The 72,089-nt window shown below is 31.0% G+C and overlaps 1 protein-coding gene across 2 annotated transcripts; it reads right to left on the bottom strand.

The window, feature by feature from the left end:
- Positions 1–9,770: 9,770 nt before the first annotated feature.
- Positions 9,771–57,404, bottom strand: LOC111041015 (insulin-like peptide receptor). 2 transcript variants are annotated; one of them, XM_022325157.1, is made up of 6 exons: positions 56,848–57,404; positions 18,307–19,695; positions 13,685–13,976; positions 11,037–13,589; positions 10,467–10,964; positions 9,771–10,382 (listed from the first exon to the last, which is right to left on the bottom strand). In XM_022325157.1, the coding sequence occupies exons 2-6, from the start codon at positions 18,740–18,742 to the stop codon at positions 10,184–10,186; spliced, it is 3,978 nt and encodes a 1,325-aa protein (XP_022180849.1). In that variant the 5' UTR covers positions 18,743–19,695; positions 56,848–57,404; the 3' UTR covers positions 9,771–10,183. The 2 variants fall into 2 exon arrangements, with proteins under 2 accessions (XP_022180849.1, XP_022180848.1); XM_022325156.1 differs by lacking the exon at positions 56,848–57,404 and adding an exon at positions 42,071–42,685.
- Positions 57,405–72,089: the final 14,685 nt, after the last annotated feature.

Genomic DNA, 72,089 nt, shown 5'->3' on the forward strand with positions numbered 1-72,089 from the left:
AAATTAGCATCTTCATGATTAATGCCATTTGTGGACTAACTGGAAAAAATAAGAAGAATGAGCTTCTTAGCTTTTCTTCAAAATTGCTCCACTGCTATCAATTATACATTAATATGTAACTATAATAAATGTAATAAGTACTAATAAAGTAATAACTAATAAATTATTGTTTATAAATTATCAGCTGTCCTAGCGGGATTACATTACACACTATACTTTACGTATACATTACCATATCAAATAATACATCTGGATAAAAAAAAAAATTTCCGATTTATTTAGATAAAATAGGTAAAATAGTATTGTATTATAAATATATTATCTCTTTAAATTAAAACGGTGATACAGTGATCAGTAAAAATGTAACTCCAATTTATTGGTCGAAATTTTAATTTCTAAGATTTTAAGATTTTAAAATCTAACTAAAATATTAGGTAGGTACTTTAATATGCAATGTGCATTATTAATTTTCAAATAATATTTATTACCTAATTGTTTAAAGGAAAAAAATATTATAACAATAATTAAAAATTTTTGGCAACAAGTGATTCAATTCTGCTAAGTTTTTAAGTTAAAGAACATCTTATCGAGCACATGGAAAAGGATCATTTTATTAGAGGTGTCCTCTAGGAATACAATAATTGAGAAGTGGCCTTATTTTTGATATCTTTTTACTGTAAATATGGTAAAGGACTTCTAAATAGGGCAAAGAACATGTTTGTTCAGCACAACCATAACAAAAAAAATCAACTAGATGCAAATTAAAATCTCCAATTTTATGTTGCATATTTTTTACATATTTTGGTATTTTTGCTTCTTGAGACATATACTTTTAGGTGTATTTTTGTTTTCTGAGGCTTATTATTTTTTGTTTTCACTTTTTTTAGTCAAGTTAACCATCAAATTTTAAAATCAATTTTTATTTATATTTATTTTTTTTTATTATTATTAATTATGAAGTGTTCCTGATAAGGTCACCTAACTTATTCATAACATATTTTACATTTTTTTAACAGTTTAACAGTTGATAGTAGTGCATAATTATTCACAAATTCTTTACAACATTAGAAGAAATTACACTGATACATATAGTATATACATATAAATGATACAATAGAATAAAATACTATTCTAGTATAAATTAATGGTATACAATTTTTTGTTTTATTAAATTTGTTACTGTAGCCATGCGAGTAGGCTATTTTATATTGGTTTTTTTTATATTTTTTCTAAATTATTATGACATGAACTTTCTTAGGGTGTTAAAATACTGGTTTTTTTTGTTGTTTAATACCGTATTAAACCGTATAGGCTGCCTGAAGTTAGTGAAGTCTTAGCGATGGACGATAGTTATACTATTTAATTTATTAATTTTTATAGTTATAGTTTTGCATGTTTGTGTTTCTTTGTGTTAAATACAAGTAGATTAAGCTTAAGTGAGGATGTACCTAGGTTATTTTAGGTTACGTACTACCATCATAAAAAAAAAGCGCGTCGTTATATGTAATACCTACCATTTTTTACATACCTAACATTGCGAGCAGGCAGTGTAGCTACTGCATATTGTTATTATATTATTTTTTTATAGTTAATATCTAAGGTGGTGTGGAAATATACATCCACTTTCACTGTATAATAAATAATAAGTAATACCACATTGCGTGTTTAAAGATCTGTGCAGTATAAGTATATCTATACCTATAATACGGTTATATATTTAGGTTAAGTTTTAATTTGCGTATCTTTTGTCGACGGTAAACAAATAATTAACCTTTGTCGCATAACCAAGGTACCTACTTAATACGTGTTCTATTTCTTTCCGTTATTTATTTAATTACCAACACGTTAATGTTTAAACAAATTCACTAAAATAAAATAAAATAACGATTAAACCAATCATAGACAGTCTTCGAAATAAAATTGGATCTCAAAATATTTTTGATGTTTCATTGTCGTAAACCAATAACAATCATGAATTCCAAAATTAATTTTAATTCAAAAATAACCTTTCTATTTAACAGAATTAAGTTTTCATAATTCGGTGATTTAAGGAATTATTATATCTACATGAAATAATTTAATATCAATTAATATGTCTGCCGCATGACTTAATACATTATTTTGATATACACAGGACTTAATAATTATTCACAATTACAACAATAATATTATATTGATAATTCAAAATTTAAAAAATGACAGTCAACTAGGCGGTAGCAAAGTTAGAACTGAGCAGTGAAGTAGGCGCACGGGATATAAAGTTTAGTGATCATCAAAAGGGACTTAACAAGTCAGTATTCAATTACACGCCACCTCCTCCTCCTCCTCCGAAAATGTACTGATTTATTTTAGGGGAAAGGCGAATATTCAAGTCTCCGCAAGCTCAAAACGACGAATGACAGAATAAATAAAATTAATTTTAAAAACCACTTAACAGTTAACATTATGTCGTTATATTAATATGTAATAGAAAGTGTTTTTTTAATTAATTTTGTGAATAATTAAACTGTATTTAAATTCTCATCAAACGATTATTTTGTCGTTAACAATACGCGTTAAGTATAATTTGAGTTAAAGATGTACAGTGTCGAGGCGAGAGTCTCGATCGGAGAGACGTTGAAAAAAAATATATCCAGCATAATGACAATATTATTGATACTTAGACAATATAATCACACCAGAAATAAACATACAGTAAATTAAAAACCATCTAGTTTATGACTTCGCTATCGATAACTGAGTTAATGACAATATTTATTAGATATACAATGTATTTATATTATTTATATGTATAATTTATTATTAATTATTAATTAATTATTATTTATTACTAAAAAATTCAATGAAACGAAAATATGAACGGAGAAACATGTTTCATGGCGAAAACCTCTATCCTTTTTCCAATAACTACCGCTTAACACCGTACCTGAAAGAATGAAGCAATTTGACATCGTCTCCTATTTATTTTTTTACTGTACTTAGATATTTACTGAATTAACCTACTATAACGAGCACTGCCAGCAAGCTGCCCACAATAAAATAGTCTATTCTAATAAAAAAAATATTTTGAAAATTATATATATTATACCTATACAAAGTGATTCACAGAACATACTCACCGCCATTTTTCTTTTAATTATAAAATTATTTTGATTCTGATTTTTGGAGTTATTTTTTTTTTTTTTTTTTTTTAATTGATCCTGAGCCCGGCAACTGTGGCCATTAGCTATTAGTAGGTACTGTAGGTTTTTGTATTGATGGTTTGTAGGTTTTTGGAACGGTAGGGGGAACACGTGTGTGTTTGTTTTGGCAGAATTTCGAATGGGGCACCCGTAGGTTTCTGCCATGCCCCGGGGATGGGGGATGGCAGCACTTGCTCTCCGGTCACCGCGACTTGTCCGGAGAAAAATGCCGCCCGGTGGCCGAGGATCGAACCGCGACCGGCTGCGTCGCAGCGGAAGAGTCAGACCACTCGGTCACCTCGTCCCCCAATTTTGGAGTTATTAAATATGCTAGAAGACCAACTTTTCAAATTCTTAAATTTTGTTGTACTACTTGAGGAATTTCATTTTATGGTGATTTAAACGTCTTTGTTGCAAATTAGAACCATTTTTTTTTTCTATGAAAGTGGACAATATTTTTGTAAATTTTGATGTATCTAGTTCAAAAATCGAAAAAGTATACTCTAGTAGACTTTATAGTTTCTCAGTTATTAAAATGTTTATAATAAGAATAATAGTGATAAAAAAAGGTTTTAAAAAAAATAAAAAAATAAATACATAAATACATTGTGCATAATATTGGATCTAGTACTTGTTAAACTCAAACCATTTTTACAAACTACTAATGTTAATAGATTAATATTAATCTACAACTTTCAAATTATTATATACATATAAATATATTAGCATTATGGCCAAAAGTAAAAAAACTCGATAATTTTACTAGTTTTAATATTCTGATACTCCGGAATTTCCTGAAAGTTATCTGCTAAATAATTTAAAGTAGAGACAACATTATTGAAGAAAAAAAGGGAGTGAACACTCCTTGATGATTCAATTTTATGGGAAAAAAAATATTATTTAAATGTAATAAAACCAAATGAATATTTTAAGTGAATAGACGTTGTCTCGTTACCTCCTATGCTTCGCCACTGAAGATGTATAAAGTACTCGTATAGTCATAATTTATAAAAGATAAACAGTTTTCTCAATAAACATTTTTCCTCTGCAAAATTATCACATATACGATATACCGCTGAAAAAATATTCATAGTATAAACTTATTTTGTACAACTTTCAACGTGAATCGAAATAGAAACTCATAAAAGTATAATGACATACCTATATAATAATACATTATTTATTGTTATTACTTATTGCATTTTCAAATCGGTATTTCGTCAAATGCATTCATCATTTTTATTTTCCCATTAGAATACAAAACAAATAAGTTTCGATTCAAAAATTAAAAGTCAAAACTGCTTGCTTGGCGATCTTTTCAAAAATATATTCTCAAATACTTTGGTACATTATATTGTGATTTAGATTCTCTAGGAGAATATGAAGATATATTAGAGAATATAAGCACTAAGAAGGTGGGATATAGATACAAGTAAAACATCCTCTACCTTACAATCTACAGACACTATTTCAATGTTATCCTCTTCGAATTGATGGTTTATTAATTAATTAACAAAAGTGTTACGATAGCGGCCTGATGGACTTGCTTCATTTTCAGGACAACTAAATTTAATTGACCCTGTGCTTTAAATTTTAATTGGTATCTCTCACTCATCTATATCCAATCACTACAAACAGCCAAACGGGCATTTAAAATACTAGGTCTATTATTCCTACAGTAAACCTACCTTTTAAGTAAAAACTCAAAAGTTCAGTAGGGCAGTTGTAGGTACCAATAGTACGAGTACTTATATGCCACCCTGGCGTCCACTGAGCTCAAAAAATTGTACAAGCTATACACCTGTCTTTTTGAACTATGTACCATTTGTATTACTTTTTGGAAATAATATCATACACTTGTACAATACTTTTCATCCTAAAATATTCTAACTTTAACTCTAGGGAATCCCTAGTAAGGATTACCTACATTATATGATACTAGCTGATCCCGTTCACTCCGTTGCTCGTTAAAAATTAAAACTCTGTACCTGTGAAACTCGCTTGTCATAATGCGAGCAGCATATTATCAGTTGGACAATCACGGACGCCGCTAGGTGCATACTCTATAATATGTTTTATTTTTATTTATATTTTGATTGTGCACACGTGCCTTGGTAGGCAATTTACATAAATTTGATTTGATGCATGCTTAGCATGCATCCGAACTGCCCGATAACCAATGGCAACTGAAAAACAAAAAACCTATTAATTTCTGCTAAAAAATTAAGAATAGGTTTTCGAATTTCACTTCTCGTAACAATTAATATCTACACGCCGATCCAACACATAATTTAACGGACAAAAAGGTCAAGTTACAGGTAGCTAGAAACCCGCGGAAATCCGTATATATATATTTATAGTTGCGTTTTGTTGTACCCCGTTTTATGTCATGTTCCACGGGAACAAGTTAAAACACATCCTATGTCCGTCTCCTGGTTCTAAGCTACATCTCCACCGATTTTCAGCTATATCGGTTCAGCCGTTCTTGAGTTATAAATAGTGTAACTTACACAACTTTCTCTTATATTATATATAGATTTTACATTCTGAGAGGAGCGATGAATGTATTGATTTTACGGAGATGTTTGTTTTTTTGTGAGTGTAAAGTTTTATAGTTGAAAAAATGCTTCGATCTTAAACTTTAAGCGTAGTCTCTGGTAGAAAATGTTATCTATAATTGTAACTATGGAGAGATTAAAATAAAAAATTCCCAATATTTTTAATAGTAATTGGGAAAAACAAAAACGAAGGAAAACTAAAATTGAAACAATTATAAAACGAATATTCGTAAATTGGTACTTGAAATTTTCACCAAATATTTAAATAAGCTTGGTATAATTTATAATTATACAATTTTTGACTGTTTTTGAGGTGTATATATATATATATATATATATATAATAAATATAAAGAATAATTTCACAAATATCTTTTATAGCCGCCTGAAGTTTAAATTTGGATGATATTGGATATTCAAAAGTAAAATAACAATTTTTCATCAAACAATCTTAGTTTTTTAAGTTGCTACTCAAAAAGTATTTATTTCATTATTCGAGAAAATTTTAACATTTTACTGTCATGCATTTAGTAAATAATCATAGGCCAAGATATTATATAAAAAAATGAACTCACATCAGTAATGTAGTGAAAAAGCCTAACTGTAACGCCGCGTGATCGTACTTTTCATGTTTCAGTTTTTAAATAATTCTTCAAAAACACGATATCTTGAAACATTTTTTGTAGTCACAAATGTGTACAGTTTTTAGTTTTAATACCCAAAGATTGAAATTTTGAAAAAAAGTTTTATCTTTTAGTTGTATTCATACCGCTTAGCTAGGTGCGGTAAAAGTCATAATAATAAATAACAACAAATATTATGATGTATTTTAATGATTATAATTAATAATATGTATAATAAAAGCCACGCTGTCTGCAAAAATAAATTCAACTTACAGTATTGCTAATGATTAATAAAATATCATAAAATACATATACAGTAGGTACCTATTATGGGCTGACAGACCGTCTTCGGTCAGAATCTTTTTTCGTACCTTTGCAAAGATTTATCAACAATTGAAATTTAACACATTCGTTGCAATGTTTTACTCCTACCGTGCCTACAGAGGCGCAAATTCGCGGTCACCTTATGGTTAATTTATTTTTTTTCAATTTAACAGTCGTGTGGTCAGTGTACCACAGACACCTAAATATATTACAGTAATAATTTTTCTGATGGGCGTGCTTAAGGTACCTGCGATCAGCCCAAGTATTTCTTATTTTTCACAAATCGTGATGAAGAGACTGCGAAACTCGTAAGGGGACTAAGTGAATGTGACAGTTGACCTAGCCCTAGACCAGTGCTTCCCAACCTTTTTACCACCACGGACCGCTTCGACAATATTCTATAGGTCACGGACCACCTCAATTGTACGAAAACTAGGAAGATCTTGTTTTTTTTGCTCATTAACAAGTATAATACGGTTCCTCAATAAGTTGAGATGTTTTTCGCTATTTAAAAAAAAAAAAATTTGTAATAGAAATCGAAGAAAAATTCTATGGGGTACTGCGGACCACCTATGACTGGCCCACGAACCACCGGTTGGGAAACACTGCCCTACACCCTAGGGTCTAGTTCTGGCGCTCTACTATACGTCTCATCGCGGCGATAACGATAACCACGGTAGAGGGTAGACGATCATGACCACGCCATCTGTTCGTTAATAGAGTGTGGTAGGAGTCTTAGTACAACTGTAGCCCGCCACGGGACGTGCCATACGCACTACCGGCTTGATCAGTACAATATTTTCCTATCGACCAAGTCTCTCATTTATTTTCGCAAAAGGTATATAGTATATTATTATTATAGTCATATATTTTTTTAACATCCTAAATGTTCGTACGATGTGCATCTATGAAATATAAATATCATGTCATTACGATTCATCACAGAATTGCTTTCAACGGAACAATATTTGGCGAATCGATTTTTCAACGATAAATCGGCAACGTGTAAACAACAGACGTAAAGTTCTTCCAATATTTCTTGGTTAGAAAATTTTACAGGATAAACTGGATTCTTTTAATGTAACATATTTTGCTTAGTGTTTATGAAACGGAGTCAACACATGCCGGTACGATGCCTTCTTAACACGTTCAATACCACGACGGTCGACACGTAGTCGACAAAAAATGCATTGCCCCGGACGCCGTTGTCGACAAATTAGTTACCTATTGACTTAAATGTCTCATAACTTTTGCTGGAGTTGTTTGATTGTATTGAATTTTTCTTCTGGCCATTTGTGATTACATTACTAATTGAATGGTGTATTTGGTTTTACATTTGGTCTAAAAATACATCTGTTATTTCAACTTTTCCCGGAATGTAGAGACGGAGTTCCTTTTACCTGTATAATACTAACAACTAACATAATATATTGCATATCGTCGTCTAATAAAGTAATAAATATTATTTGACATCTTTAATAGATGTTAATATTATTTATAAAATTCAATTTTTCCCGGGATGTAGAAACGGAGTGGCTTTTATTACTATTGTCTATTACTTATTAGTATAATTCTAATATACGTATATATAATGCATATTATCGGTTAATTAATATTATTAGATGTTATTAGTTAAATATATTATTTATAAATTATAAGAAAATATTTGTATAGGTTCTACATCTGAAATTATATTAGATATACACGTACCTATGTGTACACCATGTTGTTTCGCCGGTGGCCGATGTCGACAGAGCATAAATTCGTTGCGGCGACGCGGTATCGGAACCACAAATAGGCATCGGCATTGACCGTGTTAAGGGGATTTCACACTACCTTTTTTTTAAGAAAAATACACCTATACGCATTCCAACGTAGATCGTACTGACTTGATTTTAACAGCGATAGTAATTTCGAAAAAGAAATTTAATTTTGCTGTTGAGTCAACTTTGGACCTTACAATATGTCATTGGGAAATAAATAGTTTTAAAATGTTTTTATATAACTATCTCAACTTGTGGAGTACGTTGGAATGTGTATAAGAGGTCCATTTGCTCCGAATTCCAATGAATGGTAGTGTAGAATCCGTAAAAAAAATATTTTTATTTGCAATGGTATTGAACATTTTTTTTTTTTTTGATAATTCAATATTTACACCTTGTTGACCATGTACATTATTAAAAGACTAGACAAAAAAATAATATTTCAGTATTCCTCGAGGTAGACAGTAGTCCATAGACATGAAACCAGATATAAATCAACTTTATAACTATTGTAAAAAAACCATTCTCAAGGTCATGTATTTTATTAGTTATGAATTAATGTAAATAAAAAGTACAACATTGAAATATTTTTGAAATATTTATATCACAATATAAATTCATATTAAAAAAAAATATTTTTTCTTTCAATTTAAAATTGTTTACATTACACATACTTTATTTATACATTACCATATCAAATAATACATTTGGATTAAAAAAAAAAGATTTTTTTTCAGATTTATCTAGATAAAATTGTTTAGTATAATAATATATTCATCATCTCTTTAAATTAAAACATTATATAAACAGTGGTCAGTAAAAATGTAACTCAAATTTATTTGTCGAAATGTTATCTTATTAAATATTAGGCGCAGAATGCAATGTGCATTAATTTTTGCACAATTTGAATTATCTAATTTAATTGTTTGAATGAAAAAAAATATTATAACAATAAGTAAACATTTTTGGCAACAAGAGATCCAATTCTACTAAATTTTTAAGTTTAAAGAACATCTTAGGGAACATATCGAAAAGGATAATTTTACTAGAGGACATATATCAAACTGTTATAAAAATGTACCCACAATACAAATTTAAAAAATGTAACAATATTACTATTACACAATTAATATAACTGAATTTTTCTAAAAATTGAAGGACAATATTAGTCTTATATTTGCATTTTCTTTAATTGAGACTTTTATGTTTAAAAAATATTTTCAAAAAATATATGCTCATGTAAAATTCAAATACTTTTTTGGAATATTAGTTGACCTATATTGAGAAAAAAAATATTTTAACCGGCAATCAGATAGTTCCAAAAAAGTATTTATATGGCAATATATATTTTATTTTTATTAATTTTGTAATGACATGTAAAAATCTATTATAAAATAAAATAATAATAAAATGAAAAAACAGACGGTGGAGAGACAATATTTCCACGCGCTGACTAGAAACTAGAACAATATGTTTATACATGTAAGGTGGTACGAAAAAAAAATTATATAATTTTAATTCTTAATAAAATTAGAACATCAAAATATTAAATTATACATAAAAAAAAGTTAACAACGAAATATTAATAGTCTACAAAAACGGTTACCCAGATGACAAGTTTGAACCGCTTATACAATATTTATAAAGAAAACAAAAAATAAAAAAACACTTATTTTTTTAAATAGACTTTACTGGTAACGTTGATTTTCACTTAAATATTTTTGACCCTAAAAATTACATTGGAGATAAATGTCCATTACTCATTTTGTTTTTGTCTACATGGAACGCACTATATACAGCAACAGTGTCACCGCCTTCGAAACTAATGCTTTCGTTATCGATATCTTCTTCGTACGTAGTACATGGAGACATCAATGATTGATCGGCAGGTGACTCATTGTGTAAACCATTAGTGTGATAAAACGAAACTGATCTATAAACAGGAAGGAAAAGTATTGTAGCAAGTTATAAAATGTATAACTATTGTTGATTAGTAAATAATTATTAATAAATTAACCTGAAATCATCATCCAGATAAACATCAAGTGTTTCGACTATCTTTAGGAACCTTGGTCGTTGGGAAGCAGTCCAATTCCAACACAGTCTAACTATACCAGCTAACACATCGGGACAGATGATCGGCAAGTTTAGTAAGTTGCCGTCAAGCACATGTGCCATGACCTCATTGTTGCTCTTTTCTGGGTAGGGTTGTGCACCCAGCGTCATCATTTCCCAAATCACGACCCCGTAACTCCAGACATCTGACTGGCTGGTAAATATACCTTCACTAAGGCTCTCAGGAGCCATCCATCGTATTGGCATTTCACCCTTATTTCCTTTGCGATAATAATCACCATTATATATTTGTCGACTCATACCAAAATCGCCAATTTTCACTGTCATATCATTAGCCACCATACAATTTCGGGCTGCTAAATCACGATGAATAAATTTATTATATTCTAGGAACGCCATACCATCAGCTATTTGTGCAGCCATACGAATGATGGTGTATCTAAAATATAAACAAATATTCATAAAAAAAAGTGTTAATGTCTAGAAAAAAAAATTATCATTCAAGTCATACCTATTGGGTGGAGGTGGATCATCTGAATTCTTGCACTTCACCAATACACTTTTCAAATCACCACGACCCATGAGTTCCATTACGAGTAGTGGTGGGTGGGTCTTCGTCACTACACCAAGCAATTTCACTATATGGTACGCTTCACTGAACTTCTTCATTATGGCTGCTTCATTCAAAAATTCTGCATGATACCTCAAAAAATTTGTCTTGCTTACAGATTTTACAGCACATGGTATAGATTGAGGCATCAGCAGGCCTTCATGAACTGTGCCAAATGTCCCTCTACCAAGTATTTTTAGTATAACCACGTCCTCTCGGGGTAACTCCCATTCGTCTTCAAGATATATACCAACATAGCCAGGATTGTTGGCTAGATTAAACATGGCATTACGTTCTAAAATTTTACGACTAAAGTGTGTACGAATAATAACACCTGTTAATCCAATTAATATACAACCACAAATAAAAATTATGAGAATAAGGTGCCAACTATTAAATGCATCTGGATAGGGAAGATTAAACTCTTTGACAGTAGTGTATGGCCCAGGTCCGTACAATGAAACAGCTTGGATTCTGTATTGATAAACACCAGGTTGTATGTTCTTGAAGACATATGATCGGCCAGCATTTTCGTATTCCTTCATAGTAACACACACAGAAACAAAATTAGGCGCTTCCAAACGCTTATAGTGCAGCTGGAAACTATGTATTATGCTATTGATAAGCTTTGGTGACTCCCAAAATATATTAACTGTGTGATTATTCACAACTTCATGTCGTACAGTTTTGCTATCAATAATGTCTGCTTGCTTATTTTCCATAGTCCGGAAGGATATTAATGTCTCTTGACTACAAGAATTGATACTGCTTAGGTTTAATTCTTGTTGGACAACCTCTCTACAAACTAATATGGACAGTAAGTATTGACTGTAATGCCTAAGGTTACTAAGATTAAATGATGTAACATTTTCATTTAACTGAATCTGGAAATAAGATGAGCTACCATCTCTATGAGTAACATTGTTCAACATATTACTGACTGACCACATTTCTGTACAGTTTTCATTTATAAAAGTATTTACAATACTTGGAAAAACAGAATCATCGTTATTTTGGATTGCCAAACATTTTGAATTAATAAAGATGTTGATAATGTTACTGCTGCACGATTCAAACGTGTACCTGTGATTGTTCAATGAAATTAAATCCACATCTATGCCATGTTCAAAAGTGTTGCATACATTATTAACAATATTCTTTTGTGGTTCACACTGTTTTTCACATGTATCATCAGATGATGGTTTAATAATTGATGGGGAAGATTTGTGTGTAATGCCATTCCCATTAAACGTTTTGTTTCTACAGTAACTACGTTCATCCAACATGGCTTGGTCATCGGTTAAATGAATTCCCTTGATAATGTATTTGACTAATTTTCCATGAGGATGTGAAGGAGGTTTCCATGTCAGTTCCACTTCCGAACTTGACACTGGTTGAGCATTAAAATATTGTGGAGAGGACGGCTTTGATGGAAGAGTCTTATTACGAAATATACTACTCATACTTGTCTTGGAAGAAATAGTGTAAGTCTTTACATAATAAATGTACTCTGTGTTTGGTTCTAAATTTGTAATGACATGGAAGATTTCAGTTTCATTTAAAGCTTTTTTTGAACTTATATCATCAATTTTCCAACTAGAATCTTCGCAATCGGTTGATTCGATGGTTTCATTCCATTTAGATGCTTCGATAAAATACACAAGAAACCTTTCCAAATTATCTGCTTCCACAGGTTTGTGCATTTGTAAAACAATAGACTGTGGATCAATTTTAACGGTTTCTACTTGTAAATTATAAACGGTGCATGCAAACTGATCACCGTTAGATATAACTGACACTTCTATATCTGAGAATGCAGGTAGTGTAGACAAGTTTCCAAATTTATATATTTCTGACATACATAACTTAGGATTGTAGTGAAAAGACACTGTACCATTCAATATCTTAACGGGGCGGGTCTCGTTTTCACTGGTAGTCCAAAGTTTTTGTAAATTTTTATTGCCACGTATCACCAAAGCCATTTTATTAACAGTATTTTCACCCCGTATTTCGTACAGGCTCCGCAAGAAGTTCAAAGAGCTCAGCGAATACGACCGTATGATTTTTAACTGATCCAAAATAACTTCTACTTTTCCGATGTATTCTTCTAATCGACGTTCTACGTCCTCGCTGGTCCCATATTTGACTTCGATCTCCAGAGATTTGATCGTTGTACAATTGGTGTGCAAACGGTATTCGTAATTCTTTCTCAACATGTCGTCACTGATCTTAAAACTGTTACAGTTCCGCTGACAGTGTCCGAGTCTCGTTTTCGTACACAGCGTACAGTTTCTTTTGTCCGCGGTCACCTGGAACCCGTACGGACACTCGTCGCGACAAACGCGTTCGAACGGGATGTAGTGGGTGTTCAGATCGTCAGGTGTCGATTCCTCTCTGGTCACCGGCAAACTGTGGCACTCGTCTGCGGTTAAGCACGACCTGATGTGACCGTACCTATAACAGAAAAACAAACTCGATCAGTACCTATATTCAAGCGGTTATGCGAAAAATAAAAACCGATTTTCCTGACATCATATTATTATACTTACAGGCCGTATGGACATTCCCGGATGCACTCGCCTTTGTGCATGTACGCAGTGCACGCAAAACAATGCTTGGCAGAGTGCGGTTCGTCACAACCACCAGCGCAGAGTGGATGACATCCGTTCAACTTGCCGTACTGACACCGACCGACTTCGTGGGACCAGCACAAGTCTTCCGGGCAGCCAAGATTAGAGCATCCGTTGCACTTCGCTGGTTCGTCGTTACTGATCACGTTAATGTCGTTGCTCACTCCGTTGGCGATTTGTCCCCAATCGATTGTCGTCGCGTGACACAATTCTATACAAAAAATTAACAAGAGATATTATTTAAAAAACACAAATTCGATTTCGACCTTTATACATTCAGTGGTATATTGGGTGGGTTGGGGGGAATAGGTGATACGGCGTGTACTCATTCTTTAATTTTTTTTTTTTTTATTGTATACTTACTCTCTAAACGTACAATGATGCGCTCAGCTATACAGTATTACCGTATAGGTTAGTTCCTATTAGAATTTTCAGAGAAGAAAAAAAAAATTCTGTAATAAATTGTTTGTAATTTTCAATCCTCAGATGGCATTTACAGAAGATGTCAGGTGGTTTTCAAACAATATTTTAAGGACTATTTATTTACCACATTATACCGTCTATGATTACATTTATGCATGGCTGAGTACCGTAGGGTAAGTGGGTATACCTACTTTACTTTATGTGTGTATTAATAAATTATATGTCATTTTTTTGAATTGATGTTTCCAAAAATAGAAAGTGTCATCAATCTGTGGTTCCTACAATTTCTTATTTTTTATTGGGATTTTTCAGTTTTCTCAAATTTTTTTGACTTAAATGTAAGGTTTTTTAACATTGATATTTGTTACCTACCTGTATGAAAAAAAGCGCATACCCTTGAATATTATATAATGTAATATACTGCCTATAATAATATCAATTAATATGCAATATTATAGCCGAAAATTTGTATTAGTTTTATTGGTAGACATAAATCAATTATGTATTAGTCCAGATAGAGGCACATAGAGGAATTACTGAAAAGTAGGTATTTACATGTTACTGGTATAATGTTTAAAAGCTGGATAATATTAAATTGTTGACTTTCGTCATCATAAGTATGTGATTTTAAAAACAGACTAACGTAGAACAATACGTCAAATGTTATGGTTTATGACGAAATACATTTATCCGTATAAATTAAAATAACTTATCATACATTATTATATTTTATTGATCGATTATTATTTGACTGACACTAAAAAGTAAATATTTGATACTAATATAAAAATTACATTACTCAGTAACATTAATATTACATTTGACATTTAGTATTATAAGAATGGAACTTTTTATGTCGTCTCAAATTACATACATACCCCCAAAATTTTGCATTTACATATTTGCTTATTTACGCAACCTTTGCAAAAACAATTTTTTTTTTTAACTATTGACTTATTCTGCCGAATTTGATTGACAGTCCACTAAAAGCCTCACAAAGCCACCTAGGTAGAAAATTTAATTCTTCGGTTAAGTTAATAAAAGGTGTTGCAAGACGAGCTGTTGCATTATAAATGTAATGTCGATCGCGTATTTCGTGGTCCCCTTGTCACGAAATAATTAACGACAGCTGATACGGAAACACGGACTGAATCATTAAAACTATATTGCAGGACGAAACTAGATAATCGAGTTATTTCCTAGCAATACTCGTCGTTGTTCGTGTGCCCGGCAAAAGTAAACCTCTCCTCTATAACGATTGGATACTATTATATACGCTACCTATACACAGATTACAGGACACCACGCACGCGCGGATATAGGCCCGATAGTCGCACAATCGTTGTAGTAATAATTACAACATTATTAATGTATTGTCGAAAATAAAATAATAATATGTTAGCGATAAATGATAATTCCATAATAGAAGCGGTGACAAACTGACAACGTCCAGCGACCCGGACGGCAGATTACATCGTGCGTATACCGTTAATACTAACATTACACACAAAAATGTACCATCACAAAAATATAAAATGGTATACACGAGAAGTATAATATCAATTACATACAAATATATATTCGTTAATGTTTTTAGTTTTGTGCGATGATTGACACTCAGTATACCATAATATCTGTTTTTCAAACAGCCCTGATCTCCCCCCCCCCTTTAAAAAAATAAAATAAAGGTTGGGCGTGACTTTGTGGATCCGTTAAAATGTTTAAACAAACAAACTAATGGCCAATTATAAGTATTATAATATATAATTGTTGAGCATTTTCAATTATATAGAAGTGCCTGTTATATGTAGGTACGCATTAAAATATCAAAATAAAAAATAAATGTTTAGGTATAAATTTGGCGGTTGGTTGATCAAAACATGCTCGTTAGGTAATCTAAGCCACTACCACACGTCCTGTTTGTGTATTTTGATAAAAATAAATAAATATATACAGTCAATTGTGAGCAAGTGAATTTGGAATTTCAATAATAATATACCATTCAACCCGTAAGATACAAAAACGTATATTCATATACATTGTACTGTACTAATATTATACCTATCAAATATAAAACTCCAAAAAAATCAATACTATATTTACCATTGTTATTATAAAAACAATAAAAGTATATAATTTATTCAAATAGAATAAATAAATATACAAAATGCTTCAATAATAACATGGTTTGCGAGTTTCGTACAAAATAAGTTAAAACGAAATATTCTAACTCGGGTATACTATTATTTGTCTACCAGGTTACTTTTGGCAGAGGGGTAATAATACGACTACTCAATGCTTCAAACTCTCAAATTGTATTTCAAAGTTTGCATAGGCTTAATATTACAATATTTAACCCTCTCAGTAACTGGTGCGATAATGCAGAACGATCATTTTCAAAGCTAAAAATAATTAAAAATGTTTGTGGAAGTACCTAAACATGATCAAAGACCGTCTCCGAGGCTTATATAGTTATATAAGTTATAGTTTTAATATCTATAAAAATAGAAGTTCGTTAAAAATCGGATAAATTAAATGATAAGATTGCAGAATTAAAATGATTAAATCATTAAAAAAATATATGTACCTAATTTATTTAAAATGTTTTATTATTATTATTGTAATAATGACTATTAATATCAAATTATTTGTGTTCTGCTTTTTTACAAATATGTAAATGACCATGATACGATTTTATACTTAAGTTTCATACCAATGCCCAATAAGTTGATCTTACATTTAAATTAAATGTTTATTTTTTTGCTTAAAATAGTGAATCTTTTGTTTTTTTGTTAAATTTTTAGTGACCAATACGGCAATACAATCTTAGTTACGCCTTACGCCGTTGACTTTATAAGACGATTTATTGCTTCATTAACATAAGAATAAATGTCATTTTAAAATGTGCAGATGTTTTATATTAATGATTAACACGCGGAAGCCATAATTTATGTTATTTTATTTTCGAAGTTCACAAAGTTAATTTTCAAAACTAATTTGCTTTTGAATATATTATTTCCAACTTTTTAATAAACAATATATCGTTTTTAATTCTGTCAATGGCACACCTGCGTCCTGCAAGTGTAAGTCATTGTTTCACCAACAAATATAAAAATATAAAAATCGAGTTTCATCATTATTACCTATAAATCACCGATCAATGAGAATTCGTTATGAAATAGGATTAGTGTTGGGGGACTATCCAGTTAAAAGCACCGGTATTCAGTCACGAGGGTTCTCGGTTTAACCCCAATTCGAAGTGGATATGAAGGGGAATCAGCCACGACAAACAACCTACTTTAGTGCTGCTCCAGTGCCATTAAATTATGGCAGGCGCCTAATGGGGAGATAAGTGATAAGGAAAGTTCTGCAGAAGGCATCCTCTACGGATATTAGAAAAGAGACTTTATGTTCACTATAGTCAGTTATGTCACTAAATCAGTAACCACTAGGTATTATAAATGGTGGTCGAATGACGAAGGATTCTCCATAAATTATTTATTATTATTATTATTATTATTATTATTATTCTTTATAAATTATTGTGATTAGATTTTGAATACAGAAGCCCATATACGGGTCTTATTTCCCATGTTCAAAGCATAGCTACCGTATATATCGTACATTATTATGGTGGAAGCCTCGACGGTATTGAAATCCATAGAATCGGTATTGGTATAGAACATACTACATAGTATACCTGAGTTTCAGTAACCTACATAACAGAAAAATATACTGGAATACTGAAAAACCTTGAAAAAGGTACCGCGGTATAAGAACCACAATATCAAAAAAATCGTATTTAGTACATGGCATTACTTCGATATTGCCCGGTACCTACGTCAGAAATTCCGTAGGTCCTGTGGTTACCGTTCGAGCGATATCTGAGCAATAAACGGTAGGCATACCGAAACGGTATAAACCGTTCTGTCAATCCTATAGTATGTAGTGTGGTCTGGCGACTACAGGTGTCGTCGAGAGGAATAGGATGAGGTGTATCTGATTTAATTTCGCAACGCTGATGTATGATGTAGTATAATATTATGTGGGTACCTACACAATCGTGGAGTTTATTATGATTTATATATATATATTAAAAAATGTACACGACCACTCACTGGGATTTTTCGAAATGATCACGGAACCCCGTGTGATGTTAGTCAAGCTGTACAGTCCGATCTCCCTAAGGTCGACGTTGTCGTGGATCATGAGTGCCAGTCCCGGGAATTGCGGGCTGGGCGAGCCGCGGATCAGCATCAGATTCGGGAACAGCTTTCCCAGGTTGTACAGGCCGGCCACGCGGTACACGACCAGGTACTGAGTGATCTCGCGCAACAGGGGGAAGCTGATGTCGAAGTCGGACGGTTTGGTGGCGTCGAGCAGCACGATCTGCACGTAACCATTGACGATGGTGCAGTTGTGCAACGTGGAAAAGCGTTCGCCGCTGTTGCGCACGTCGATGTTGCCGCAAATCTTCTCCTCGACGGCCGCGGTCGCGACGGACAGCGACCACAGCCAGACGAACGCGGTCCACCACCCGTTCATGGACGGCATTTTTTGAGCAAAGGTCGTTTGTACTTCATCTGTCCGTCGAGAGTAGTGTAATATAATATAATAAAGAGCGTTGAGCTGCACCGCGGCGGCGGTTTGAGACACTTTCAAACCCTTAATTTCCGGTCAGGCACTCGAGAACGACAATCAAAAGAATATTACAAAATATTATGCCTACCTAAGTATGTACAGTATTACCCACGGGTAGGAATAATATTATTGTTGTCATATGAGTACCTCCTGCCGGCCGTGTTTCAACGAAAACCGACTGATTCAACCGGACGTGTGTACACAAATTATTAGCACAGTGTTATTACTTTCTGTCGAACTGCCGCGCGGCTGAATCACGCGTCACATGGCACACACGCAGCGGCTGCGTCGCCGATCATCGCGAACCGAGGAGAACGCGTGGCGCTGCACTCCTCCGACGACACTCGACTGAGGCGATTGTTACTGCTGTGGCGGCGGTGCCGGCAGTGGCGATGACGACGTTTGTTGTGACGACAGCGGCGGCGGCGGTGGCGGCGGCGGCGGCCGTTCTGACTGCGACGACGTAGGCGGCGGCGTACATCTTGTTGCGCGACGCGTCACGGGGGAATCGTAGCGCCCGCACGCGATTCTCCAGCGCCGGTGGGCGGCGCACCCGAAAAATCAAACGCCGAAACGATCGGCGACGGGGTGGAGTGGGCTAGTCGGGTTACGGTACGTGTGGAGGAGAGCGGGTCGCCAGGAACCGTGTGTTTCGAAAAACAAAAACGAAATGAAATGCCTTTCAGCGGCAGCTCTCGCGACAATAATATTCAAAATATTATATTATATTGTACGTCGGCGTCCGAAATGCTCCTGCTCCTGGGCACCGCGATCACTCGAACCGAATTGATCGTCGTGCAGCGTCGTCGTCTGACGATGACGGTGGCGAAGGTTGCGCAGGTGTTGACGGTGGCATTTCCCTCGTCCTGCGGATAATAAATAGATAAATTACATTATAGTTGATTATCGTACTTTATTGGGTCATCGTCGTCATTATTATTATTATTATCATTATCATTATCATTATGAAAAACGTAGAAGTTTTTATGTCGTTACCCGGATATCAGAGGCAAAATATGCATTCGGTATAATAATAATACACTGCAAGGTTGATGATCCGAGGTATTATTAGTTAACTTAATAACACTGCTTAACGGTGATGTACGTGAAACAGAAACGGACACGTGTGCGAGGATTCGAGGGGTGCGTGAATGCGCGCGCGCTGGGGGTAGGGTTATTACGTATTGATGCTGGAGGGGTTGATTTCCTGCAGATCCCCGAGAACACCACTCGAAAATTCATCGAGCTATCATCGCTCGTGCGGTGTCAGTATAATGACAAATGACAATGCGGCTTTATAATTTTAGTGAACTCAAAACTACATAATTTATTAATTTAGGTATCAAAACCGTATTGTTTTCGATTTTATGCGTCATTTCCATTTCAGTTGCGATACAATTATATACAGCTTAAGCTAATCGTTACTATCGCCCAACCCCCAAGTTGTATTCAAATATTGCCATTTTGAATTAAAACAACCTCCATTAAAAAATCCTGGCTACGCGCCTGCCCATATTCGTCATAATAGATAAGCTATCGATAAATACGGCATAATACAAAAAAAAACTATTTCACCAAACTTGTTAATCGTAGGAGGGGCTAAAAGCCACTGAAAAATATCAAACAGAATACTGCAGAGCCCTCATAATTGTAAAAAGTAACCTATTATTAGGCGTTTGCTAGTGCTAGCCCACATAATATTTTATACCAGCAGTTCATAGTGTCCATACATCAATTACCAAAACCATTCTGTTTCGAAATATAAAATTAAAAAAAGGGGAAAAATAGATAACCGCTCTGCTGAGCAGTATGAGTGTCGTGTTTAAGTTAGGTTAGTCACTGTAATGTAAATGTTAATTTTGAATTCAGTGATAAATCATTGAGTGCAAAGGACGATTCTAAGCAGAGACCTATACCACCAATAAGGATGTTTCATCATAAAATGTTTTTTTGATATTGATATTAAATTTATTTATTTTGCTATTATAATAACAAATATATTTTTATAGAAAATATTATTTTAAAAATGTCATTCTTTGTACAAAATATTAAAATATAATAATAAACTATTCACATTAAAAGTTTCAAGTAGATACAAGGAACCCCTACCAATAAATAATATTTTTATAATTCAACAAAATAACAAAAATTGTTATTCTTCCAATAAGGATAATTTCTTCCAATTCGAACTTCAAATGTCTATAGTAAAAAATTGATTTGTTAGAAAAGATTTTTGTTTTTAAAATAAACTACTGATGAGTTATGAGGAACATTGTATTTCATTTTCAAACTTAAGCTTTATAAAAACTGAATATAATTTGCAAATTATCGTAATTTTGAAAACGTTTGAACTTCAAAAGCTAATAAAAAAAAATCATGCTTTTGTATCTTTAATAGCGTAAATTACCAAGATCTTTGATCAAGCGAAAAATGTTAATCAACATTTATGAAAAAAGTCATAGCACGCTACACGATATTTTTCTTCTATACAAGGAAAATAATATATAAATCATAAATATGTTTTTGTTAATAAGTAACCATGACAACTAAAACCTTATGAAAACCGGCCAGAAACAAAAAACATCCCCCAAATCATATTTACTTTAACATTTGGTGTAAAATGAAAACGTCGAGGAAGTACGGTTATTCGTTTTTGAGTTTCAAAGAAATAAAAAAATCGATTTTGTCAAAAACTGTGTTTGAGCAAAATTCCCCGTTTTTTCCTAATTATTAATTTAAGTGTACTGCCGTACTGGGAATTTTTTTAATTTTGACCCTCCAAAAACCAATTATGTTAATTTCCCTACCAGTAACGATATTCAAGCTGAAAGACTAAACATTTTGACAGCTCCAAAAGAATCTGACAGACACACACAAAAAACCACACACATCATAATAAAATCAATATACACTTATCGCTCCCCTCAGAATCTAAATAATTGCTTATTTTATCAGTAACCCCGGGAAAATGTAATAATATGGTTTAAATGTTACGGTTAATTTCAAATAATTCGAATAAGATTATGTAAAAACAAATACTAAAGAAAAGAAATCGCCTGTATGTTCGGACGTCGTAGTATGTATTATTTTATATTATAGTTACAACGGAAACAATTGACGACGTATACGACATCACGTACAACACACATACACACACACACACACACACACACACACACACACACACACACACACACACACAAAGTATAACACCGTTTTGGTGGCCTCTGGGACGTCACAGATTTACATAATTTTCCAATAAAAATGATTAGAAACGATCGAAAACTTATGGGATATACTATCATACAATATTCATACACTACATTAATTCGTATAATATGTGAGCAAGACAGTATAAATACGTCTGAAACAACGGAATTGTATTTTTTTGAAACGCCACGACAGTGGCGATAACGACGACGCGACGTCTGACAAAAACATCTCGGGAAAACAATATAATAATATATCACAAACTGCGCAATTATTAATCGATTGACACCGCGTGTTTGTTCGCAGTACTCGTAAAATGCAATCCACACAAAATATGCGTTATTATGCAGTTCGTAAACGTAAGTAGGCACTGCTGAAACGAAATTCCACGGAAGGGGGTAACAGGAAAATAGCACAAGCAGTAAATAATAATAATATGATATCAACATAAGCAATAAATTGCATGTACGTTGCATAAGCAGCTGTTATCCGGTCAACTATCGGTTCCTCCTCGGTGTCGTGTAATTGTGCATTTACGATCATTTATTGTCCAAGTCAATTTTTGCGATTTTGAAAAACACCTATATACCGTGCACTTGGGTACCTACTATGATGTGAACGTTTGTAAATTCCATTGTGATTATGTTTCGTTTGTGCGTAAATTCCACCGGTACGACTTAACTTTGTTATGCCTGTGAAAAACTTGTGAATTCCATTGGCACTAAACTTTTGTCCTCTATAATAAACGTAAACTCCACTGATAATATTATTTTTAAATCTAAGTTAAAACCTAAACTTAATCACAATAACGCGCATTTCCTTTCCCAATTTAAGGCTAAAATTATTTACAAAACGCAATCAATGTTGTATGCTTTTATGGCTTTTATGGCTTAAATGTTTGATGTTTTTCATTATTATCTTAATATTATCGAGTAATGGGTAATTGTATATCATGGTTTATGATAGTAGGTAATACATATTTTGTAAAATCGACATTCTGTTTCTGTTCTGGTAAAGCGTACTACTAAATTTACCAACTATGAATCATATTTGGCATATTTAGTTTTAACTAAGTAATTTTTTATCGTACATTATATTAAATAAAATATATTTTTTTAGTGCATTATATCGTGCATACAAAATAGGGTTTTGATTTTTTATTATATCGGTATAATTTACATTAATTTAGTACTGGTGAAATTTACATACATTTTTCGGGTCAAAAAAAGTTCCGGTGGAATCTACACGTAATAAATCCTACCCTAAATAATCAACTACCTGTAAAATGGAAGAATTTTAGCATGCATCCCCGTTCCCTATGCGTACATATTTTTCCAAAAATGTCGTTGTATTTGAATCTAATAAAAACTGCAAGGAGCGTCCCTCAAATATGTCGGTTCACTACCCACTATAATATATTATAATATGCTCCTTCTAAACACTTAAGAATTTATAGAAAATCACTAGGTAGAGTAAAAAAATAAGAAAAAACGATAGACGATCGATTTAAAAATTAATGTACAGTTGAATGGACCCACTGCGTCGACTAAATTTTACTATTTATAAGTTATAACTGTATGGTGGTAGTTTAACTACCTAATAATACAAAGTTTATAATAGTGTAATACAATTATAGCACAATATAGATTATATATTTTGAAGCAGCCAACAGGTAAAGACAGACGTGTGTACAATGTTTTGACAATGTCATTGCCGCGCGCCACCTAACGCAAAAAACACTGCAAAACGCTGATCCATTCACAAACACAATCGGCCATGACAGTTGTAGTTGTGCTGTATTGCTGTACTGTATGTGTGGTTGTGGTATACACGCACACCGCAGCCGCTATATCAGCATAATAATATACTATTAATTCACAATAATCATGGGAACATTGAAATGCCCGCTAAGATTTTAAAAACGCCGTCACAACAACACGATTTGACAACAATAATATAATATCGTAACATCCGGTTTCGTCTGCAACGCGGATAAATGATACTATAATAATATACCGTGTCATGTGTATACAGTGATTAAACATATATTTTCTTGCAAACATATTAAAAAACCCAAATATTATTATAATATAATATACGGGGTGATCCGTTTAACATAAGACGCACTCATTCATGTCAGAAAACACTAACGTTTTTTAGATTATGATTTCAAGCCGCGACTAAACAACATTATTAAGGAAAAAAATTATATCATTTTACTGTTTATTTTAGTTTATTTTTTTTAAGTTCTCTACTATTTTAAACGATAACACACATTTTCAATTTCATATTCTTGAGCAGAATATATTATTCAAAGTACTTCGATCAATAATATCAAATTTTAGACAGCAAGACAAAAAGTTTATTGTCATTTAAATATAATAAGTTTAGATGAACAAAGTATAGTGAACCAACATTTTCTGGGGCACATAATTCCACTCAGCTCATCTTAACTTAAAATAGGTATATACTTATTTATCATAGACTATTCGTCTATAATTCGATTTATATACATCTAAGTACTTCAAAAAAGATTTTGTTTTGGAATAAGGAATTAAAAATACATGCTCATTGAAAAAATAGATAAAAATGATAACGATAAAATAAATATATATTGTAGGGGAACGTTGTTTTTCGACGACTTAAAATTATGTAAAAAATAGTTTTATAAAACGTTAATAGTTTTTGAAATATTAAGTGTATAAAAGGATCACCCAGTATAACTACGTAAATAAACCAGCTATGTTTATATTTATGCTTTCGCGATGTCGAGTGTAGTGTCTACATTTCCACTCTTGCAGTCGAGTGAAGTGTCCACATTTCCATTCAAAGAATCGACGGATTCCAAGGGTTTCCAAATTCGTGAATTTATAAAGACAAATATAAAAGCCCATATTTATTTTTAAAAAAATACATGCCCTAAGAGTTAGTCATTACTTGTCTGACACAATATTATTAAAGTCATCGACGAAAAATCAAAAAACATAATATGGTTTATTATTATTTATTGTCTAGAATACTTGTTGTCTTTGAACTGAAATCTCCATAGTGTGCCTTAGAATTAATTTGATAAAACATATAATTTTAACTTTTCTAATGTAATATTAAATAGAAATATTACATAATGCATTACACATTCTTTGGCCTAAACTGAAAAACATAATAATTTCATACTAAAAACTACTCAGTTGTTCAAACTTTCTTTCCAAAAGGGTGGATAAATTTACAAATTGTTGAATAATGAATATATTTTATAAATCAGAATAAAGCCATAAAGTTATTTTGTTACCTAAACAGAATTATTTGTGCGTAGTAGGTACGTACTATAGTTGCAGAGAAAAATATGTTTTCCAAGAAATCAATGAGAAATACGATGAAGCCAAATATATGGAGAAAGAATCCACGATATAAATTATTTTTCCGTTTTTTTACTTATTAATAAAATAAAATTACAAAATTCGATTCGAGAATAAATTGAGTTGAACAATTATAAAATGCAAATACTGTTACGGTCGTTATTGACTGAACAGATTTTCCGAGAACTAATTCACCGACATACAAAACCGTTTTTAAATAATAGGTACAATAGGTTGGCTGTATATATTGAAATTTAAAAAAAAAACCAAGCATCCAAAAGTTATGTTTTCGCACAGTGATGGAAATTATATGCGGTTTTATAGAACCATTACAAAAACTTAAAAAACAACGTAATCTCATCAGAACTTGATATTCAGATTTTTAAAAGTAATTAACAGTTAAAAAATCAAATAATTAGTAGTTTTTTTAAATACTGTTGTTCGCATTAATAAAAACCCCGTGCTGTAAATACCAACAGACAATGATTATAACGTCGTTATTAATGATCATTTTTATAATCACCAGTCATACTAGTCATACGACGTGGGTAACTTAATTCCAACCACCGCAACAAGCGGCCATTTTCACTAAAGTTTTTGACAGTGTGTACAATATAATTTGCAAGTGTAAATGAGTATTTTTTTTTCTTACTGTAACAAGATAACATAATATCAAATACAAAATACAAAATAGTTCATAATCTATAGTTACAATAATATCTACCTCCTGTAAGTTAATGCTTGTGGTGGAAGTTGAGAGTTACATTAATATGTGAAAAACAAAATTAGTATTTTTGGGATAATTATCATTAAGAATTACTAAGTAACAAATTAAATGCATAGAATATAATACTAAGACCAATTAATTTATTATAGTTACATGACAATAGATAGAAATTGAACAAATAAAACATTTCGTTAACAGCCAATAATTAATAGTAAAAATAATCAATCGATCGATGTAAATAACCAATTTACAACTATTTTTTTGATGTAGGTAATTTTAAGATTTCCAGTACCTCTTTGAATATAAATATTTTTTTTTGTATTGAATAAGAAAAACGTCATAAGGTTGAGTTGCTCCATTTGAGTCCCTTTACATAATAATTAATGATAATAATTTGCGTTTTTAACGTTTTATGGGAATTGTTTCGGGTTGACCACGAACAACAGCAATAACAATAATGACAATAATTCGACATGTAACGACGACATTAGGTACACTTCTTCGAATCAAATATTATTTCTTTCTGTCACACCAAAAACCCAAGTCGCGGACATTCAACTGTGCCACGGGAAAACCAACTTCACCACAAACCGCAGCGCCACCGCAAAGCAATTTCCAGCGATTTCCACTAACGCGAAATTTTCCCATGGTCGTTTCGCAAACGCACGTTAAAGAAAAATGCGTAGTACACGTAAATAAATACAAACTCTTTAAACTATACCTTCGGACTTCGGAGGGACGTCAATAATCCCGAAGGCTTAGTGAGTCTATATAGACCTACACACGAGTAATTCTGCAAAGCAGATTACAGTCTGTCGAATGTAAATCTCTTAAGGAAAATTCAAAAGATTAAAATAGAAGCCCGTTCAACCGTTCGACAAAAACACCCCCGCCCCGTAAGTATCCGGAAAATCAAGGAAAAATTAATTCCATACCAGTACAACTATAATATATTACCACTCGATGTACAGAGTATATACGGTACACACGCACACATGCCGCCAAAAGAAATCGGAAATATATACCTATATCAAGAATTATACATAATATTATGATAGGCTCGTGAACTTTGTTCCGGCGTTATATAGGTAATAACTAATACAACATTATGTCTCATGATATATTTACCAGTCAAATGGTCGATTTTTAGGTATAATATATCTATACTATTTATATATATATGCGATAAAAAAATTACATATTTTATTATTTTGCTTTCCAAACATGAAGCCTTTATCAACAATCACGAGGCCTCGGGCTGCAAAGGTCCCGCCCACATGCCTCTTTTAACCGGCATTGAATCTCGCATTTCAATAAAATATATAATATAATGACGGCTAACGGGTTTACTAGCTGTGCACCGAATAAAAAATGAAGTAAAATATTTAAACTTTTAATCCAAAAAAAGTTCGAAAAACCATCGGATTATGTAAATTTTAATAAATTTTAATCTCGTGTGGTACGAAGAAATGGCAACAAACACGCGTTATGCTTTGCATCAACGACGTGTGAACCGAATTATAAAAGCAAGTCCTACACTAGCCCGTATATCTAACTTGTTCATATCAACCAAAAACTACGTGATTTTTATAAATTAACAAATATCAAAAATTATAGCGTCATTGTTCACACTGTTTATATGTACCTGTCTAGTGTCTATATATTATACAGAAAATGGTTACATTTTACATTGACATCTTGGCATAGAGATGAAACCCAAATCATAAATTGAATTTATAAAACAAATATAAACTATAAATACCACAAATCTCGAACTTGAGCATTTCATATAATATTAGTATGATAAAGTACATTTAAATTGTATCATCTGATGCAAAATACCCCCCAAGCGATAAGCAATAAATAATGAGCAATTAATTAAAAGTTCCCATCTGCTAAGAATGTATAAAAACTTCAATTTGTTTTCCTTTTAAAATAAGCACCTATTAAAAATGTATAACAATGAAATAATAAACGGTACTGTTGGTGTGACGAATAATAATCGAAATGTATTTTTTTTTTTTTTTTTAATAACATCGATAAAGGTTCTTTAATAAAAAAAAACGTAATTTTTGATTGAACTCTGTTTATACTTAATAAATATTTGATTTAAATTAAACAAAAGGAGAATTACAAAATGGACTATATTTTTAAAATTCAACAATTCAATGAAGCAGCAAAAATTAAATAAACCGATTTCTTATTTTATTTTTAGCTAAGCGTATGCAGCCAACAACCAACTTTGATGAAAAATGATAAAAGTGTATTTTTTTTTCCTAACACCATTATTTAACCAACTAAAAATTAAAACAAAAATTCATTGATACTTTCGAAACAGTAACAATTTTACAACCTTATTTTAGAACTCAAAATCAAAACCAATACGACTTTTTAAATTAGAATTTGAAGCTTATAATTTATTCCGTAGGAATAATTGGATCAAACAAATGGTCATACAATTAACTCATACAGAACAAAAACGGAACAACAATATCAAGTATAGGAACAAAGTTGGTTTATTATAGTCAAAACGACAGTAGTGCAGGTGACACTGTTATCGGTAAGTCGAGTTAGTTGATACAACACTGCAGTACCTTCACGTCATGGTTAACGTTACTTGGTACGATAATAACGATATCGGATAGTACAAAAGTTGCAATTATACCCGTACACATAATTAATAATCTCAACAGTGTAATATTACTGAATAGTATTGTAAAAATTAAATTTAAAAATAATATCTAGAAAGTTTATTTCTGTTTCGTCATAATCGTTAACAAACGTTTATCCTACAGTGGCGACGACTCTAACACTGAGACGAAACACACATGCTCCATAAACATACAATAACCGCCTCTACCCACCCCCACCAAACACCTGGAACATATTATTGGAAATTCGTCCGCACATCATAAATATAGCGACCTACGCGTCTGGCCCCCTCGGAAATAGAATATAGAATTGATTATAAACCCCATGTTTAAACTTTCAGAGCTTATCCGATTCGTGGAGCACTGATGCGGCACGTACGTTACATTTACATCATTATACTCGCCACACCGCGATACACCGGTATATTTCAATAATAAAATACTCACATTTCACATCAATTATCATAATAAAATAAGTTCAAGATTTTCTAAATAGTATAATTATTCACCATACATGCAAAAACGGATATCGTTTCATTCACCGTTTATGAATGTGGAATAATGAACATATTGTACACTTCCTTATACTAGCGTATGTACCTCTAAAAGTAACCTCTGTAGAACATCATAAATTATGTTTGCACACACGTGTTCCATAACCCTACAGTCCCAAAAACCCTACAGTACCACAACCTAAAGCTAATGGTCTCAGTTGCCGAAGCTTAAAAAAAAAATTATGTTTAAATTTCGTGCTTTTGTAAAAAAATAATAAATAATAAATAATAAATAATAAATGAAACAATAGGCTGATTCCCACACAACGCCATAATATGTTGTTTCATTAGCTTACATTTGGTTACGCTGACTCTTACTTAAGCTCCACCCTGTATTTTATATAGAGCAAATATTTTTTTTCATAGTTGATAGCACAAAGACTTGAACAAACAAAACTTGTTTACTCTATTTTAAATGTAATACGTGACGTCTTTATAGTATATACTCTGTTGCAGTATATAACTGAAAGTGAGTCAACATTCAAATTACAGATAACACAATTCATTACTAAAATTTGTATTATTATTATTATTATTATTATATATATCATAGTAATATGATCATAATATTATTATTGTATTATACACTGAGCCGTTTCGTAATTTTAAATTCCGAGTGGAGCGATGAATGTTTTATTGTACCTATTTAAAATATAAAACAGGGTTGAGCCAAAAGGTAACATAATATAGTGCATTACAACAGTGCATAACAATGCAACTAAAGCTTAGAATTTAGATAGCAACACGAAAACTAGCAGTATATCGTGTCAACAAATAGTAAATCCGTTAAAAATAGAAAAAGAGGGGTCAATATAGTCATCCTTGTTGGGAAGACCCATACATCTAACAAACCGGTAAGTAGTTAGTGAGGTGATTTGTGCAGCAAGAGGGAACAACAAAAGCAGCTAGATTATAGGCAAACGATGAGCGGGAAGTCTGAAAATAACACGCTCAAGAGACAAGAAGAGAGAAAGGGAGTCAATCTGCCACTAAGGAGTTTTCGAAAATGAATAGATCACTAAGGAAACGACGATTGGGCGGAGTAAGGTGATTGAGTGCCAGAAGGACTGGAGAATTAGTAATGGTGAAGGTTATAGGTATAATTGAAACCCTCGAAAGCAAAAACTTAAACTGGATGAGTTCTATTATTGTTGTTAGTCGACCGTGTGATGTACACGGATTCTAGACAACCCACCCGTATTCCATAATTGGCCTAATGCAAGCAATAAGTCAACAGATTTTAATGACACAGCAACCTTAAGTTCAACAGCAACCCTTTTTAGAAAGCCTAGCAAAATGTTGATCGCTTAACAGAAAATAGTGCTGATGTAGGTATTAGAAAGATAAGGGACAAAAACAAATCTAAAATCACGGACACCGTCGACGGAAGAACCATGCCATTTATGGAGTAGGGATAACTAATAGACGTTGGCCTCTTGAAAATACCATGGACTTACACTATGGAATATTGAAACTCTAACAAGATATTTGACATTTGGTTTAGATCAGGGTGGTCCAACACGCGGCCCCCCAAACCTTTTTTTTAGCCCTCCTTAGAAGACATATTTTATTTAATAATGTTTATGTTACAAGTGTGATGAATTAAAAATAAAAACTAAGGCGGTGGGAAATGGCGCGACGGCACTTCTGATCCATACGCATTTTATAATGTGATAACTTGTGTATTATATTATATTGTATTATTATAATATGTTTGTTATAAAATATAATACGAATAAATTGTTTTCTTTTGATGGCCCCCCTAGTGTTTATGAATGTGTAGTAAATTAGCACGCCTAACACAAAAGGTTGGACCACCTTGCAGGTAAAGATAACAATATAGTCGAGATCTCTTTGAAGGTGGTAGCAATCCTCAGTACATCTGATCTCATAAAATACAGCTTGATATTGTCAGCAAAGCCGAAAGATTTTACAACGACCTAAAATGGCTTAATGACATAACTATTAATAAATAGAAAAAAAAGAAACGGTTGCGTGGTTGGTTATTATAAGTGTCTAATAATAATAATTACCAGGAACAGAAAACATAACTAATCTTCAACTTTGAGGCTAGTTTCCAGTAACAAATAGGAGCTAGTAGGAACTTTGGGAAATATTTTCCAAAATAATTGGGAAAAACAAAAATGGCAATATTTACTCAAGGTCAGTTTTAGAAAAAATATATTTTGTTTTTTGTTGTAACTCAAAAATGAATAACCACGGAGACAAGATTAACTGGCTTAATATTATACTAGAATTGTCAATTTTCTAGACATAATATAGTTTTCAAAGTATTATGTGCTATTTACAGACGGAATTTTCTATTATATTTAGTTGTTTAAATTAATTAATAGCTTGAATACATTGTTATTGTATACGTTTTTCTCATAGAAATTATTGAAAATAAATGGTCACAATTTTTTTCATAAGCATTTGAAATTTAAATGTTGACAAAATAGGATACTAAGCGTATTTCTGACATAAAATAACGATAAAAAAACTGTAAATACTTAAAACATTTCATTATAACTAAGGTTATTCTTTTTATACATCATACGAATTTATAATTTTTAAAACTACAGACTTATATTTTAGGCATTAATTTAGTTTTTTTTATAAATGTATAAAAACATTTTCATACTTGGTCAAAAAGCTTAAAAGTTTAATACGACGTTTCTCACAAGTAGTTCTTATACCTATAGCAATTGTATTACAAATATTTAAAGCTCAAATTTTCACAAAATTCCTAAAAATCTCGAAAATTTTAAAATTATTTTCTAGGTATAGTTATAATAATACATTGAAATTTTAATTTTTATGGCTGACTAAAATAGAAAATGTAATACAAGGTTCCTCGTAAGTCGTTTTGGGTCTTACAAAAAACTTAATCAAAGCTATTTAAAAATATCAAAGGTATTATATAATATAATATTATGCATCAACTTTTTTCATAGGAATTTGGATATTCAGAATTAAAAATTTGACGTAATAAAAAATAATTTTTAAATCGAGGTAGGCTTAAAAACTAAAATTAGCAATTGAATTTTTTGAATAATCATTAGTGTGAAAAACATAAAGCATGAATACATTCCTAAGAATAATTTTATAATGATCACAATATTCTTCTCTTGAATACTGAAACTCAATTTTCATAAATTGCAGTACCTACTCCTTAATATTATAATGATGCACTACCAATACACCATTACACCTACATAATGTACAAGTTTACAACTACACACAACAATTCAAATACGTTTTTGTGTTATAATTATGAATTCATAGTTATAATTTTGGTATCTGTTTACCCATTACTCTCTAGTCTACGCCAAAAATTATAATAAAATAATTAATATTCATTAAATATTAATATGTACGTCGTCAATCAACAAACTTTGATAGGTACCTCTATACAACCTACGATAATAATATTACTATCCAACATGCATTACGGTCACGTTTAAGTACCCACATTGGCTCACGCAATTATTTACTTTCTCAGTTTATTCAAGTTGATTTACAAATTCAAAATATTGAGCTTACGATTATTTTTAATCAAATTACATGTGTTTTCATTCAATTCGTCCTAAAAAATTTAATCGATTTAAGTGAAAGGGACGAAAGTCGAGTACAAAGCGACGCCACAATGTCAAATTACGGAGGGCGGCTCAGTATAGTATAATTCAACATTATGTCATACCTCTCGAATTATTTATATACAGCGGGAAACTTTGAGCCCCTATAAAACACTTGAATTAGGGTAACAACCCAACGCTGCTTCAGCAATTCTGTATAGCCTCTCCTTATTTAGGTATCATTAAATTATTTGCTCACGTTATATTATAGACTATTTTAAGTTTATTTTAGTGAATAATTATGTACATTGTATAATATAAGACAGATAAATTGATATGGATGGTGCTGGTGCATTAACCTATCAATACACGTACCTATAGGTTTAATTCAAATGACTTTAAAACTCCTATTACCAACTTTGGTAGGTATTAGTTCTTTTTTTTAAATTTTAATTTATAATACTAAAACCAAAACTAAAATAAAAACCTTTTGATGTATAATGCCCACAGTGCCGGATCTAAACCTCGAGGGGCGAGAGTGCAGCTACTATTATTGGAGACCCTTTATAAAAAAACTACTTTTTATAAATACCTTTAAATATCATGTATTATTTATATATTTTTCGATGCTTGTTAAAAGTGAAGATTTAAAAAAGAAAATATTTCAACTAGGTATATCGTGGCTCGTGTACTCTATTAAAACAAGTCACAAGCAGGGACAAAACTGAGTCTATGCCAGTCTAGAATAAGGGGAGAGTGTAATATCTTAAAACTATTTTTTTCTCTCCCATTATACACAATACTATGTTAATAATTTATTTTCTCACAAAGTTAAAAATCAACACCCTGAGGCCATTGAACCAATCTCAGCCTTGAGGTCCTGGTGCATTGTACCCACTGTAACTCCACTAAATATGATACTGAATACCTATATTTGTATTTTAAATCACTACTACCAGAAATACTAGCATTTGTAATCATGTATATGCTACTGCTATAAACAAATAATGATTTCTACCACATAATATGTATTTGTACGCCCCTAACTACTATACTATTTGTCGAAGACCTGTATGTATATAGTTATACAATAATCATTAAAACTACTATGTGTACCGATAGCTGAAAAAACGATTTTAATTTATATAATGAATAAACATGACTGACTATATTAATATTTTATGTGAAATCGTCTAGAAAGATAAAAAAAAATTAGATTCATACTTTGACAACAAAAACTTATTATTATCTCGAACGCATTGTAGTCATTCAATACAGAACGAATAAAAAAAATGTATATTATTGTAATGAAAACTAACTTTAACGAAAAAATGTAATTAGTATAGGGACCAACAATAAATGATTGCCTGAACATAATATACAATTATAACTTTGCTGTTATATCATAAATTCCTTTGACAAAACAAAGTTCTTGGGTATCTTTGATGCGGTATTATTTTTTATAAGACAACAATATTTTACTTGTTACCATGATTGTGACAGATTTTTAATTTTTTTGTTTTATTATAATTTATATTTTGTATTACAATATTGTTTCGACAGTTCAGAGATTAAATTTAAATGTACAAAGTTACAAGTGATAACATTAATTTGGAAAATATAAATGACATACAAAATAAAAATACATGTATCAATAATTAAATTGCATAGCCTGAAAGAATGGACAGACAGGAATATAATATATTTGAAGGTACCTACTACCTATATAGCCCATTTGTCTCCCATTTTTACCCGAGGGCTCTCGTTTTACAAAAAGGTAAATTTTGAAATGGCTCCCATTGTACAAATATTATGTACATCAATTCCCAAACGGCTTCCGTTTTTTACATCAAAATTTCCTTCCCACTTCATACATATATAACTACATGAAGACCTAACCTAACCTTGTCGAATATACTGGAACCGTTTGGGAGTTTATGAATTCATGAAACCCTTTTCGCCGTTTGGGAACCAACAAACAATGGATGCGGGCTGCCTAGGTTACACCGATATTTTTGTAGGGTGAAGAATATATTTTAAATATTGAAGGGGATGTTGAAAGATATAATAGGGTCAATAGAGGCAAGCGTTGTTGCAATTAATTGGAGCAATTAAACTTTGAAGATGAGATGGAAGATGCAACGTTATGATATTTATCATTATTATTACCTCCTACAAATAGAAACACACTATTTAGAATTATATTATAGCTCAACAAATTGCAGTCGATGTTTCAAATTTATAATTTAAAAATTTAATATTTTTAGTTGAATAATTCACTTTTTAAGTTTATGTATATTATTATTTAACAATAATATATTCATGTCACATACTCACATACAATATAATATGTAACTCTGATTGTTTTTAAAGTATAAGATAATTCTACCCTCCATAATATTACGTAATATGCATAATATAATATTATTCATATTATACAAAAATGAAAAAATGTCTATAATGGTACAATAAGTAATAACTATTATTTTCAACATACACACATTACGTAAAATTAGTGAATGGAACCAACCATAACAACAGGTGAGATGCAGGTGTTTAAATTTAATTTGAAGCAAAGACACCAATTACAACAATGAGTAGAGTTGTGTATGGTTGTTCACAATATTATTGCGGTGAAATAACGAGCACAGTGCTGAAAAGAGAAAACATCGAATTATGAAAAATGATCATAGCTAGACAATTCCTAACGAACATTAGCAGTGATATTATACTACTCTGGGCATTGTTAAAAAAATATATTACTATATTTAATATAGGCATTGGCATTGGCATTTTTGTATACAAAAAAATAAAATGCGACAATTTGGATCAATGCCAACGAATGCAAATATCAAACATTATTAAAATTGGTACTAAAATAAAAATTAATATTTTGGACTCGCAGTTGTTACAAAGTTACATAACACAACATAATATTATGCGAATGTGTGTGTGCACACGCTAATAGTTAAATGAGTTTATCGTGTACTTGGGAAATCACCAAATTAAAATCTATAAACAACGTAATCAGCTCGTAGAAATGTAATATTATTATGTGAATAAAAAGTAATTAATACACGTGCTTGCCATCGAGATAATGTTTTAGGCTCGTTATCAGTGCGTATTAGTGCAAATTCCTACATTTTTATATTTTCTACGTGCGTCTTAATAATCGAAAATATGCTATGTAAGTTAAGTATACGTTTCGGTTCTACAAATCTTGTTCAGCTATTTTCAGTTGATATACGATGGAAAATAGTTATGCTAGCCTACGTTTTCTCTTAAAACGTACATTATTGTGATAAATAAAAACAACATAAAATCTACTATTCTCAGAATAATGTTAACTTCCAATAATTTACTGCACAGTCAAACAATGGCCGATGCAATATAAGCATTAATACTATTTTAATTAAATTAGGTACACTAATACTAATAATTTTCTAGTAACAATTTGGAACATATTATATTCATACAAAAATTAAAAACAACTAACAATTGAAAACTCGTTAAGTCGTTAAGAAGGAACGTCACGCTGGCATTTTTCTGCAGCGTCAAAAACATACGTAAAATCCACCAGGGATGTTATTTTAAAACCAAAAGTACAGTTGAAACTTTTAATACTCTTTATACTTTAAAAACAATTATTTCGGTTTTCAGGTAAGTCACATTAAATTATGTCTTTACCGTATATCTAATTAATTGTTGTTTGCACTCAACTCCATCTTCAAATACTCCATAGAGGAAGACTTATGACAAAAAAAACCTTAACATCTTTTAGCTTCGTTAGACCGACACGTTAATGGTGCGTGCAAGAGACTAGTCGCCATGATTCTTCTTGCCGAGAACGTCAAAAACGAATAACCCGAAAATGTCATGTTCTAGCAGCAAAAAAGCTGTGTTCACAAAACATTTTCGATTCCTGGTTTTTTATTTGCTCCTAGGTCACAATATTCAGTTCAAGGACATAAATTCACACACCACAATTTATAAACCTGGACTTAGAAGAATTGCATAATGTCTAGGTAAGATTTTTAAGCACTAATAACCGTTCCTGATATTATATTATTATTAATTATTCATCAATACATCATAATATTTAATTATTTTTTATAGATATTAAATACTAGTTTATTAATCACTCATACATTATTGATCCATTTACACAACATATTATAAAATAATGCCCCTCTTCAAAATATAAAAGAAACTATTTAATTAATCATAACATTAGTTAATAATTGTATAGACTAAAACATTAAATATTCGCAGCATTCAACGAGTATCGAAATAATCCAATGAGCATAATATAATATTTCATAAAATAAAATCCTCTACAAAATAAACCAGATCCTGTTTGGACCAACATTTTTACATTGTTTAGAATGTACATACCATACGTGGTTAAAAATACCGTTGAAAATACTTACTCGACATGTTTTTTTCACAGCGGGTTATGGGACATATTTGGTATGTAAAGCAATTGTAATCTGCTACTTTTAAATTATTATTGATTAAAGATTTTAAAATAAAAACAATATTTGAAAACCTAAATTGCATTTTTTTTTGGTTTCTGGTTAAAAAAGCCACACAATTAAAATGTACGAAAGATAAAGATAATGTTTGTTTTGGTGGATTTGATGGCATCACGTGGAATATCTATAGTTCAAACAGAAATATATACACATAACAAACTATATGACAGCTATAGTAGGTAAACAAAACCTTCCAATTGCCCACTAATCCCACGTATCGTAATGAAAAATATAAATTAACTGAACAAATGAATTTAGTCAATTGATTTTTTACTTAAAACAACGGTGTACCCCGATGGAGGAGGAAATCCTTCCATACCTCCTCCCCTGTAATTTAAGTATTTAATATGACATTTCTAGTACAAATAGTACAAATAGTACAATATCAGTTATTTAAAACGATAAAAATGTTTTATCATTTCAGAAGGCGGTGAGAAACGGTTCCCTACAACTTTGAGTGCCACGTTAAAATATCTATTTCGAGAACAACGATTCGTTTTCCAGACCACTGCAATTTAGTGAACGATTATGATGCTGTACTGCTACGTATACAATTTTATACAAGTTGGATCTTATAATCTACAGTACTTAGTACTAACTATTTAAACTTACATCTATTCTATTATTCTATAAGTTGGGTCCCACTAAAAAATCAATTTTGCCATTGATCTGGAAGAAGGTGTATTCATAACAGCTAATATTATGTATGTTATAGTGTATTATATTTTTGTTAATTATTAATTTTATATAAATGTCAAGGGCCTATCCCGTTTACTATTATAAATAAATAAATAAATAAATAAATAACAGATTATGGTCCTTGGAATATTTTGGATTAGCGAGGAGAAGCGATGGTGTATGAAACAAACGTTAATAATTTCCCATTAAAATATAATATTATGATCTACTGTTTAAATGTTTTTTTTTCATTATCATTATTATTATTATTAGCTACTATCACGATAATTGATTATATTATAATTATTAAATTATTATTTTTTTTTTATAATCGTAGCTACTAGAAGAAACTAAGATAGCTCAAAATATATTATAATATAACATAACAATATTATAATTTGGTAATAGAGATAATTCTGGAAATAATAATTTATAAAATATGGTAATATTAAACAAAAATAAGCAATGGAAAGATAATAAATTTAGTGATAAATTGTAAAATGTTAAAAATATTAGTGTATCTATTAATAATTATTGATTAGATTGGATAAATATAATCAACAGAAATTGTTGAAGGTAGATATGATTAAAAAAAATTTGACCAAAACTATAAGCCCTAGGAACTTTATTAGAATAGTTTTTTAATAATTTTCCACATCACATCACTACATCAATCTCGTCCAATTTAGGTATTTCGAAATGATAAATTAACCAAGCTACTGGTAGAATAAGGTGCTAAGAGCTTTTCGATATACTGATATATTGTAGCTAGTAAATTAAAAATGTAATTTATTTTTCCACATTGGAATGAATGTAATTGTGTGTTGTTAACTTTAATAGTTTACTACTACGGTTTACTATTAGAGTGAATTAACACGTTTATAACACTTTGAGGCGAGAACACTATCTGTATTTGTACATTACGATATTTTAATTCTTAATCTATCAATGCAGGTATATAAAATGTTGTAATTTAAAAAATACTTATAACCTGTAGCATTGATGCAATAATGTAAAACACGGGGTAAAAACTAAAAACTATAGAACTATAAACACAGTATTGTAATGTGGGGTTAAGCGGTTTACGGAATAAGAGTACAATTTATTGTTAAAGTATTATAAATAAGATCATTAGTAACTATTAAACGATTCTATAATAACTGAAAATAAAAAAAATCCCGACTAAAAAATAATTTCTAAAAATCTTTGTTAAAAGTCGATGGATCATTATCAAAAATCACGAAATATATTATCACGTAAAATTCAAAATTTTAGTTATTGATCTCTGATAGGAAATTATTTCCATTAAACGAGAGAGACGAAAGAAGTCTTTTACACACAAAAATTTACCTGTATTTTATATTGATTTATACTAGTGTTAACATACATTCATAGTGAACGTTTTAAACAATTTAAAAAACGTAAAAAACAATACAAGTAACAACACTTCAGTAAGTACTAAATATCAATTAAACGCACAAGTATATATTATGGTGCAATTAAATAAACAATTTAATTGAGTATTGACACATGATTAATAAAACTAATCCTGCACTAGGTTCAATTGTTTTAAAATATTTATTTTAAGTAAGAACACATGTAATGGTATTGTTGATTACGTTTAGAAAATGCTAATGGATACGCGAACCCACGCTTCATTTATGTTCGGGTTATCGCATGATAACTGATAAGCTATATTGAGAATATTGACATACGTTTTAAATTCAACAGGTGCACTTTTTAATTCGTTATCGACATTCAAAACAAATCTAGGTGTTATCTTGTTCGATAATTTTTAAAGGAAAACAATTTCCTTTGTATGTTATTATACCATATCGCTCTATATTTTTAAAACAAAAAATAAATATCGCCCAAGCTCAAGTATTTACTGACATATTTTTAATACTCGATGATAACATAACATTGTTGAGCTCAACAAAACACATCCATCATATTATTATAATATTGGTAAACAAAGCGATACTTTTGTGGTTTAAAAGTATTTAGTAGTCAATGTACTCAATCGTCAATATAATTTATATACCAACCTATTACCTAATTAAGGAAAATAATAAGAACTCGTTAAAAAAATACATACCAAATAGACTATTAGTTCAAAGTAATGATTTCGGAATTTTAAAATAAAAAGTTATTGATGCGGCGAAGATAGTTATAGGTACCTACTGCAGATAAAAAAAATGTTTTTATTGGTATGGTATTAAACTTTAAGAGATTAATCCATTTACGGTAAGACAATCACCCTGTATACTTCCTAATCAGTGAAAGTTTCTAAATCTTAAACAAACTTCACGTGTATATAAGCGTGTTTGTTGTATAATAGAATTGTAGAACACAAGGTACCTGCAATATTAACCTGCAATATACATACTATATTAAAGAAGAACATAATATTATATCCAAGTTCAAAATTACAAAATATATTGCTCTATACATAAAGGTATAGTAGACGAAATTCGTAAAATATTTACTACAGTAAATGTAATAACTGATAACTTATTAGTAATGAGTGTAATATATCATACTTACCCGACTATTAACTGATAAACCAAACTTTATGTCGGATTATTTAAATGTTTAATTCAACTGAAACCGAGGCTAAAACTAAATCCTGATTAATTAAAAACTATCACTTATTGTAAATTTAAAAAAATGTGGTAGCCCACAGGAAAGGAATATTTTTGTTTGAACTTATAAAAACGTGTGCTTAATTGAATTTCGTAATTATTAGTAATTAGTGTTTTAACGGTTCTCTCGATAACTACTACAGATGCATACCTACAACGAATTAATGTAAAACAGGGTTTTCTGAATTAATTATCATAATAGGTGGCTGGGTGGGAAAACAAAATAAATTATCCCCTTTGGGATTAGAAAATAAAACATAAAACACCCTGATAAAAAATACAAGTAAAACCCAAAGGAGATTGAAGCTTTTAAAACCATTTAAATTGCGATCGATTTCTCCGGGAGATCCAACAACAAAATGCGAAGGAAAACAATCGCCACTGCGACTGACTACATGCGTACACACGTCATAGAACTTCCGAAAACGTAGTCGATCGATACTTACGCTTGTGTGTTTTACCACACGTGGTGTACAATAATGTTAGAAGGTGGAATAAAACATACAACAATAATTGAACACTGTCCGTGTTTCGAAAGCTCCGAAAATAAAATACAGGAAAAAATCAACCAAATAATAGCGTCTAACCCTCTAACAGTCTAACTATTGTAGATTATATTGATATTATTATAATTTAATATCGTACTACTATAATATGAATTTATTTATTTAAAATAATTACCGACGTGAGCCCAATGTTCATATATTGTACATTATATTATTTTAACCAGCAATGTGGTTTGACAAACTATAGCTACAACTTTCCGTCCTAGCCGCATCGGTAACCCTCAAAACGTGACACAAACGCGCATTTTTGAAAACTATCTTTGTATTGAATAAATTGTATGCGGTAAACGATGTCCGATATAGGACATAGCGTTACTACAACACCACTCGACCAACCACTGGCTGAATACGAAGTTGATTCGAATACAAATCGTTACAATGGCATTTTAATTGCGGTAGGTATAAGTCGGATATATTATATATTTCAGAAGGCCTCTTCGACGCACAGACTAATCAGTTCTGTTTTAACAAGTCACTCTTCTTTATAAAAATATTTATCCGTACCCCTCGAATTTGGAAAAAAAGAAGGTGGATTCAAAAGTGTAAAAAAAAATGTGCATACTTGAATAATATTTAAATATATACACTTTTTTTTTACACTTTTGAATCCCCCTTCTTTTTCAATTTAAGACTGAATTCTGCATATTTAATGCAAATATAGTAAAAAATAATAGCAATAAAAACAACAACAACAAAAATGGTAACATAAAAGCGACGCGAGCGTATTCGGGAAGGGTTACTCACCGATTCAATTATGTTATGTATATAGGCGTGCCCCGAGCGACAAGCCACGGCGGGTTTTTCCTTTGAAGATAAGTGGTCGGAAAATGTGTTATTACGTCACAATACAGTTAAAATAAGGTATGTCAATTGCAAACCGACGAAACGGAAATCGCCGTTGACGCCGACGAGGAAAACGCGAAACGAGGTACGAACAGTGCAAAACACGAACGCGGTTTGGAGCAAACCACACTACAGTCGAATTTGAACGGACGACAGTGAAATAACTCTTTACTCTACGGGCGAACAAACACTATTCTGCGGGAACACTGCACGTGCACTGACGAGTGGCGAGTGGCGAGCGACGGCGCAACGAAGGAACAACTACGACGCGATAAGGAAAACACACAAACACACACACACACACACACACACGCAACAATAATAAAAATATTATAATTATAATAATAGGTACTAACAGTAATTATAAAAATAATAACATGGTATAATAATATTATTTATAATTATTATTATAATAGTCGAGCACACTCGGAACACCACCTGTTTCCCGGACACGACAGCGGCGACCGACCGGCCGATAACAATGAATAGTACTGTACTACTGACGGTGCGACGGACGCAACGCACACACGGAATAATATTCTTAACAATAATAATAATAATAGTCGACGCGCAACAACAACCGCAATGACGGCGACTACGACGACGACGCTCGCCGACGGAGTCCTAACGCGCGCCGATAATCGAAACGGAATGGCCACGCGGCGGCGACGACGGCCGTGACGGCGGCGGCGGCGCTCCGGTGGCCGTGGTAACGACGAAAAGCGACGGCGTGATGGTCGCTTTTGGCTGACGTTGTCTGGGGCCGCACGAAAAATAATTATAATAATAATATAAACGAAACGGACGCGTACACTGCAGGCAGGTATTGTGTGTCGTGTGTGCACTGTGCGCCGAAAAAACGCGATTGATATGCCATATAAATAATATACATTATTATTTCGTAGGCACAAGCACACGCACCAGTGTGGTTTCCCACTTGTTGTTTCTTGTTGTTGTTGTTGTTGTTGTTATTATTATTTTTTTTTTTATTAACGGTCTTACTATTTTTCGTTGTTATTACTATTATTATTATTATGACTGACCCGATCGAGACACGGTGGTAATAATTCGCGTGTTTTTCTATTTCGAATCGCATTCCTGCGCGCGAACTACGAGATACCCCGACCTCCCCGAGTTGAGCAAGAACTAACGGAAAAAAACATGCCGCCACTGCTCTAAAGTGCAAACAGTGCAAACCTAAATAATATTATATCGTATTACCGGCAGCTGTGACGTTCGGTGCAGGGATCTCTGGCCAGCAATGAACAATGTATCGAGTGTATATAATTAGAAAATCTTAGTCTTAGACCACTTGTTCACAGTTTGTCATCGTTACTTGATATATGTTGTGTACTTATTTACTTTACATGTATTTTAAATCTTAACTTACTTGAAAGATTTGAAAAAATGCCATCAGATATGTGTATAAATTAAATTAAATAAATAATGTTATGTATTATATGGTGTTATTGTAAGGAAAGCACTTTGAAAATGTACCAATACTGAAGATAAACACACTAAATAAAAATAAATGTACCTACGATTCATATTATGAGTTATATACGCAGTCACCGCTAAAATTCTCCGTAACTATACAATTTATTATAATAATATATCCTTTGAAAATATATTTTGTTAAAAATAACCTTCGTAAAACAAAGTGAATAAATAACCGTCCTTCGGCGAGCGCGTCCAAGGGCGGACAAGACGCACCCCCCTCCTCGCACAGGGCAGACAACTCCTTCCACTAGCTTTTGGGTATCGTGTTTAAACACAATCCGTGAAACAGTTGTCTTATTATTCTGTACTGAACCACGCTGTAGACATTTATTAAATCATGTAGAGCATTAGTTTGAAGAGAACACATTAATAGTTTAAACTAACAAAGTATGATTTATTATTTCCTAACGGATAATTTAGTCATATTTCATGGCTACACCGTGCAATACACTAGTTTGTAATATTATTGAACATTGAATAATCGACGTATATGGTACACGATACATTTGATACAATTTATATCGAGAATATTTAAAAATGATTGTCGTCTGGACGAATATAGTAGACACCTACTGTGCTCCGCCGTTATAACTTCGAGCAATGCCACTCGATTCGCATTTGTAGCACCGGAGACCGGAGTCTCCGCCAACATTCCTGATACACACAGCACCAGCTAGTGCACACCACCACGCGTCTGTTGAACATACTTTTTTTTTCTGCAATGCAAAACGTTCAGTGCGACCAGCAGGTTTCGATAACGTTAATGATCAGCTGTTTATGTTACAGACCACGGACTCTCTTCGCCCAGAAAATTTATTCGGAAATATACGGTTATGTTTCGAATAATTAAAACGTCTAGAAATTTATTAACGGCCGTCGTGTTTGAACGTGTATGTAGACGGTATTATGTTATAGGCGCATAGTTTGATATTTTTTACACTATGATTCGTCCGTTCTCCCTTGTAAATAGGATTGCAAAAACCTGCTTCTATAGTACACGCACGCGCACATGACTCTCAGAGTGACTTGGAATCGAGAAAAAAATCAAAATACACACATAAACACTACCTACTGAGAATTAATATTTATAAAGGATTATTGAGGAGTGGAGTGTGTACTGCTGTAATGTTAATAGTTTAATTTTAATATACTACTTCAAAATCTATTGGAATAAATTAGCAGTACAATATTACATTTAAAGGTATAATGAATATTTATTAAAAAAATGAGAATTTAATGTATTTTATATTTATATATTATTATTATTACCCGTTCAACTCATTATATTTTTAATCAAAAACACAAGTACAACAACTCCAGGGTTTAGTTCTTAATTAAATATTCAACCTTTAAGCAATATTAACAGAAGATTTTCCTGAATTTAAAGTTGAGTCAATCCTGCCAAGTTATGCACAGTGTACATCTATATATTATATGTATATAAGTAAATATATTAAAATATATATTTAAGTTATAATTATACAACGTTATTTTCAACAAACAAGTTAAATACCTAAGTTATTTCAGTTATTTGTAAATATGAAGCGATATTAAATTGTTCACATTTGTAAGGTATTACGCCTTTGGTTTTCTCAGTCTACACAAATAACATTATAATCAACAGTCAAAAACACCACTGAGAGTTTGCTCTAAACCTGCAGAGTTAATATAAAATGGAGAATTCGAAATGTTTAAGATTTAAATCAAATTCCTTTCATTTGTCAGTCACTCTATCTATTGATTTTGCTTACACCGTGAACTTACAAGTTACAGCTTTTTAACGTCGACGAAAACATCACACTTCAGTTAAATTAATTTAAAGGATAACTTACATAAATAGGTATACTAAAGTACTAAAGTCAACAAATAGTTTCTAACTCAATCCATATTCTACAAGTAGCAAATTATAGACACACAAACCCATTTAAGTACTTAGTAAAATAAATATATTATTAAGGATCCGATTAAAACACACTGCAATACATTAAATTTATGTTTTTTAACAAACATTACAATTTTCACAATAAAACATAAGTTCTTTATATGTTATACATTTCAATATTTGTTTATTAAAGTTAGACATTATAAACACAAAATATAAGACATACATGAATACTTCATAACACATGAGCCATGACACATTGGCGGAACCGAGGACAAGATCTCCAGATATTTATTCTCTCAAACATATAATAAAAACTATCAGTGGCACCGAAATTCCAAATTTTACCTAAGGCATTAGACACTTCCACATAAAATGTTGACACACATAATACAAATTATATTTATGACATTTGATTCGCCCGTGATAATTGTCGTAGGTAAATATGTACACTTATATAATATGTACTTTTCGTGCCATTGAAAACTATATCGTCTATATCAAACATCAATTACACTTTACATATTATTTTATTATATTTATTCAATTACACGTAAAATAATTATCAAGCATCAACAATATGTATGTTAACTTTCATTCATTACAATGTAATAAAATATTATAGTTCCTTAATTAACAGTTAAATGAAAAAAACAGAAATTATTTCATTCACGGAAATTCTTGAAATAATTATATTATTCAGTTGAATCACTTATCGCATAATTTTCATTACATTCATTTCTAAGATATATTTATATAAAAGTTATTATATTCTCAATTACACTAAATTAATTTCAATATTTATCACGTAGTATAAAATATTAAAATATACATTATTAATTATGTAACTCATAAAGCATTCAAACTGCAATTTTATTATTTAACTGTTTAATTCGGAAGACATTGAATAAAACTTTAAAACTGATAGGTTAAATAAAAATGGTAATCAGAAAAAAAATCCCCAGTAAAAAAGTCCCGGGAGAAAAAGTTTAGCGAACAATTTACCAAAATATTTTTTCTTCTACAGTTCTACAGTTGTACTTTGTAGTTTAGTGTGTAATGTATAAAATGCTTGTGTGTATTATATATATACCATAATATCTATCATAATTGGTATCTTTTGATCCTATACTTCGTAAACTAGAAAATTCCCTAATTACAAACATCCGACAAAGCAATGATATAGGTAACGAGAGTGTTACCAGTCTGTTAGAATATATCGTATAAGTACGCGTTTGTTTTCGAATTTCATATTTTCTCGTAGTTCAAAACCAAGTTAGCATTTAAAAATAGAATTAATTCAATCCAAAAAAAATACCCTCAGGTTGTGTATATAGTATTTTTGTTCAATTTCCACAAAGAATGCTCTAATTTTATTTGTCGGGTGTGTTCAAAAAACAGCTCTATGAAGAGTCAATTTTTAAAAACTAGCTTAGATATAACTCACCCAACTTTTGTTTCTGTGCATAATAGCCATGTGCACCAAAGGAATGAGTCTTATTTCTGCGATAAAAATAAAAAAACTTAAGCTTAACTGTTAATCATAACATAAGAAACGGCTGTGATTAAAACATATCTTAAATTGCATTATTATAATAGTTGTATAGGTACTATTGTATTTATTATTTTAGCCTTTTTTTAGTAATTAATTAATAATAGTAGTATTAATAAATAATAATAGTAATTTAACTAATTATTTTAGTATTGATAAACAAAATATATGAATGGTACCTATTTTAAAAGTCAAATTTTGACATTAATCCACTATTAAAAATAAGGTTAAGTGTACATATGGAATTAACGTTTCTATTAAGTTTTTATTTTTTGGCAGCACATTGACACCATTATGCTATCCAAAAATAAATTCTACTTGTTAAATTTAAAAATGAACTATTGCGTGTCGAGTATAATCATTTTATACTAGACGAATTGAATATTGTTAAAAATTGGTAAGTGTTAAATTATTTTAAATTATCAACTCAACCTGTTAACATAATTATTTTTATTAATTTTTAACAATGTCAAGATTTAATAATTTAAAAATAAACATATTGAAGTAACCATGTATTTTTGTAGTTTCTCAGTTTCTAAAGTTTCTATATTTTTATATAAAATTTTAAAAACAATATAAACACGATGTGTATTATAAATAATATGTATACTTCAATGCTTCATAATATAATATTATACTATAATAGTACATAGGCGTCATAATTTATATCCTAAATCACAGTAGTTGTTTTGTACAAATACAATCATTTGATTAAATAAAAATAATTGTTAGGTACCAATATAAAAAATAATAACAAAATGAAATAATATTCAATTTTTTTGTGTAAGGTTTAAATTTGTTTAATACATATTAGGTACTATAAATATGAATCAATAACTGTGTGGAAGAATAGAAACATAAATGTATACAATTTTATTTTTAACCGAATAACTTCATAGTCTTATGCATTCGTTTTTTTTGTAATACTCAAGACTTGTTTGAAAAAACTTGTCTATAATAATTTTTGTCTTTAATTCATAAATAAATACATATTTCAACAAATCATAAATGTCTACCAATTGCTTATATTGATATAAATTTATTTCATGGAAACTGATGACTGTAGAAATATAAATAGATAATCGTGTCTTGAATAAATATAATTAATTAAAAAGAGAAATGTTTTAAATAAACATAAACTAAACTTAGCTAAACTTAACCATTTGATCTTAAAATCAAGCAATACTGCAATTAATTATTCACGAAACTAAATGTTATAACCTTAAAGTTATAATGTTGAAATATATAGGTAGCATTTCAGTCTGATCAATCTGGTGCAATCTATAATTAATGATAATGCAATAATGCATTACCTAAATTTGTTTTATTTTAGGACATGAAAACTAAACAAATATCAGTGGTAGTGTAGTGGTTAATTATATAAGAAAATAATAACAAGAAAATAATTAAAACAATTATTTAAATAACAGAAAGTATTGGCCATTGTTACGGCTTTTATTTATATTACAACATTTTTTTGGGTTCTTAACGTTTTTGATTTATACCTTGAAAGCTATTATTTTGTTAGAGCTTTATGTATGTACCTACCAATATTTTATACTCCCTGTTTATGCTAATTATATTACAAATAATGTTATTTTATATACACAAGCATTTGTTTATTCTTGAAATAGTTATAAACTCATTGGAATCTGTTCGAAATGAATTAAAATAAACGAAACCAACTTTCAATACAACCATTGAACCATACACAAAATTCAAAGAAAAAATTGTACTTTAATGTTTATTATTTGGTGTACAATTAAATACGTCATATTTGTATTGTGTCTTTAACTAAATACATCACATTGCTTTCAGCATGACTAGATTTAAATTTAATCCCAATATTTAATTATTACACGTTATCAAACAAATGCGTGTGCAAATATCAAATATCGCAGTGTATGCAATACACATACACCCTCTGTTAAATGTAAGATATCTATGAATATTTATGTGAAAGATTTAATGAAAACCAATAACAAGGTTTTTATAAAAGTGGAACGTACTCTGTTTAGTGATCTAAACGACGTTAAACTTCAAAATGTATACAGAAGATGTAAATCAAAATGTAAATCGTAAAACGCAGGCCGCCTATTTTTTGTGATATTCAGTATATATTACAATATTATAGAGTGGGCGTGGTTCATCGAAATGTAACAGTTGTATGATAATATTGGTGTTTAAAAAAAAATATTTGGTGAAAATCATCAGTCAAGACCAAATATTTAAATATTTAGAATGATGGTTGTAATGTGATTTATCCAACATCTAACATCATACTGAAAAGATCAAATATCGGGTTCATTGTTCTAGGTCTGAATAAGTCAGACCTATTTAAATTTAGCATTTCAACTTGTCGAGCTACAGACTAATATAAAGAATAGAAAATAAGTAAATCGAAAATGATATATTTACTTAACTGTAACACAGTTAAATTTAACTGTTACCTATTACCTATCGACTGTAAACATGATGGCCCATGGACGATTATTGAATTAAAGAGTCATATTATTTTCCTATTCAACTTTATTAATCAAAAACATCACATTTCGACTAAAATTATTGATAAATTGTTATTATTATAACTTATAACCTTTTTAAAGTTTTAACTGAATAAAAAAATATGATATGAGATTTAAATTGCTACTTTAAAAGGTCGTTAATAACGTAATAGCTGTAGGTATAGTTTAAATTAGTCAAATAAAATTAATTGAACACTGATGTATTGACTATTGACATAATAGTTATTTTACATTGATTGTTTTTAAATAATAAAATATCCTGACTCCTCTCTTATTATAGGTGAAGGACGAAGGTATAAATACTAAAATTATAAATTACACACAATAAGTCATATACTTTCTAGAAACAATATTAATTGTATAAAACTATAAAGTATTGAAGAATACACTACAGGCAACTGACTACACTTGATGTAAGTGCATACAATGTTTTTTTTTATTGTTAAATGTAATAACTATGAATTAGTAAGTATAGGTACGTCTTAAAGATGGTGTATTAATGTTATAAACTTTTAAATTCCAACCATCAAGTTCAAAATGTTTTGTAATCAATGAATTATATATAAATTTATGTGACAAGAATAGAATAAAAATTAAAAACTTACAAGGATATAATAATGCTTCGATTATTAAATTCAGTATTTCTGTTCTGATGAAAAAATTGAATCTAATTGCTTTTTTGAGAGGTCTAAATTGAAAATTCACGGTAATTTGGAAAAGCAAACAAGATAATTAAGAAAAAACAGGAATTTTTACTCAGTATTAATATTCGACTAAATCGATTTTGTTTTTTAAACTAAAAAAAATAACCATGTATTATGTATACATGACATTTTCACTAAACTTTTATACAGGGTGCGGCGTAATGGACTCCCATATTTAAAATAATCATTAGCGTGTAATTAAACTGATTAGATTAAAGTGATTTATTTCGCTAGATTAGATTATTAATAAGGTTTTTAGTCGTCACCATGCCGTGGTCTGGTGAACAACGTGGTTTCGTTATTGAGGCATTTTTCAAAAACGCTGAATGTGTGATTGCGACACAGAGAGCATATTTTCGCACTCGGTTCAGTTTGAATCCAAACGAAAGTGTCCCTGATCGGAAAACGATTTTGAACTGGGTACAAAATTTAAGAGCGACGGGATCTGCAATGCCTAAAAAACCGGTTGGACGTCCCAAGTCCGCGATTCCACTCGATATGCTGGCGAAAGTGATGGAAAACTTTCGAGAACGGCTCCATATGTGTGTTGCTCGTCAAGGCAATCATTTAGACGATATAATTTTTAAAAACTAATTTTAAAAAAACCTTATATAATATAGTTTTTAAAAATAAAAATTTTTTTCTTTATCTTGTATCTTTTTTTTTTAATTCACTTCGGAAATGTGGGAGTCCATTATGCCGCACCCTGTATTATCATTTTCAATACGTCATACAATTTTCAAAACGACGTTTTTTAAGCTATTTTATAGGCATGACATTTTTATTTTTATAAGTTGTTTTAAAATTACTGTCGATGAAAACTTTTTTACTGGGTCAAAAACCTTGTAAATTGTATACAAAGTTCCTCATAAATTGTTCTACATTTAACAAAAAAAGTTTACCAAAAAATCAAATTAATGTTTTATGAGAGTTTGAAGTTCAAATTTGTTCGACATTGTATATTCACCCATAAACTATAACGATTTCCCATGGAACGATTTACTTATTTTATTGTAATTCAAAAACAAATATCCGTGGATACTTAAAAATTGCACATCAAATTTAACGCATCCGCATTACAGAGACCCACTCGACACCTACTATACCCACTTGCCCACCTTTTTTTACATAAATTAAAAAATAAAACACATCATATCAGGTTGCCGTAGATTTTCTTCTCGAAATGTATACAAAAAAAAAAAAAAACAACATCGACTAAATCTCAAACGTTCTAAATTCTTTAAATACCTAACAAATATTGACATATATTAAATCAATGTCGTACCTATTGTGTATCAAATATCAATGCAATATTTTCTTAAAAATATAACGGTACCGCTATATTGTTATAGACAAAAATACGCATAACCATCGGAGGCTTAATATGGGTTATCTAATTTTTGGTACCCTATCACGATGTACATTTCGTGAAAATATTGTACAAAAAATAACACGGTTAAAAATAATGATTACGACAGTAAACAAAAGCTTGATAGCCACTTATTCAAGTTAAACATTGCAGACTTCTTAATTAGAACCTTTTAAAATAATACGTAGGATTTGATCGTGGTAATTTTACCATAATTGCTGCGTGTTGACACTTAGTAGTTTGCACACGCTAAATGATTATGTCACTGATCACTAACATAATATGCATTGTAATTAATACTGTACTTATATTATTGTTCTACACTATTCCGGACGTATTCAATTACGAGCATTACATTTTTATAAAAAAAGACTACCTTATATATAATATGATACATAGAGAACTGTGAACATACCTAATTAATTTCTTTACTCATGATGTGTAGACATATAGTTATATCACTCACATCATTAACATTATTCACACGATTTAAGTTAAGTTTTTTTTTTTTTTTGAATGTATAGTCCATCTATCGTGATAACATGGTATGTTTATTTATAAAAAATAATTAATTCAAAACACATGAACATCAGGAGTCCTGTTTTAGGACAGTATTTTATCAACTTATCTCCTTTTAAATCTTAATTTGAAAGTCACAACAAATTAAATTGAGTGTAATGCTATAGATGTCAATGCTGTTACCTATAATACTACGATAATTACTTCTTCAGATTCAATAATTGTATATTGTGTAAAAATTAATTTAATACAAAAAACAAAATTATCAAAAACAAATTAAAAAGATTATTGTTTTCGATGTAAAGGTTATCATAAAATTAACAAAGAAAATTAGAATAGGTACTATTGTAAATAATAATATAAGATTTTTTTATTCGTCCTAACATATAGTTGTTGTCTGTTGATAAAACAAAACAAAAAATTAAATTATAAATATTTAATTATTTTTTACTTTATAATGTTTATATAATATTATGTGCCACCCACTATTAGTGGTTTAGGTGTATAATGTTGGCCGTTCATCGTTAGCGTATCACTATTATTTACTACAACCTTTTTTGTAAGAATGTATATTGCGCATCGTTTGATTTTTGGGTTATTGCATCGTTTGAGCATCGCATGTTTGCCTTACGTCAAATTATTTTGTGCATCATTTGAGCAACATATCATAGTTCACAATATAACTGGAAAATAATTTCGTCTTAAAATGTGACGCTCATAATATTCCATTTTCAAATATTGTGTAGGTATTTATGTAAGGCCCAGCGCTACAAGGACTTAAAATTAATAGAAATAATTTATCGCAATTTAAACTTACCAATTCGACTACTGTATCTAAAAAACGAGAAATTTCGATTTCATTAGCTTCAATGAGTTCATTGATATCTTTACTAAGAACAAAGCCAGAAAAATACAAGCTTATAATATTTGCACCTGTAACATGCATGTTTTTTATTTGGAAATCAAAATTGTAAATCGATTGGAAAATAAGTAAACAATTGATGCATTGTGCATCATAATATTAGTACCTACCTATATAATATGGTTGATTATTTGCGTAAAATAAAGTTGATAGGTTAATAATAAATTAATTTAAAAAAGTTCCAATATGAATATTATATTCTAGTGAAAAAATCTATCCTGGATGCAGCATATACCTTCCGTCGGCGCTGCATCATAATATACGTAATATAATTATGAATAGGTATTATTTAAAATTTAATTGAATATTATTTATTTATTTATTTATTTATTATTATAAATTATTGTGAATTACAACGATGATTATACGATTTTCAAGTTCAGCCAGAATTTAGTATTAAAAGATCATTTCATATTATGTGATTATGTACAAGTGTACGTACAAGTGAACAAGTGTACAACTATATACCTATAACTACTATTATACGTGTATAATATGTACTTTTCAATATTTTTTATATTCTTCTATTGTTTGATATTATGTTGATACCCAAACAATGCAGGTACCTGCGATATTTTGGAGCATATAAACAGACGGTGATACGGTAACCGACGATTATGTATGTCATATGTTGGTAATTCTTGGTTTTTTAGTATTTTTATTATTAATCAATGATTATCATTCATCATGATATCGACCGACAGCCCAACGCATCATTCCACTAACACAGTGTTAAAGTGTCGAACTGTTTTTGAAATAAGTAATAAAGGTACATTTTATGCTATTTTTTTATTTCGTGTTAATTTCTACACAGGCTCCCTCGACATCTACGTCTTCATTCGTCGTATCAAGGTTGATAGATTGACTATAATTAATATAATTATTTACCACATTTATATTTATTTAATTGTACCTAACTTAATTAACTGCAAAATATTTTATCTGTCTCCCGTGATACGCGTGTTATAGTTTTAAATAACTGAAAATTCTATACAAATATCGACGATTCATTTAAGATTCGGAGCACCTGGTTTTAACTGAATCGTTATTTATTTGTTTGGTGCACTGACCTCAGCTGAATCGTTTATAAATGTCAATACATTAATGAAAGAAATAATAAATTAAAAACGGAAAAATTGTACTAATGGATTATATTTTATTTAACTTATACGCTGCTAATTAGTATGATGATTCCAGCAGTGTAAGCCATTAGGCATTAAGTATACCTCGTTCAAACAAATATACAGTTGATTGCTTAATTGATATCCATAAAGTTTACAGGTAATAGTGCTTACTCTGGTAGGTAATATTAATACACCATTAAATTTAATTTATTGAAATCGTAGTTTATCAATTAGGTAAGAGAATAAGAAAATATCAACTATAGGTAGGCATCGTAAAAGTATTTTATCAAGATAAAGATTTTATGTATTTACAATTCGGAGCGTAGACGTTTAGTACACTTAATTCACAACATTGAACATAATAAATATATGTAATTGTATGTTTGTATGATTATAAATGTACAACAGATACCTATAATATTCAATTTAGTATATCAGTAGTATTTACTTGAGCACACTCGAATATATTTCATTAATCTTATTATGTATCAGTTTATAACACATAAAGTAGGTCAATAAAAAACAATCAAAAATCCGATCAAAATTATTGACCTTAAAAGTTGTCTTTTATTGAGATTGATTAAAATTTTATTTTCGGCATACAAGTCTCGTTTTAATTTTCGTAATCCAAAACTATATTATGTCTAATGTAATAGAATACATCAACATACAGTAATTAAAATCAAAGTGGTAGCATTATCCGTGTCCCAAATTACACACACTGAGTGACAAAACGATTTACGAATTTTTAAAAGTGACGGGATACTTCAATAAATAAAACAAAACAGAACAAATATAAATAATTGAAATGTTATTACTTCACAGTAAACTCTGTCTTAAGTCGCTAGACGCCCTGCGGAGTTAATTCAGAAATAGATATTTATTTTTCCGTATGGTAGTTTAAGTGGATTAGGTCCCGTAATACAGCACATGGTTGAATGCCTTGTTGAATGGTTAGGGTTGAATGGTTGATCTACCGTAGCGCAATTCGTAGTAAAAGTAAAAACAATAACGTTAACCACGATCAGAGATAATTCTAATCTACCTCGAAAGAAATTATATTTTAATCTTTTCCATTTACTGGGGGTTAGTATTCTAATAATTAGTCGGGGCGAAAAAATGGTGAACAAAAAACAAAAACGTTTAATCGTATAGAACATGGGTATTTCGTAATAATAACACCTTTTCGTCGTCGTTCATATTATAATATAAGAGGGCGCTCCGCCGACATTTACCGTCCCATTGTTTATCCAACATACCTAAGTGCATTGCAGACAATACAAACCTCAAGCAGTCACGTTCTTGATCGCAGTTTGAAAAAAATACATACACCATATTTGGTTTCAAATGTAAAAATATAAACCAGTTGTAAAAACGAAAGCAAACCACGTTTTTTGATAATATATCCGACCGTAGAGATATTCTTCTTATTATTATCAACAACGTGGTCTCATCCGATTTTTATGACTGGTAGGTAGGCATATGGTATACTATTATTATTATTATTTATTATACCCGACAGGCAACAGCCACATTTGAATTATACCATCATGGCTGGAACGACGACAAACGTGTGTTATTCACCGTCGCGAGTTAACCCATCAGCGATAAACACAGGCTGTGGTCTGTGGGAATGTAACGTGAATTATACGGATGGAAAACACGAGGACCTACCACGTCCCTCAAACATCGTGGTGGCATGATGACGGAGGGTTTGGAGGGGGTGTTGGGGGTATAGCTATTAGCCGTATTATCATAGATCAACTCACCTGGCCTTATTTTTATGATCCTAATTTAAATAACAGGTTGTCATTGTATTACAACACACCTATAACAAATCGTAATAAAAAGACATATCTTTCTCCTCCGATTCTTCGTTTTAATTCCCGTAGAAACCGTTAATTAAATTAATCCCTCCTCCCCCCCCCCCCGCAACAGTAACAGTTTTCGATGAGAATATTTTCGTGAACGCCACTCACTCTGACACGCATGCTCCCAACGACGAGTGTAGGTTGTATAATATTTAAACTATTCGATATTATACTAATTAGTAATTAGTATATTTTTGTCGAACATCAACCGACTACGACGACGACTGCGAAAATGTGAACAATCAATAATTACGCAATTGACACGGAAAAACAACAGTAGTCACCGACCGTATACCAGACCAGACAGCCCCCCGACAGACAGTAGACACACAGACACACACACACAGACACAGACACAGACACACAGATATATACACACACACACACACACACACACACACTACTGGTATTTTAATATCGTTGTAGTTGCAGTACACTCAGTCGTGTAAATGCAATTACCGAGAACTGTCTAGAGCGCATTAATTACACTCGGCGGCGGGCACCGTGTCGTAGGTTGCGGCGGCGGTTCCGAGAGCTCTGAAGACTCTTTTCGCGGGCACACGTCCACTTTGTTATTGTTATTATAATGTTATTGTCATACCGGACGGACGGCCTGCGGGACATGTTACGTTTGCCACCGCGACGATGATGATAAACGCGCGGGCGTGCGATGAGATATTACACTCCACACCTGGTCTAACTCTATTTACCTTGTGTCCCAGGTGGCACGCACCGTACAGCTGTCTGGCTCGTCTGCCGACCGGCCGAGCTGATGAGATGAGGTCACGTACGTGTTATTCGGAAGGCTCGACGATAGAACGTCTCGTCCACGTAAAAAGGGTGCACACGCGGAGGCGACGTTATCGCCCAAAGTCCCGCCAGTTGGACACTCGGCACGAAACTGTACGCTGCACACAGCACACACGCGCAAGACTATAATATAATAAAAATAATAATAATACCGATAATGATATTATCAGAGGTAAAACATTATATTATTTTACTATTACGTCCGTCCGCCGTACGCGAAAGCGACGAAAGAGCAAAATGCGCGATAAGAGAATAAAATGACGATGTTAAAAACGGTTTGGCGTTCAACCGTGTGATCGCGTGGAAAATCTGCTCCGTCGACTAAAGAAACGTGTCTTCTACTTTCTAGGCGCTTATTTTTCGAAACTCTCCCCCTCCTGTGGCGTAGCGATGAAAAATTATTAATAATAATAATATTAAATAATAGTAATAATAATGATAATAATAACATGCGATCACACACACACACACACACACACACACAGGCACTACGAACGAACAATAACATAACCTAGAAACGCGCGAGCGGGTAAACTCATATGATATCATGCGTGGTACTTGTGTGTGTGTGTGCGCGCGCGCGCGTGTTTATCGTCGGTGAATTCCGCAGCAGCAGTCGACGTTTGCGCGCGCCTTGAGGAGCTGCTGAGCAGCCGCCGCCGCCGCCGCCTCGGATGCGATCAGTCGTCGACTCGCCGCCGCCGCCGAAAGAGGGAGAATGTTTTTGTCCGGTCGCGGCGCATGCGTAAGACGGCCGCGGGGTCAAGGTCGGTCGTGCTCGGCGGGACAACCGGCCGGCATTTACGGGAAACAACAACACCGAAAAAAAAATATACACAAGCGCAGCAACATATATACAGGGTCATTGGAATCAAGCGTGATTATCCACGGCCAACGCTCCGTATAACCCATTACCCATAACTGTTCGTCGTGTTATTATTTGACTCGCCGCTGGACGTCCGGACCGGCGTCGTAGCCGTCGTGTGCGGATACCACGCGCGCCGACTGCAATAATAATAATAATAATATTTCGGAAACGTTTGCCAAATCGATAGCTGCGATACAGCCGTTTCCGCCGTCCGGGCCGTCGACACGGGGAGAACTATATACACCAACACCATAACGATTGTCCGCCGCCTCCTCGTCCCCTCGTCACCGTCCGGTTTTACGACACGATAATACGTCGATTCCACTTTGGTAACAAAGCCCGGACACCCATCTATACAAATGTTTCACCAATAGCGATGGTAATGATACCGCTACGGTACCGCTACCTACCCTGGACGAGCGCAAACTTGGAAATCGGTGGACCGGAAACACGAACTGTGCAGTTTATTAGTATCATACATCATTTATACCCTATTACATTATTACAATATTCATTAATGAAAAACGGTCGTCCGTCACTGTAAACCCGGCCATGCGTATACGTATGAAGAGTGAAGATATTACAATATTATAATATACTAATATATATAGTAAAGCGAACACTTCGAACACGTGTTCTCCGCTTGAGGATAATATTATACACCGCGTTAACCGTATCAGTGCACAAATTAGCATATTATAGTAAACAGAATATGATTTCGGCGGCGCGTCGTGGAAACCATAGGCGTAATTTGCGGCGGAAACGAGGGGCGGTGTGCATCTTTTGCATCCCGCATAAGAGCGGTCTTATTAAATATTTTACTGATTTGTTGTCGTTGAAATCGTTATACTCTTTTCTAACATAATTATTATGATATTATTTTCATGGTTTTCGACATTTTTAATGATAAAAGGGGTGATAAATCAAGAGGGGCTTAGCCCTTCTCCCTTATTTGAGCCTATGAATATTACATACATAAATATTCCAATGACATATTTAGTGAAATTCCCGGCCCGCTAATCAATTTTTATTTAGCATTATAAACATTAACACATGTGAAATTTAAAAAAAAAAACTACGGAAGAGTTGTCTTAAAGTCAATACCTTCAGACATTAATAAAAGAAGTAAAATAATTATAATTTATATTATAAGTGCAGAGCTCCTATAATAATTGTCAGTTCTTCCAGTAGTGTATTATTGACTATTGTATTGGTTGTTCCTCACACAGCTATATATAATAATATATGGTGTGTACATTAATATCATCACTGTTCATTATATTATCATTCATGAAAAAAAGAAGTAATTGATAAAGGTTCGTACAGCGTCAAAATTCAATAGGTACTCTACTTTGAGTGCCTTTATAATATTGTGACATTGTCAATTAATATGGCCATGTGTAGGGGTTGCAATATCATACAAAAATGTCATTCGGGTATTGTATATGAAAAATGAATAACCACCCCCAATACATCTCACATACACTTGAAATGGACAAATTGGAGTAACACACTTTATATTGTACCTATTTGCATGTACTATTATGTCATTCATGTTAGTCTGGTTTAGTAACAACAAAAGACTTTCGCTACAATAAATCTCATATCTTGAGCAATAAATATCATTAGATATACCGTACATGCTATACATACGACACGCTAGAGTAAACATATAAACGGGGATAGCTGCAGGGCAGTAGGGCTGGAGGGAAGGGGCAAAGGGACAATTGGTGTCTTGAAAGAAAGAAAACAATATAGAGTTAGAAAAACAATTCAATATTGGTACATTATTTCTTTGTTTAGTCAGGTAATTATTTTTCCAACAATGAATTTTTTTTTTTACGAAAACGATAGTGATACAAAATAAAGCCAGTATTCAATAAGTATATATGTACCTAAGTTAAACAACTCACAATTATATTAAAAGTAAAAATACAATTTTTTTTAAATTTACTGACTTGAATAAGTTATATAATAAAGATTTGACTGGTCACGTATAGTATTATATACGGTCGACTGGTATATGTGAGCTCAACTTAAACCCTAAATGTATTAGTGCAATAGTGACATGGCTGATTCGATAATTTCAAGTTACTAAAAGGGTACATCGTATATTTGGCCTGGTACTTCGAGTGGTTAGCACTCGTCGGCACGCTCTTCAGCATCGCTCTCTGCTTTTACATCCTTCAATTGAATATATCCTCAGATACTCTAGAAGTCTAGAATATAGTCTCCACGAGAAACCGTGTAGTCTACATTTTCGTATTTCGAGTTGTCATTAAAATATTATAATTATACCTGTATTGGCCAACCCTAGTTTTAAATTGCCTATCATTTACGATATGTTTGTGCCTTATAATAACTGTTATCATTTAAAAATATATATTTATTAAAATTTACCTTCTACTTCTTCTTAATAATATAATACGGTAATCGATCAGGACTTCTGATTAAATCTTTCAAAACTCGAAATTTATGCTTAAAAAAACTCTCGGAAGTCTTGTGAGGTGCGCATCGACATTGAGTGGCCAGTACAGGCTTATGCATTGATTACCTATACATCTTAATATATTTATTTAATTATTATAGTATAATACTAGCTGATCCCGTGCACTTCATTGAACGTTAAAAATACCAACTTTATGTAATTCAAAATGTGTGTTCTATTCGTAATTTGATACCCCAGTGATGTTCAAAACTCGAATTCCTACAAATTCCAGTGGATTTACCCCAAATTAATCTCAATTAAAAATTTTGAACACACTTAAACAAAAGTTTATAAGCGCCGGCGGCGGAAGGGCAGGACTAAAAGTGCAGCTGCCCATAGGGTCCCGCCTTTCGTGGTATTTAATGATGATTGATGACGAACCCATTGCGTTTTTGAATTACAACAAAATATTAAAAACTGATTAATTGAAAATATTGGGACTTGTTGATTTATTTATAAATTTTAAATTCTAACAATCATAGATATTGTATATTACTTTCCGGTAAACTTTTTTTTGTTAAAAGTAGAAAAACTTGTGGTGAATCGTTTATTCATATTTTAATATATTTATCAAAAGAAAATTTTTATCAATTTCTTACTGAAAAATAGTTTGCAAAATCTTCACAATTTTGATGAATTTCAGAAGTCAAATGTCGATGACAGATAGAAAAAAACACACACATCAATTTAAATACAATACATTTATTCCCAACGGTCAGTACCTAAAAATAAATACATATTGAAGAGTTTAAGTTCAATACTTTGTTTGATTGTATGGGTAAAAAAATGTTTTTACATTTAGTTATATAAAATAAAAATAAATTCATACCAGCACTTGGCCATCCCAAGATTGTTTGGCTTGAAGAAAAAAAATGTCTAGGCTTGGAGGACCAAGGTCACTCCAAATTTCTGCCGTGTACCCTCTCCTAATTTTAAAGTTATATACATAGTACCTACTAAGCATAAATCATTTTTAGACAATACTATGGGTTCCCGACTTTAATTTCCTACAAAAATTTGGGTTTTGTCTATTTTTACATATAAATCTTAGGAGATACGGTGTGCCAGTTTCTATTTCTAAAGATATTTTATAATATATTGCTCTACTAGTAATATATTTTTCTGCTAAAGTAAAACGGGCAGACTAAATCTAAAGGTGCTATACTAAACTATGATTGTTGATAAAAACATCGATTGTTGCATTATAAGTTAAATTATAATAAATATGTACAACTATATTAAAATAATATTATCATAAAAAATTATACATTAGGTATACCTATTACAATAAAAATTAACACTATTATTGTTATTAATTAACTCTTACAAGTACGGCGTACGGTTGAGTGGGTTGAATGTTGAATGGGTCTATGCTCTGAGGTATAATAGCTTAAAATGTGTCTAAAGTACCTAGTTCAAAATAAGGCGAGTGCGCAATATATATGCCTACTATTTATCTCTTTTTACTCATATATGGTTTTTTTATTCATATATATTACGTACGAACTCTAATTAACTACCTCCTTATACATATATACAAGGATTTAATTATATAATAAATTAACTCACCTTAATTCAAGGTGCATCAATTCAGTTCTGCAGACTTGGTCGTATATGGACGATGAACGAAGGAAGAGAAATAGGTTTAATATTTTTTTTTTCTTATAATTTAATATTAATTAAGAACGTAATTAATATATTAGAAACACTAGAAAGAATACATTTATTATTTAAAGTCACAAAATATTACACTGAAAATAAAAGATTACATAGTTCATCACACATGACCACATCCGTAATAGCCTTACTAATAGGCAAACATCAGGGGAGTACTGTTGTCCAAAATGAGGCGAAGGTCGGTCGATGGAACAGTTTATTTAGATACATTCATAAAGACATGACAATATAAAATCAAAGATGTATTATGTCTATATTATTATAATGTAAGCATCTGTGTGACTGTGTGTCTGTACAGTATGATATATTTAATATTTATATATCATAAGGAGTATGATAATGATGAAATTCTTATTCACCATTAGTTATAAAGATTGGCTATCATTACAGGTCTAAATATATTTTTTAAATGTCATTGTGCATAAAAAATAATAATATTCATAATGTCGAGAAAAGTATTAAGTACCTACGGTCTATGATTAATATAATATGTTTTTTATTACAATTTACAACTTAATAACTAACATATGGTTACACAGGAAAAGTCGTTTTAGTTTTTGTCTACATTTATTAGTATAATAATTTTGTCGAAATATGTAAGTACTTTAAATATCTAAAAAATAAAACTGTTCCTGGTTTTTTGATGTTTTAATTATGTTTTTTTTAAATTGCTTTAATAAACACAGTGCAACTTATGAGGAATCTTGTACAGTATATATTAAATATTTTTGACCAAAATTTAAAAAACCATCAATATTGAACATTAAATAATGGTTTTTTTCAGACAAAAAAGACTCATCATTGTCAATCTAATAGATTCATCTTACTCCAACACTCCGCACAGAGTCTAAAATAGTAAAATATATGAAACTTAGTATAGTGTAGTTAGAACATTATTGTAATTAGAACATTATTGTAACTTATAAGTTTTATTTATTGTGTTTAAAAAACATGTGTAAGACAATGTATGAGGTACCTACCTACTGATAAGTATGTTAATGGGCAATGGGCACACATTGCATATAGTGGAGTTTATTTTTATTGCTCAATTGAACATTTAAATACAGTTGTTGGATTAGGATAAAATACATCAACACTATAGCTTGTTTATCTATATTGATTATTGACTATATATTTACAAAAACCTTGAAAATTTATATAAAATATATAGGTAGCATGCATGAATGAATATTCAATATAGTCACGTATTTTTGATTTTTGATACCAATCTCACGTACCTACATAACATTATACATCAGTGGTATAGGTAGTGGGTATTAGGTACCTAATAATAAATAGTGTTTAATATTTATAAGACATATACCTACCAATTTATACTATTTACATTAATACTATGTCAGTATTGTATTTAATGTTCAATAATCGTATTATTATTATTCCAAATTTTACATATGTACCCGACCAGTGTCCTTTACTCATATATAAAAAAAATAGTTTCCGACAATATTTGGATTATTATCGTTTAAAACGTTATTAAAGTTGCAATATTCAACTGGACCTGTCGCCTGTCACATTTGGGTATATGAACTAGATTTTGATGTACAAACTAAACCTTAAGATGTAAAAAAAATGCTTCAAAGGAGAGGGATAATCGCTTCAAGGACCCTTGCAAGTCGCAAAAAAGTTGAAAAAGTTTTCTTTATATATGTATAATGAAATACACAATTCACAAATTAATAAATAAGTCCAATAATATTATAAGCTTTTGTGATGGTATTAAAAATACAGCGTGATTTACTTGAGAATGAAGCCATATGACGATACTTCATTTTTTTCGACTTCCTCAATAATGATTTGAGAAAATGATTTTAGATTTTTCATTTAGATATTCGGGTTTGTTAGTAGAATTATTATTTGTGATTATAAATTATAGTTTAATAATATCTGATAAGTTGACGATAGTAATATGTTCATTTACCACTGCTGTGGTGCTGCTATTGTGCATAAGCGATAGCATTTAGCATTGTCACAAAAATCCACAAAAATAGTATAGGTTAGGGTTCTATAAGGTAAAAAATAGGGAATGCCCTTTTAGCGGAATTGTGGCCATAAGTACCAATATTTTTTATGTTTAATATTAGCTGAAATCAACGTCTGACAAATTTTAAAAATTAGAAGACCTTATCAAATACTGTACTTTGTTATTATATTCTATATTTCTATATAAGAATATACGATAAATTTCTTTAGTCCTTTTATAATAAATTGCATAGGTATAACATAAAACCAATAAACTTAGGTATAGTAAGTTGATATTACATAGGTAGATATTATTACATACATTATAATTAAGGAAACTATATGAATACATATTTCTATAATTATTGTAATATAAATTACCTATAATTGAAACAACTCGTAGATTCAATGCCGCCAGAGAGGATAAATAATATTTAACCATCGGCCGATTTCATGTTTGTAACCACCAAATTAGAACGTTGTAGACAACTATCCAATTATTTAAATTAAACCATTGTCGGCTATATTAACTATAATAATGTAGTACTGGCCACCGCCACAAAATTGATTTAATCTAGGGTGACGCCACTGACGCGTCAAAATACCTCCAGTAAAGATGTTTTAAATTTCATAATAAAAGCTAAAAAGGGGGTGAATGGATATCGCTCTGCTTGATTATTTATTCCCAAATACGCCCCTGCCAGGTACCTATATATTCCTGTGCAACTACTAACTAGGCAGTATAGGCACTATATAGCAAACGGCGACTTGAAAACGGCTGCAGCGCGTGATCGAGGAGAATCTGACGGAACGGCGGTCCGGGTGAAAGTAACTCCATCAAAAAAAAAAAAGATCCACTGGAAAATGACGCTATTTATAGCCATGATATATTTTCGATTTTTATTAATTTTCTTTTTCTCCTATTAAATATGATTATTTATACAAGTGTGCTAGGATAACACAATGTCTTCGCTCATAACCATTTTTCGCATAGGTACAATAATGTATCATTGACTTCAAATATAACAATAACACGTCCATTATATAACGCCATGCTCGATAACTACTGACCGGCAGATGAGTGATACACTTTTAAGATTCTGAGTGGAGCATGAATGCTCAGGCACCTGATTTATTGTTACAATAGCAGTTGAAAAATATTGAAAATACACAGGCACGATTTCTTTTTATAAACATTTTTAAACATTTAAAGTTCAAATTTTGACAACATTTATTAAACTCAAAATATACAAATTATTTTGTAGTTAAATTTTTTTAAATTTTCAACTTTTAGAGCTAAGGATTGAAAATTTAAAACATGATGACACGTAAGTAGTGAATCTTGTAACCAAACAATCTAAAATATATATTAACACAATTTATTTGTATAGTTATTTTGAATTCAAATCTTGGACAAATATCCAGGAATAACGATTTAAGTTATTTTGTCGTAATTTAAAAAAGATATTATTTGCGAGTACTTGAAACTCCTAAAGTATATTATTATATAGAAATAAGGTGATATGCAAAAAATATTAATTCAACTTACCGGCTGGCGGTTACAGTAGTAATAATAACGATATAAATATAATATAAAATATCCTAGTCCAGATCTAATCCGCTGAGAATCGTTTTTTGTATACATAGACAACATATCATTGAACTAAAATTTAAAGCAATCTATTACAGTGACCCACTTGTAACCTACTGCATACCAGAGGGACATCCATTTACCCGCTTTTTTTTACACTGAAAATATGTCCAGAATCATGAAGTGGCAAATCGTAAAAGTAATCATTGTATAATGTTCATAAGTATTTGTTTTTTTTTTTTTTAATGGTGTTTAAAACGTTTTTGTTCTTCATTAGTGCTTGGTAATATACAATGAACCAACTGATACATGATATGGCTCACCTTGAATTTTGAATGTAGGCATAAAATATCCGTGTCTTATCTCTGTTGCACCATATGACGTTATTTGAAAATCATAATTATGTTTCCCTGTGTTATAGAGACAAACTTTAAAATGAATGAGAACCATGAGAAGACTTTTCAATGGATCTGGTGGCTCAGCATTTTCGTCCAATATAACTTATCCTCGGGTAAAGCAAAGTCTGAGTGCTTTATGAAGCAATTTTACTATCAGGCAATAACTAGACAAAAATATTATTTTTTTTTATTTTAGATTTTTAGAGAAGCGATATTGATTAACACGTTGACCACTGTGAGATCTTGAATAAAATCTCAACATAATAACATAATTAATCCTGACTACCAAAAGGTTTTTCATAGGTTTACTCAAAACATTATCTAATTTTATTAAAAAATTGTACTTATATTCGAAATAATTCACCTAAAGCATTGTTTTTGGTTATAACTTAATATAAGCTGAGAATTTGAGAATTATAACTCATAAGCCATGGCCGTAGGACACCATTTGAAAAACTAATGATTTGACCATTACCTTGAGATCTCAAACTAAATCTCACTATGAAAAAGTATTTCAATTTAGATTTAACAATAAATCTCTAACATAATTTTATTTATTTTATAAAATAATACATTATTTGGACAAAAAAGGGAATAATATAATAATAATATGTAAACAATCTCTGGTAGTAGGTTTTTGTCTTATACAAAATAATAAGCAAAAGCGTAACTTTTTTATGATACAAATTATACAACAAATTAAAAACATAACTTGAAAACTTTTGTAATAAACAATAAAATAATATTCAAAACAGCTCATGCACTATGTAATAAAAAAACATAAGGTCCAAAAAATAACTAGATATAATAATATTTCTTTTATCGTACAATAAATACAAAATATATTTATGTAAATAATAATTTTTAAGAAAACACACAATTCTTAATAAAAACTTTTAAATAATGTGCACTGCTTATAAATTGCTGATCACTATTAACTATTATAGGTATCCATACTACTATATCTATATTATATAATATACTATTATCGCTATTATCTTATTATTTTGTGATTTTGTGATCTTTAATATTAAGTAAAACAATATTTATTACATGCCAGGAATTTAGTCTGTACTTAAGTACTATGAGACTAGGCATATTTTCTTCTTTTTCTGAGGATATTACTGAATAACGCATAAAACATCTGATTTTGGCATTTTCTTCTAGTTGAAGTTTGATAGTATATTGATAAATGATAATATTAGATAATGGTTTTTTTTTTGATTAATTGTTCAACTAAAGAAATTCGGAAACCAGTTATTGACATATTTGAAGACTTAAATGTGTCAAATAATAAAAGATAGTTAACAACCTATAACTATATTTAAGAGCTCATCTATAAAGCTAATTTCTAGTACCACTTCAAAATACTCCTAAGAGGGTTTGAGTAAGAACTCATTTGATCAGAAAGATCAATTGAGGTTTTCCCTATATTGTAATCAAACACTAGCTTAGGTTTCATTACATTTTCACTCCTTATATATGTGTTGTTCAACCATTTCATTATTATGCTTTGTGGATATGACATCATGTATAAGTTTCGATTGTCCTTCCATTTTCATACTAAGATATTTGAACCACTTCTGATTGATTCAACCTTTCCTATTTAAAATTTATTTTTAACTACTTTTTTGGATTAGATTTTCTGTTTGATCTTATAGTACTTACTAGATGTGTTTGCCTTGTTTTTAATTTTTTGACTAGCTTAACATTTGAATACCAATTATTCACGAATAAAGTTCTTCCACAGTCAAAATATGGATCTCTCAATTCCTTAACAATTTTGTCCCAACGGCCAACACTATCTTAAATACTAGCCCCTTTACTAGCATATACTTTAAGAGCAATGGTATGCAAGCATGCAATAGCATGGACAATTTTTGGAATTATGGAAAGCGTAACAACATAGAGAGCAATTTTTAATTACTCGATTACTCATATAAACGGTAATGCTCAGTGCGGGGTAGCAAGGTCATATACAGATATATATAAAGACGGATTATTGTATATATTTTCTAAAAGATATCCTAGATGATATTGTTTTCACAGTTCTTAATATCTAGCAGTATAAGGTCTATGGTTATTTACCGAAGTTTGAATCATCATTTTCGTGAACAATTAATAAATATAAAAACACGTCATTGTAAAATCAATACATTCATCGCTCCCCTCAGAATCTAAAATGTAGAGATTAGAAGGAAGTTTATTGATGTACTAAGGATTTAACCTACTAATCTTCTAAACGATAAAATAGATTACCCCGAAGCCTTAGGGGTGGTACCAATTAGTTTCCCAAAGTTTTCCCTTTGCTCTGCTAGCTATATTACCTTGTTATACTCGTATATTCGCCGACACACCATTGTAATTATATGAGCTTAAGTCACCACTCGATAGAATATTATCCCCTTACAATGAAATAAAAGATTTTGATTTATTTTACGATTTTGAAGCTAAGTTGAGCGAAATGTTTTGTTACCATTATGATGTATTAATGTGTAATTCTGTTGATTCTTATATCGTTGTAATTTTTTCTTTTTTTTTCTGTAACTACCTGTGGGTACTGTTTGCATTTTTGGTGTTATTAAATAAATAAATTCAAGCTAATAATAATAAAAACAAAAAAAAATATGAATTGATACCTTGGTATATATTTATCACAAACACTCAAAAATATTTTTATATTTTGTCATTTTGGTGAGTGAATCTTATATGCATTATATTCGTTAATTGTTTAATCCATACGTTGGCGATATCAATTTATGATCTACATCAACAATCGTTATTAAATTAATGCAACTGATGATATCTCAACAAAAAATTCAGATAATATGTTAAATACTTGAATATATAACGATTGAATAAACAAAAAGTTATTTTTTTAAATGAAAGGTATAACTAATATATGCTATTTTGTGGCATAAACGCGGTTTAGCTCCCAAGTGATATTTCATTTTTTTTTAAATCTACCTAGTTCAATAAGTTAAGAACAATGATGCAATCAGAACTTGACGGTCAAACTTAGTTCCAAAGTTATAACCTTTTGAAGTCCGCGATTTTGCTCTCACTCGTAGAGGGGTATTTTTATTAAATTATGATTTATTAACAATAAAATAAAAATGAATTACGGTAGGTAAGTAATTAGTAATTACTGATTTCACCAAAATTTTAAAGATGAAAAAACTCACATTAACAAAAAAAATCTTAAATGTTATATTTTGGTACCAATTCAAGACTAGAAAACAAGGTTTTGATGTTTTTTGACCATAACTTCGAAAGAAAGTTTGACCGACTTTTTTTAAATATCATCACATTAAGCATGCAAAAACACATATTTTTGAGAAAAAAATTCATAAAATTCGCTTGGAAGCTAAACTGCATTCAATCCTTTCTTATTGTAAGAAAGATGATAGTAGGTACCTACATAATATTAATTGAAAATAGTTGAGTCTGAGTAGTTATGGTAGGTAGGTATATACTATACAACAGGGAGAAGAGACTCGCGTGCCACCCAATATATTAATAAATATGGAAGAGCCAAAATGGAAAAAAGGTCATAATATATAATATTATATATATATGTCACCGGTAATATGAATAATTCCGGTATTTTGAAAAATACCTAGGCATTATGTATACTACCGACCCATTTTAAGCAATGTAAATAAAACATATGATTTTCAATATTTTTTTATATATAACCTAGGTATTTTATAAAATACCTAGGTCCTAGGCGTTATGTAAAATACCAATTTTTTTTTAAGCAAATTAAAAAACAATTTACCATAATATGTTTTAATATTATATTAAGATTCTTATAATTATTATATATTATTACTCATATTACAAAATTTAATTTTTATCTATTATTATATTTTTATACATAGGCATTGCCGGGGAGATTTCAATGCCAAACATCTCCTATGATGGGGCAGCCGCTTCGAAAACCCTAGAGGTCGATTATTTTACAATTCTATTCAAACCAATGGTTTTTCAACTGTCGGAACCTTGTAAATTTGTAGTATCTTTTTCTGACATACTGTGAACTGACTTTTGGCGTGTAACTGCTTCAGAACTTCAGAATTTTAATCTTTATTGCATCAAATCCTGCACACATGGACACGGTACGCGCATTTACGATAAACTAACGATAAGTAAAGTCGTTGGTTTTAGGCGATACCCAATTTCGTTTATTTTTATCATACTTTCTACTCCACGTTGGGCATTATACATAATACCTAGGCAAAGCTCGTATTATGTATATTTCTGTGTGATTTTTGATATTTTATATAATGCCTAGGTATTTTGCAAAAAACCGGATAATTCATATATTGCCGTTAACATATATATATATATTTATTTTATAATATATAAATATATATATATATACTAGCTGATCCTGTGCACTTGGTTGTCCGTTAAAAATGCCAACTACATATAAGACTCGATGGTGATAATGCGAGCAGTATATTATGCCTACCTGCTGTGGATTGCGGTCCCAGCTTGATGAGTACTTTATCTATATAAATAATATGTTTTATTTTTATTTTGATTGCGGACACGCCGATGAGCGGTTATAAGTGCAACTCAGCCACCTTGGTACGAAATGTGCGAAAATTCAATTTTATGCATGCTTATACCTGATATACCCGATGAACCACTGCAGGCAACCAGTAGACAAAAAATAATACCAATTTCTATTAAATATATTTATATTTCTCTTATAACCAATAGCAACCGTATATAAACAAATATTTCCTTCGTGAATCTTAAAATCCCTGTTTGAGCAACTCCCCGGATTGGACCTATCCAATTGTGAATCTAAACCATCCAGGGCGACAGGGCGTCATCCAAACTCATACAAAAAAATTCATTCAAATCGGTCCAGCCGTTTAGGAGGAGTTTAGTCGTTTAGTGACATACACACGTACAGTAGAATTATATATAATATACTCGTATGTATAATATAATATATTATATATATTATATTATATATTATATATTATATAATTATTGTAAATACGATAGGTAAGGCATCGAATTTAATAAAATGTGAAGAATACGATAACAATAATTGTACAATAATGTCAAATTAAATTTTATCATAATTTTATCTTCATAAATACCATAAATATCGAAATATCATAGAGACATAGACACACATTGATAATGGATATGTCTACATAGTGCAGCTGTTCGACGTCTTGAGTGTAACAACATAACATTAATAAAATAACTATCATGTCTAAGAAACTCAAGTATGAAGAAGAACGTAGAGAATTTAAATTACAATGGGAAGAAGAGTTCTTTTTCATAGAACAAAACAGTAAACCAAATAATTTAAACCATTTTCCGTACTTAAAAAAAAATGAGGATTGTTTATTTGGAATAGCAACAAAATTGAATTGTGAAGCTTATGTATAAAAAATTAGAGTGCTTATCAATTCACTTTGAAAATCGAATTAAAGACTTGAAATTACTTAAGCCTTCGATTGCATTTTTAGAAAATCCATTTGTAATTAATGTTATTGAAAATTGATATCCAATATTGAAATCGATTTCAATGGATACGACAGTTTTAGAAATGGAACTCTTGGAATTATTGGAAGATGAAGGACTGAAGCAGTTCAAATACAGTTGTCATTCTTTGTTGAATGGCATGTGCCAGTTATTAAATATCCAAAAATTACTCGCTCAAAGGTTAACATTGATTTTCGGAACAATATATTCTTGAAAGTCCTTATACCCAACCATGAAAATGTTTAAATCTAAACATCAATCAACATTTACGGATGATCATTTAACGGAATTGTTCCTACAATTCAATACAATCCTGATTTTAAAAAACTTACAAACAAAATAAACACGCAACAATATAAGAAAATAATAAATAATTACAAATTATATCGAGAACACTATATTTTTGCTATTTTATTTTCTATACATTGCAATTTAATTAAATATTATACTTTTTCAAATACACAAATTCATACTAAAAATGTTACAATAAGATGAGAGCCTCAAAAGTATATGATGCTAGCCGCAGTTTGGCCACCCCTGCTATATAATATACTTAATTTACTATAAAAAATAAAATATAAACTGAAAAACAATCTATTATTTATTGTTATTTCATTTTGTCT

Source organism: Myzus persicae, unplaced genomic scaffold (assembly GCF_001856785.1).
Source record: "Myzus persicae strain clone G006 unplaced genomic scaffold, MPER_G0061.0, whole genome shotgun sequence".
Taxonomy (NCBI): Eukaryota; Metazoa; Arthropoda; class Insecta; order Hemiptera; family Aphididae; genus Myzus; species Myzus persicae.

Excerpts from the sequence above, each read along its gene's own strand:
- LOC111041015 (XM_022325157.1), bottom strand. The coding sequence starts at position 18,742 with ATGCCGTCCATGAACGGGTGGTGGACCGCGTTCGTCTGGCTGTGGTCG. Across the intron at positions 10,965-11,036 it reads GATCCACCTCCACCCAATAG|ATACACCATCATTCGTATGG; the intron begins GTATGACTTGAA and ends TTTATATTTTAG. Across the intron at positions 10,383-10,466 it reads TATCTGGATGATGATTTCAG|ATCAGTTTCGTTTTATCACA; the intron begins GTTAATTTATTA and ends TCCTGTTTATAG.